Genomic DNA, 72,089 nt, shown 5'->3' with positions numbered 1-72,089 from the left:
ATGCGCCATGTTGCTCAAAACGTCACCTGCCAGGCTGTCCAATGATTCCTTGTATTGACTGGACGTTCTTACGTGATCAAGAATGTTCCTTTTTATTGGATGGGCGTTTTTACGCGATCAAGGATGCGCCTTTTTTTTGGGGGCGTTCTTACGAGATCAAGAATGTTCCTTTTATTGGATGGCGTTTTTACGCGATCAAGGATGCGCCTTTTTTTCTGGCGTTCTTACGTGATCAAGAATGTGCCTTTTATTGGATGGAGGTTCTTACGTGATAGAGGAAGTGCCATGTTAAAGGCCGTCACATGCAAAGGTAAAAAAACGTATGATTGGATTACGTAGTCCCGCAATATTTGTTTGTGCAGCGTTAAACACGTTTGTGACTGCAGCCAATTTTAAAAACCTTGAGAATATGTATATTTGCATCATGTTACATTGTTGACCCGTAGCTGATAAAGACCACCACATTTCTCTTTTGATGGATGTCTGGTTGAATAAACGAACGAAAGCAAAAATGTTTTCATGCATATGTATTTCGAGGCAAGTGCAAATCTCTATAGTCCATGTTGTTTAATATGTTTGTCAACAATATGTTCCTTTTTCAGAAAAATGACTGTTGTTTTTTAATGTTAAAGATATCTAATTAATAAATATGCGCTATTGTGTTAGAATAAAGTAATCAATATGCATTTAGCTTTATCATATGCTAAATATATGATGCCGACTTATTCTAAATGTAATTTCGTTGTAAATTTTATTAAAGGTTCATTAGACACTCACATTATAAATCAAATTTTTTTATTTTGTCTCTAGTTAGATAGTCCATTGTTGAAAATGTAATTAATTATCAGACTCCTTGCCAAGCCTCTAAGTTTCATGTGAGTACCATCTCCAGCTTTCTCCTGTTTGTGTAAAGGGTCTTTTCATATGTTAATGATGGGGTATTGTCTTGTTTTACGGTTGTAATGGGGGGTTCATCTATATTTTCAATAGAGATAACCCGATTTTCTTTGAAAAGTGTTTGAAGCTTTGTAATATTGATTTCAGTATATGTTAATCTTGTTGTTTGTAGTAAGTGTCTATTACATACAGTTCTGTTAAAAAATATAGTATACTGTCCCTTTAATGCAAATGTTGATTTTTGTATCATGTATGAGTTCCCACATTGTTTAATCTTCAAATATATTATTGTTAGCATATTTTCAACCCCCCACTCCTAAAAGGACTTTAAAACCATATTCATTGTTCAAGACAAATGTCTTTCTTAAAAAAAATTAACACAATAATGTCTCTTAAGAAAATATACTTTATTTAACACGTCAATATAAATCTGATTTCAATATTTAATTTTTGACCAAGTACATGTAGATATACCAACAAGCTTCAAATATGTGTTAGCATATGTAATTTTGTTAAAGGGACAGTTTAGTTTAGGAAAACAAATAATGTTTTGCATTATTATAAAAGTCAATTTTGTAATATCAATGATATCAAAGGTTTCTCACCAATTAATCATTTGTCTTTGTTTATTTAAATTTGCTAGCTAAACCTATGAGGTTCGTGTGCTCATTTCTTCGAGCTTGAAAGAGTGCATGTAATCATTATACAATTTTGACCACTAGAGGGCATTTGGATAGCATTGTGTATATGTAAAACCTTGTGCTCATACAGCATATTATTTACCATGTATTGATCATTGATATCTAAAAGGTTGTTATGTCAGAACAAGAAATAAGTAGTCATTTTTCCTAGGCATAGATACAAGGTTAAGCACATAAGTCACACGTATTTCTCCATGTTTTGTTGTTTCCAACTTGATAATGCGTAATACAGTGTTTTCTTTGTAATCAATAATTTTCTGACTGTCCCTTTAAGCTGTGTTATTGGCATTCAAACAGTAATATGCCATCATGGATAATTGTAATGGTAAATTTTGTTTGCGATTCGGGAAACAGTTTGGACATCACATCACAGAAACACCAATCAATATCATGAACAAGGATAGGTATGTAATGATGTGGTTTTCACACACTTATAACCCACACCTCTGCAAACAATCTGCCTCCTTGACCCGGTCCCATAGAAGTAGATTATATACAGAGTGTGGTCCACAAGTGTATGAAAACCACATCATCACATACCTATCCCATTACACATTAAATAAAAAAAAAATTAAAGATGAAAATAAATACTTACTTCCTCTTCCTTCCCCTCTTCCCACGGGGCTGAGGCTCTGGGAGGGGAAACTGCCGACTCCGAAGAGTTCTCCTTGGAGAGGTTGTGGGAAGAGTGGAAGGAAGAGTACTGGGACGACCAAGGTGAGGAGGAGAAGATGGCTGAGGAGGAGAAGATGGCTGAGGAGGAGAAGCTGGCTGAAGAGGAGGTGATGGCTGAAGAGGGATGAGATGGCTGAAGAGGAGTAGATGGCCCGGCAGGAGTAGATGGCCCGGCAGGAGTAGATGGCCCGGCAGGAGGAGATGGGCCGGCAGGAGGAGGCCCAGCAGCAGGAGGCCCAGCAGCAAGAGGCCCAGCAGCAGGAGGCGGACCAGGAGATAGACCAGCATGCGCCTCCCGGAAAAAATTGAACATCTCTTGGTGCAGATGAAAGATTCTGTTTTGGCCTTGTTCGATTCTATTGAGTATGTTTATTATTTGGTTTTGTCCTTCAATTATTTGATTTTGTCCATCAAGTATTCGAGTGCGGCCTTCGATATTTTGTATCCCGGGAGTTACGCATCTGGTCTATGTAGTCCAGTAGAACCCGCACCTCCGCTATTTCCTCTTGTTGTGCTTGGCGGGGGTACGCGTGCACGGCGGGGGTGCCCGTGCACGGTGGGGTGCGGGTCCTTGAGGGTCCTCTGGTTCCGCGTGCTCCTCCTCTGCTTCCGGGGCCTCTTCATCAGCTTCCGTGCGCTCTTCGTAACGGGGGGGCCTCTTCCCTCCGAAGTGGAAATTCCTCCCCACCACTCTCATCCCAGGGAGATAGATGAGGCTGTGTTTCTTGTGCTGCCTCCTCCCCAGACTCTGTATATTAAAAAAAAAATAAAAAAAAAAATGTATATATTAGCATATTTGCAAATCAAGCTTTAAATGACTTAGCTTACGATACAATTACAAATGCAGAATCATTAATCCACTTTGAAATCTAACAAACAATCAATACGATTTCCGCTTTTTTCAAAACCGTGTTTGTGATATCTCTGGTCAATCTGATTTTTTTCGCGTTTGTTTTCAGTCTGTTTAAATGCACACCTAACCTATAGCCTAGATACTGATGTAACCGCAAAGTAATTGAATGCGTGTAAACAACGTTATAGCATTAATCTGATCCTTAAAGGGACATGAAACCCAATGTTTTATCTTTCATGATTTAGAAGCATACATTTATTTTCAACTTTCTAATGTACTTTCGTATCTAATTAGCTTCATTCTCTGGATATTCTTTGCTGAAAAGCATATCTAAATATGCTTATAAGATGCTGATTGTTAGCTGAATATAGCTGCCTCCTGTGATTGTTTCACACCGTGTGCATGGCTATTTCTTCATTAAAATATATCTCAAGAATGATTCAAATTAGGTAATATAAGTACATTTGAATGTTTTGTCAAATTGTATTCGCTACCTCAATCATGAAAGTAAATGTTTGCGTATAGTGTCCCTTGAAATACATTCGTATGTGAAATTATTGTTCAATGAGCTTACCGTCAGATGAGAGTGGCAGGTTCCCGGTATCAATTCCTCCGATACCGACTATTTCCACCTCGGAGATGCTGGGCCGCAACATTTCCTCCCATCAGCAGTACTCTATTTCCAGGGCAGGTCCGCCACCGGTTCTTGTGGCATGTCGGGCCTCCAGACTTAACTTTTTCTTGAGATCCATCTTACAGTCCCGGTAGCGATGTTTTATCGAATCAAGATCTCTGTTCCGGCCACCCACTGCATTGACTGCATTTCTTATCTCATTCCAGAGCCTCCTCTTGTCAGTCGGGGTAGTCTTCTGGTGCTGCAGCCTCCTATACCTGGCCATATAGGCCTCTATGAGGGCCTCCTTCTCCTCCATCGAAAACCTCGCCTCCCTAGTCGCCTTGGCCTTCCCCTGTGACGATGCCCTCTGTTTCCCGGACTGTGAAGCCCTACTCTGTCCGCCACTGGGCCCAGCCACTTGTTCATCTTGAACCAAGTGGCTGGGTCCACCCACCGCTTCCACCCCCGCTTCCTGCCCCCCTTCCTGCCCCCCTTCCTGCCCTGTTCCTCTCCCCCTCCCTCTCCTCCCCCCTCTACCTCTCCCCTGCCTGGCCTCCATCTGTTCCCTAAACTAAACCCCAAATAATCAAACAAAAAGTGAGTGTGATGAAATGAAAGGGGGTCAAAATAAAGAACTAAAAAGACAAAAAAAGTGCTGAAAGTGTGAGAGGGATGTAAAAAAACAAAGAGGGTAAGGAGTTTTTAAATAAACCAAAAGAAGAAGAAGACTAAAAGGAGGATATGTAAACTAAATGTAACTAGGGGATGGGTATGGGATGGGTATGGGGTATGGGATAAGAGTAAATGGGATGAAAGGGAATGGGACTACAAGGAATGGGGTATGGAGTGTAGTATGAGGGGGTAGGGGGTATGGAGTGTATGTAGTGTTATTGATAAGTGTATGTATGTATTGAATGTGTTTGCGTGTAAATGTGTTAAGTGTACAGAAAAATCACTCGCTCGCTAACTCACACTACTACTAATTCTCACTAACACACTACTACTAATTCTCACTAACAAACACTCCCACTAACTCTCACTAACTACCAGTAACTTACGCTCCCAGTAACAACTCTCACTAACAACTCCCACTAACTCACTCACGCTCCCACTAACAGACTCTCTCCCACTCCCACTAACTCCCACTAACTCACTCACGATAACACTAACAATTGACTCTCTCACGCTAACACTAACTCACTCACAATAATGCACCAACTCTCTAATACTAAACCTCCAATCTCCAAAGACCCAACAGCAACACAGTCAAAGAAGCCCTGCTTGTGTGGTGCTTATATACCCTGCGTAAATGTTTAATGATGTACCAATTTCCGTTGTAATTAGTGTTCAGATGTGCTTTATTAGCAATTAATATTAGTGCAATGTGTATTAGGTGTGTGAATTTGCGCATGCTCATTCTGAGTTAGTATTTGTGGAATGTGTAGAATGCGATGATGTCATAGTGGTCGTTTTCTCTAACATTGTCCAATAGTATTCTTTTTAAATGTGAATTTGCGATGGTGTGTTCTTAGTGAAGTGTTGTATATGTATGTTTGTCCTAATATATAGTTATATTGAATGCGATTATTTTTCTAGTGTATGTATATATTTTTTATTCCTTGTTGTTATTTTGCGATTTTCCGCATCTTAAAGTATATGCGTATTCCCCATATTAAATTTTATTTCAAATCCCCCCGTTTGTGAATGTGTAATGCTTGTGTGCTTTGTTGATTGATTGTTGTTGTGACATTTGCGGCGTGTTATTGTTGTGCATGATGTGGTATGCGTCATATGACCGAGCTGTGCGTATTCTCGCGAGATCGAGTGTTAGGTGAAAAAAGCTATTTTTTTCCTTTCCCATTGATCTCTATGGGAGACTGTCTTACAATGGCAGTATTACGCGTGTGACATACACGCGTTAGGAGCATCGTTAAATGGTCTGTTTTGAACTCTAAATACCGGAGTCAAACAATGCCGTGCGTTAGACATAAAACACGCGTGGCGTTAGCAACCCATCTACCGCCGAACTCCAAATCTAGGCCATTGTAACTTAGTGTTTTTTAATTTAGGTAATTGGGGTCAATTTAGCGGGTGTTAGGTTAGGGGACTTAATAATTTAATTAGGTTAATTGCGTTTTGGGGGTTTGGCGGTTTAGGGGTTAGTAGATTTATTAGATTAATTGCTATGTGGGTTAATGGCGGATTAGGGGTTAATAGTTTAATAAAGTTAATTGTGATGTGGGTTAATGACGGATTAGAGGTTAATACATTTATTAGGTTTATTGCATTGTGGGTTAATGGCGAATTAGGGGTTAATAGTTTTATTAGTTATTGTGGTGGGGGTTGGCGGTTGACAGGTCGATAGATATTGCGTATGCGTTAGGTGTTAGTTGATATTTTCAGGGAGTTACGGTATTTTCATACTCCCTGCCTATGTGTGGCAAGGTGAAAATGGAGTAAAATTTCTCAATTTTCACTGCATAAGTCCTTGCACTGAATATGTGACGCGGTTCTATATTAGCATATGGGAGTAAACATTGCGGGCGACAGGTGAAATATACGCGCCGCATTTATATGCAGCACCGTATATGTGATAGCAAAACCGCCTAAAAACCCGCGTTGCCCGCAAAAGCATATGTAATCTTGCCCAATGATCTTAGTTTTGTTATGTTGATGGATTTATCTATCAGTTTTTCATAGTTTGGGTTTGGGGTGGGAGGGAGGTTGCCTGTACTGGCCAAAGAGGTTCCTTATAGTTCATGTGTTCTTAACATATCCGGATCTCGTAGTTCCATTTTTAGCTACAACAAAAAAATAAACGTTTGAAAAACAAATTTAGTTTATTATTTACTGAATAAGCTGTCCTTTTATTTCAAGCATAATACTGTTATACACACTGCATTTTATCTTCCCAATATAACAAAATACTCAGTTTTGCATTTATTTTTTACTTTTTCTAAAAGTTTACCTTGTTTCTGAAAAAAAATCCAGTTTTTTTCATGGCTTAAAAATTTCTGGAAATGTTACATCTCTAGTGGTACGGAAGAGATTAGTGACTCTAAATGTGCCAACATAGACACAAATTATTTTGTGAAATTTCTGCCCTACTAGATCTGCCCAGGTCAAAAGTAAGTTTTATTATTGTGAAGTAGAAGCGTCAAAGAGGTAGAAAACAAAAATTCACAGAGCAGGGCTTCTTGGTGTCTAGCACGTAAATAACAGCTATCATCTGTTGTATCACGTAATAAAAAGTTCCAAACTGCCTCTGGAAGCTACATCAGCACATGAACTGTGCATCAGGACTTTCATGAAATGGGTTTATATTGACAAACAGCTGTACACAGTAATAATTTTCTTTTTATGAGCTGTTGATCATGTAACCAAGGATTCAAAAATTGTGACGTCATTAGTGATTTTATCAGCAGGGTCAAGGGAAAAGCTGAGATTCACATCTAACGTAAGTTTGAGTTAGACCTTATGAAGATTTTTTTATGTTATAACAGATTCAGTTTCAGTTTTACAGTAATAAAAATGAGCAAAATACATAACCCAGCAAACACACATGCCAACTGTACCCAAAATGCCACTGTTCATATTCCTTAAAAAGACAAACACACATATCTCTATTGTTTTGGACAGGTATCTTGCACATTTACACACATCGGCCCATAGTTATCAAGGTCTGTCGGACCTGATCCGACAGTGCGGATCAGGTCCGACAGACCTCGCTGAATATGGCGAGCAATACGTTCGCCGTATTCAGCATTGAACCAGCAGCTCACAAGAGCTGCTGGTGCAACGCTGCCCCCTGCAGACTCGCGGCCAATAGGCCGCCAGCAGGGGGTGTCAATCAACCCGATTGTACTCAATCGGGTTGATTTCCGGCGATGTCTGTCCGCCTGCTCAGAGCAGGCGGACAGGTTTTTGAGCAGCGGTCTTTGTGACTGCTGCTTCATAACTGCTGTTTCCATTCGGAGCTTGATACATATGCCCCATCATGTTTTCACTACATGCTATTAAAAAGGGATCATACAGGTACTTCATCTGATGATGTAATTGCTAAACCACCGATGTCCCCATTGTGTTTGTCTTTTAATTTATGAATTTTATTCAATATGATATCACAAGATTAACAGGACATTTTTTTTTTAAGATAGCAATTTAGTTCTTGCGGGGTATCAACAAGCAGAGGCGTTTTCTGATTGTGATCACCGGAAGTGCAGTAGTAAAAAAGTGCACATTAAGGTATTTTATACTCCTTTAACTCCAATATAGATACAATTTGATAATCTTATAGCAGAAACAACTGCTGATTGATGAGTGTGCTCTATACACATGCTTGATTGAAAGGAAAGTGCTTGGACAATGCATATGCATACATCAGCAGAATGCTAGGCACCAACATCAGCTCAGGGAGCATTAAGTAAGTGTCAATCAGGAATCAAAGAAAGGGCAGAAACATCACTTATTTAGACATGAGAAATATTACCAAGTTGCAAAGCAAATCAAATCCCTGTTAAAATGTTTAATTATTTGATATGTATTGAGAATGCGTTGTACTCACTATATTTAACATTTTATTTTCTGCTTTTGCTGTAATTTAAATCTGAAAGGTTTCTTCCACTGCTCGCTGATAGGTCTGATTGCATCATACAGTGTTTGGAACCCTGTAATGAGTTACACAGTAACGGAATGATCAGTTTAGGAACTCAGTTATATTTGTTCATAACTGGCAAATCCAAAGGATATATGGGGGCATATTTATCATATTTTACTGCTTCATAAGAAGTTATGAAGCAGCGGTCTATAGACTGCTGCTCCGTAACTTGTCTGCCTGCTCTGAGGCGGCGGACAGAAATCAACCCGATCAAATACGATCGGGTTGATTGACACCCCCTGCTCATTGGCCACAAATCTGCCGGGGGGGGCATTGCACCAGCAGTTCACAAGAACTGCTGGTGCAATGCTAAGTTCCGACAGCGTATGCTGTCGGCATTAATCGATGGGCAGAGATGTGCAGCAGACATGATACGCTACTTCGTATTATGTCCGCTCGCACATTTTTAAATATGCCCGAAAATTAACATACTAAGGCCAAGATTTGGAGTTTGTCGGTAGCCGTGAAAACCAGCGTTAGAGGCTCCTAACGCTGGTTTTAGGCTACCACCGGTATTTGGAGTCACTCAAAAAAGGGTCTAACGCTCACTTTTCAGCCGCGACTTTTCCATACCACAGATCCCCTTACGTCATTTGCGTATCCTATCTTTTCAATGGGATCTTTCTAACTCCGGTATTTAGAGTGGGATCTTTCTAACTCCTGTATTTAGAGTCGTGTCTGAAGTGAGCGTTAGAATTCTAACGACAAAACTCCAGCCGCAGAAAAAAGTCAGTAGTTAAGAGCTTTCTGGGCTAACGCCGGTTCATAAAGCTCTTAACTACTGTACTCAAAAGTACACTAACACCCATAAACGACCTATGTACCCCTAAACCGAGGCCCCCCCACATCGCCAACACTCGAATAAATTTTTTTAACCCCTAATCTGCCGACCGCCACCTATGTTATACTTATGTACCTCTAATCTGCTGCCCCTAACACCGCCGACCCCTATATTATATTTATTAACCCCTAACCTGCCCCCAACAACGTCGCAGCCAGCTACCTACAATAATTAACCCCTAATCTGCCGACCGCAAAGAGCCGCCACCTACATTATAGCTATGTACCACTAATCTGCTGCCCCTAACACCGCCGACCCCTATATTATATTTATTAACCCCTAATCTGCCCCCCTCAACGTCGCCTCCACCTGCCTACACTTATTAACCCCTAATCTGCCGAGCGGACCGCACCGCTACTATAATAAAGTTATTAACCCCTAATCCGCCTCACTAACCCTATAATAAATAGTATTAACCCCTAATCTGCCCTCCCTAACATCGCCAACACCTAACTTCAATTTTTAACCCCTAATCTGCCGACTGGAGCTCACCGCTATTCTAATAAATGTATTAACCCCTAAAGCTAAGTCTAACCCTAACACTAACACCCCCCTAAATTAAATATAATTTTAATCTAACGAAATTAATTAACTCTTATTAAATAAATTATTCCTATTTAAAGCTAAATATTTACCTGTAAAATAAATCCTAATATAGCTACAATATAAATTATAATTATATTATAGCTATTTTAGGATTAATATTTATTTTACAGGTAACTTTGTATTTATTTTAACCAGGTACAATAGCTATTAAATAGTTAAGAACTATTTAATAGCTAAAATAGTTAAAATAATTACAAATTTACCTGTAAAATAAATCCTAACCTAAGTTACAATTAAACCTAACACTACACTATCAATAAATTAATTAAATAAACTACCTACAATTATCTACAATTAAACCTAACACTACAATATCAATAAATAAATTAAATACAATTCTTACAAATAAATACAATGAAATAAACTAACTAAAGTACAAAAAATAAAAAAGAACTGTTACAAAAAATAAAAAAATATTTACAAACATTAGAAATATATTACAACAATTTTAAACTAATTACACCTACTCTAAGCCCCCTAATAAAATAACAAAGCCCCCCAAAATAAAAAAATGCCCTACCCTATTCTAAATTACTAAAGTTCAAAGCTCTTTTACCTTACCAGCCCTGAACAGGGCCCTTTGCGGGACATGCCCCAAGAAGTTCAGCTCTTTTGCCTGCAAAAAAAAAACATACAATACCCCCCCTCCCCAACATTACAACCCACCACCCACATACCCCTAATCTAACCCAAACCCCCCTTAAATAAACCTAACACTAAGCCCCTGAAGATCTCCCTACCTTGAGTCGTCTTCACCCAGCCGAGCCAAATTCTTCATCCAATGGGAGCAAGAAGAGGTCCTCCATCCGGTAGAAGTCTTCATCCAAGCGGGGCAGAAGAGGTCTTCCATCCGATTGAAGTCTTCATCCAAGAGGCATCTTCTATCGTCATCCATCCGGAGCGGAGCGGCAGCATCCTGAAGACCTCCGACGCGGAACATCCATCCTGGCCGACGACTGAACGACGAATGACGGTTCCTTTAAATGACGTCATCCAAGATTGCGTCCCTCAGATCAGCCAATCGGAATTAAGGTAGGAATATTCTGATTGGCTGATGGAATCAGCCAATCAGAATCAAGTTCAATCCGATTGGCTGATCCAATCAGCCAATCAGATTGAGCTCGCATTCTATTGGCTGTTCCGATCAGCCAATAGAATGCGAGCTCAATCTGATTGGCTGGTTCAATCAGCCAATCAGATTTTTCCTACTTTAATTACGATTTTGATAGAATCCTATCAGCCAATCGGAATTCGAGGGACGCCATCTTGGATGATGTCATTTAAAGGAACCGTCATTCGTCGTTCAGTCGTCAGCCAGGATGGATGTTCCGCGTCGGAGGTCTTCAGGATGCTGCCGCTCTGCTCCGGATGGATGACGATAGAAGATGCCTCTTGGATGAAGACTTCAATCGGATGGAAGACCTCTTCTGCCCCGCTTGGATGAAGACTTCTACCGGATGGAGGACCTCTTCTTGCTCCGCTTGGATGAAGAATTTGGCTCGGCTGGGTGAAGACGACTCAAGGTGGGGAGATCTTCAGGGGCTTAGTGTTAGGTTTATTTAAGGGGGGGTTTGGGTTAGATTAGGGGTATGTGGGTGGTGGGTTGTAATGTTGGGGGGGGGGATTGTATGTTTTTTTTTTACAGGCAAAAGAGCTGAACTTCTTGGGGCATGCCCCGCAAAGGGCCCTGTTCAGGGCTGGTAAGGTAAAAGAGCTTTGAACTTTAGTAATTTAGAATAGGGTAGGGCATTTTTTTATTTTGGGGGGCTTTGTTATTTTATTAGGGGGCTTAGAGTAGGTGTAATTAGTTTAAAATTGTTGTAATATATTTCTAATGTTTGTAAATATTTTTTTTATTTTTTGTAAATTAGTTCTTTTTTATTTTTTGTACTTTAGTTAGTTTATTTAATTGTATTTATTTGTAGGAATTGTATTTAATTTATTTATTGATAGTGTAGTGTTAGGTTTAATTGTAGATAATTATAGGTATTTTATTTAATTAATTTATTGATAGTGTAGTGTTAGGTTTAATTGTAACTTAGGTTAGGATTTATTTTACAGGTAAATTTGTAATTATTTTAACTATTTTAGCTATTAAATAGTTCTTAACTATTTAATAGCTATTGTACCTGGTTAAAATAATTACAAAGTTACCTGTAAAATAAATATTAATCCTAAAATAGCTATAATATCATTATAATTTATATTGTAGCTATATTAGGATTTATTTTACAGGTAAGTATTTAGCTTTAAATAGGAATAATTTATTTAATAAGAGTTAATTAATTTCGTTAGATTAAAATTATATTTAATTTAGGGGGGTGTTAGTGTTAGGGTTAGACTTAGCTTTAGGGGTTAATACATTTATTAGAATAGCGGTGAGCTCCAGTCGGCAGATTAGGGGTTAATAATTGAAGTTAGGTGTCGGCGATGTTAGGGAGGGTAGATTAGGGGTTAATACTATTTATTATAGGGTTAGTGAGGCGGATTAGGGGTTAATAACTTTATTATAGTAGCGGTGCGGTCCGCTCGGCAGATTAGGGATTAATAAGTGTAGGCAGGTGGAGGCGACGTTGTGGGGGGCAGATTAGGGGTTAATAAATATAATATAGGGGTCGGCGGTGTTAGGGGCAGCAGATTAGGGATACATAGGGATAATGTAAGTAGCGGCGGTTTACGGAGCGGCAGATTAGGGGTTAATAATAATATGCAGGGGTCAGCGATAGCGGGGGGCGGCAGATTAGGGGTTAATAAGTGTAAGGGTAGGGGTGTTTAGACTCGGGGTACATGTTAGAGTGTTAGGTGCAGACGTAGGAAGTGTTTCCCCATAGCAATGGGGCTGCGTTAGGAGCTGAACGCGGCTTTTTTGCAGGTGTTAGGTTTTTTTTCAGCTCAAACAGCCCCATTGTTTCCTATGGGGGAATCGTGCACGAGCACGTTTTTGAGGCTGGCCGCGTCCGTAAGCAACTCTGGTATCGAGAGTTGCAGTGGCGTTAAATATGCTGTACGCTCCTTTTTTGGAGCCTAACGCAGCCATTCTGTGGACTCTCAATACCAGAGTTATTTTAAAGGTGGGGCCAGAAAAAAGCCAGCGTTAGCTGCGTGGGTCCTTACCGACAAAACTCTAAATCTAGCCGTAAATGTTTCAAGAGGTATGTCCCTAGATTGCAAAATAATGCACATTTCACTGGAAAAATTAATGTTTTGTTTATGATTTGAAAATGTATTTTGTGTTGAGCTATTTTGCTATGTAGTGCTTAAAGGGACAGCAGTTAAGCTTTTATGATTCAGATAGAGCATGTATTTTAATCAACTTTCTTATTTCCTTCTGCTAGCTATTTTATTTTTGTTCCCTTGGTATCCTTTGTTGAAAAGTACACCAAACAGACTCATAACTACAGGGGTTTCTGAGGTCTCAATCAAGACTGGGCCCTCACATCTGGGGGACCCATCTGGCCCTGCAATTAGTACTGGTTTTGCTGCAGGTGGCGTGGTGGGACCCAGGATCCTTTTGTATCATGCCTGGTCCCCCAGTGTAACCTCATCAAAACATTGCTCACAGTTTACAGAAAGTGTATGGATTAGCCTTCACAAATATGGTGTCAGAGTTTCCAAGATGGCTATCTCAATGTGACCATACAGAAAATTGGAAGACATTTTTGTACATTAGGGCCATGTAAGTGCATATCTTCTGGAACAGACTAACCAAGGGGAAAGAGAAGTACTCACAATCACAGAGAAGCAGCTATCCTTGCTCCTACGTGGCTACTGCCATAGGTTCTGACGGAAAATATCCACTGGCAAGCACTCCCTACTCCATCACTTCCCCCACTCGTCATACCATGTTCAACACGCTGTACGCTCTGTGTGCTCGAGAAAATATCCCTCCAGGAACAATAGATCCACTTCAAAGGTGCCCAGGAACAAACGGAAGCCTCATCACCACCTCCAGATCAACACATGAAAACCACAATGGACATCCTTGCACTCAAAGAAACAGACCTTCCATTGAAAACAAATCAATCCTTTAGTCCAAAAGTTAAAAACATGTTAGTAGCAGGATAGGCCAAACACGTTTCGTCAGACATGACGGGACTTCCTCAATGGCCCCTTAACCTGAATAGCCAGCACAGGTGATTTATAGAAATATAGGTACTTTTAGTCCCTCCTCCTACAATCCTATAACACTTCTAAGGGATTAATGCACCAATCGACCCTAATATATGTTTATTCAATGAACATTTTAACATCCCATTCAGAGTTTAATCCTAAAAGAACTCTTGTTCATAAATGGAAGATCAGGATTTTGACTCTTTCTCCTCCTCTTGGATGTCTTTTAATGTGCTTTATACCTTGAACTCTCAATAGTGAGCTGTCAGAATTATGATAATTGTGAAAATATAGTGCAATAGGAGTTGTGAATTTAGGGTCTTCTATTGTTCTTAAATGTTCTAGAAAGTGATCCTTCAGGGATCTGGTCATTAGACCTACATACTTTTTTCCACACCCCATGCACGTTAATAAATATATTACATATTTAGTATTGCAATTGATGTATTGTCTAATCCGATATACTTTCTGCTCATCCTGAGTGGTGAACTCATTACCTAGCTTAAGATATGAACACGTTTTGCAACGTCTGCTTCCACAGCTAAAAAAACTAATTTACTCAACCAGTGCCTTTTCTCATTTACCGGTATCATTGATGGCGACAGAGAATTACCAAGTGTTTTTGCTTTCCTACTAGAGAAATTTAAACCTCCATCAATTATTCTAGTCATGTGTGTGTCCGTTCTCAGAATAGTTATAGCATTCTTGATAATATCACAAATTGCTTTGTATTCCCTACTGTATGTAGTGACAAAATAGGGTCTAGTATAATTTGATTTACTTCTATGTCTCATCTTTGGAGTCAGCAAATCCTCCCTACTCATAGCGTCAACCTGACTCTTTGCCTTTAGCAGAGGAGTTTCTCCATATCCTCTATTCAGGAACCTAAGTGTAGTTTCTTCTGCCTGTTTCTCATATTCAACACTTGAGGTACAATTTTTTTGACCCTCATATACTGTCTTTTCGGGATTGCCTTATTAATAGGTCTAGGATGACAGGACTTAGCATTTAACAAGGTATTCCCTGCCATAGGCTTTCTCTATAGGCTCACTTCAATGTTTCTCTTTAGGCTGTCAGGATTTAGACAAACATCAAGATGCAATATGGAGTCCTTAGAAAGTTCCATGTTAAAATCCAAGTTCATATTATTGGTTTTTAACAACTTTAAAAAGTTGTATATATCTGACACATTACCCTTCCATATGGACAACAAATCGTCTATATAACGACCGTAAAAATGAATGTTCTCTCTGTATGGATTATTACTCCCCAAAGATGTAGACCATCTCCCACCAACCTAAATACAGATTGGCATACGTGGGGGGAAATTTCGCTCCCATAGCTGTTCCATGTCTCTGGAGGTAAAAATTACTTTCAAACATAAAAAATTATGTGTTAATAAATAATCCACTGATTTCAATATGAACTCCTTGGTCTCCATATCGTATCCTGAGCATGTATCAAGGAAATACTCTATCACCAAAATGCCCTTTGAGTGTGGAATTGACGTGTACAATGAACATCAATCGTTACAAATCTGTAATCCTCTTGCCATTCTATTCTTTCAATTTGACGTATTAGATCAGGGGTATCTTGTACAAAGCAATTTCAATTTTTCACCAATGGTTGTAAATACACATCAATTATCTCCCCCAAAGATTAATTTAAAGATTAATTTAAAGACCCAATTCTGGCTATAATGGGTCTACCCGGAGGTGACAATAAACGTTTATGAATCTTGGGTAGATAATGAAAAATAACTGTTGTTGGATGATCCTTAATCAAATGTTCTACATTTTTCTGTATATATATATATATATATATATATATATATATATATATATATATATATATATATATATATCACTCTGAGTGGTTTACTGGGTTGATGGATATTTTCTTCTATCAGTTGGTGTCATCAGTATTGTTCAGAAAGACAATTGCTATAAAGAGAGATGCTTGTTATAAAGAGAGGTATTTTTGATGCTGTAATTTGTCTGTATACTAAAAACTTTCTTTTCTCTCTGCAGCATAACATCCATTTTGTTATAATATTACTATTAATTGTACTGCTGAATCTGTATTTATACCTGTATATATATTTGTCACCTGTCTCTAACGTACAGGATTGTTTAATATATTTCTTGATCTTTAAGTTCAGGATGACACTTGTGTTTGTATCTCAAAAGATTAGAGGGTGTGTCTTTTAGAATTTTTGAATAGCCAATAAATGGCATTTTAGATGTTGTGTGCCAGATAGTTCAGGCTATGATTACGGCTTCCGCCAAACGCGTAAGCCTATCTGACACACTACACCCACTGATGTCTCTCCATGGACTCTGTCTTTTTAAGCTGTGGAAATAAAGTTTTTTTTTGTTTTTACCCAGATGGATCATCTTCTTGTCTTTTCCCCTATTGTGTACTACTGCCAGAAGATCTGTTCCTGTCAAGGGATACACGGCTTGCCTCCCATTGGACCCCCCTGGCTGCATGTGATTATTATGTCACGTGGACAGTGACACATCCGGAAGTGATTGGATGTGGGCGCATGGTGACATCATACTCCAAACGGACCGTAGAAGCCTTGGAGGTTGCGGATCCGTGAGTAGACTTGGTTGGAGCCAAGTTTTTTGCCGCTACTATAGTATAAACGCCTTAAGGTCCAAATTCCCAAAACAAAAGAAGGTAAGCTTCTGTTAATTGCAGCTTTGGGGTCCTTTAGTATTTATGGCAGAAAGCAAGCCATTCTTCACACCACTTATGCAGGCTTGACATTATTATATATAGCCATACAGCTCTCCTCTTCTTGTTGTTACATTGCCCCCTTTGTCAGAGTTACAAATCACTATAGAATTCTCAGATTTTAGTTGTTCAATTGCATCAATTTCTATTTTCCTTAAATTATCTTTTCTATGATCTTTTCTGTTGATACTCTTGTTTAAGCGATATTCTCTACAGTTTTTTTAAAAACTTCAACAGCATTAGATCTAGTGTTTACAGGGTAGATTGTCGATTTCTTTATAAATCTTGACAGAGCCAGTTTTTATAGCATCTGATTATCTTCAACCCCTTCAATCACATTCTATAATGATAACAAGTCTAATTCAGCGCATTTGTCCAAGAATGTAAAATTATCCATATCTTTTATCAAAGGTTCATCATTGGACAAAATGCCTGGATTCATTTGTTGCTCATTAAGAAAATGTTTTTTCAGGACTAATGATCTAACAAGCTTATTCACATCCACAATTGTTTTAAATAAGTCAAAATGACAGGATGGAGAAACATTAAGACCTAAAGATAACATCAGAACATTTAAGAGCAATAGAAGACCCTTGATCCGCAACTCCTATTGCACTACATTTTCACAATTATCATAATTCTGACAGCTCACTATTGAGAGTTCAAGGTATAGAGCACATTAAAAGACATCCAAGACGAGGAGAAAGAGTTAAAATCCAGAGAAAACAGGAAGCTTTTTGGATCTTCCATTTAGAAACAAGAGTTCCTTTAGGATTAAACTCAGAATTGGATGTTAAAATGTTTATTGAATAAACATATATTAGGGTCGATTGGTGCATTAATCCCTTAGAAGTGTACTTGGTTGAGAAAGAGAATATAAATCACATTAAATTAATATTTATTATATTGACAGTGAAATTGCATTGTTGTTTAGCTTAGATAAATATTAATATTTATTTTCCAATATAATATGCATTTTATCTAAATTTGTACTTTTTCATCTTAGTCCTATATATGGTAATGTTTGAGAAATGTATATTTATATTTACAATAGGTTTTTTGTATGCTATGATGATTGTATATATATATATATATGCATATAATATCTAACACAATGTTTGGAAGCATCCATTTATCCTAAATATACCGGGCACTCGTGAGTTAAAGGATTGTAGGAGGAGGGACTAAAAATACCTATACCTCTATAAATCACCTGTGCTTGCTATTCAGATTAAGGAGCCATTGAGGAAGTCACGTCATGTCTGATGAAACGCGTTTGGCCTAACCTGCTACTTACATGCTTTTAACTTTTGGAATAAAGGATTGATATGTTTCTGATAGAAGGTCCGTTTCTTTGAGTGCAAGGAAGTTTGTATTTATTTTAACTAGGTAGTTAGTAAATAGTATATTGTAACTAGCTTAGGTTTTAGTTTTATTTCACAGGTAAGTTTGTATTTATTTTTAAATAGGTGGTTAGTTAATGATTGTAACTTTAATTTCGATCTATTTTAATTATATTAAAGTTAAGGGGTGTTAGGTTTAGGAGTTAATATAGTATAATTTAGCTAGTTGCAATGTGGGGGTACGGCAGTTTAGGGGTTAATAGGTTTAGTTAGTGTTGGCAATGTGGGGGCAGCAGTTTAGGGATTAATAGCTTTATTTACTGTTGGCAATGTCGGGGAATGGCGGCTAAGGGGTTATTAGCTTTATTTAGTGTTGGCAATGTCGGGGAATGGCAGTTTAGAGGTTAATAGGTTTAGTTAGTGTTGGCGATGTGGGGGTACGACGGTTTAGGGGATAATAGCTTTAGTGTCGGCAATGTCAGGGAATGGCAATTTAGAGGTTAATAGGTTTAGTTAGTGTTGGCGATGTGGGGGTACGGGGGTTTAGGGGATAATAGCTTTAGTGGCGACGATGTGGGTGACGGCGGTTTTAGACAATTTAGTTTCAGCAATCGGCGGCAAATTAGTTATGTTAAGTTAAATCTTTTTATCGGAACCTTTAGTTTTTTTGGGATCCATTCTTAATTCATATGCATTATTTTATTCTGAAGTTTAGAATAGAATAATGAATATGAATAAAGAATAGTTCCGAAATAACGAACAGATCAGAAAAAACTATTTAACTTAACATAACTAATTTGCCAAAACTATTTTTTTTTTTAACTTAACTAAACTAATTTGCCGAAATGAAATTATTTATTTAACTAATGGAAACGAATCTAAACTACTTTTTTAGCGTTGCACATGTCTACTAAATTTTGTACATAAAAGTATCCTGTTCTATCAAAACAGTATCTCTGTTGTGTAACAGATAAATTATATAAAAAAAATACGCTGAGATGGAAATATTTGTACTGGTAATGCAAAACTACATAATATAATAAAAAACGTGTCTGCATAATGATTATTTGCAGATTTGTTACATATAGGCATGCCCCATTCCATTTATCTAAATTAGAATAATGACTATGTTAAAGTACAATACCATTAAGGCGCTAAAAATGTATATATATATATATATATATATATATGATAGATAGATAGATAGATAGATAGATAGATAGATAGATAGATAGGGTTACATGACTATTATATCTATGAAACCCAGATATACTGCTCAAAGGTATGATTTGCATATACAACCTATAGGTTTTTTACATTAACTCTGAATGACTGAGAAAACTGCTGTCAATTAGTGATGTCGCGAATAGTTCGCTGGCGAATAGTTCCCGACGAACATATGCCATGTTCGGTCTGCCCCCTATTCGTCATCATTGAGTAAACTTTGACCCTGTATCTCACAGTCAGAAGACATATTCCAGCCAATCAACAGCAGACCCTCCCTCCCAGACCCTCCCACCTCCTGGACAGCATCCATTTTAGATTCATTCGGAAGCTGCATTTTTAGTGAGAGGAGGGACAGTGTAGCTGCTGCTGATTTAATAGGGAAATCGATAGCTAGGCTGGTGTATTCAGTGTCCACTACAGTCCTGAAGGACTCATCTGATGTCTGCTGTAAGGACAGCACCCCAAAAAGCCCTTTTTAGGGCTAGAACATCAGTCTGCTTTTTTTTTTTTCCTGTGTAATCTAATTGCAGTTGCCTGCCTGCCAGCGTGTGTGTCAGGCTCACAGCGTATACTGTGCCCACTTGCCCAGTGCCACCACTCATATCTGGTGTAACAGTAGTGTACATTTAAAAAAAACAACACTTTTTTGACTTTGAAATAATAGCAGACAGCTGCCAGTACCCAAGATGGCCGCCAATAAGGCAGATGGGGAGGGTTAGAGAGCTGTTTTGGGGGGAATCAGTGAGGTTGGGGGCTAAGGGGGGATGCTAAACCCCAGCCTATGTAAATATGCTAAGAAAAAAATAATAAAAAAAAATAAAAACCTTTTATTTTAGTACTGGCAGAGAATTGTGGGGTGGGGGAGGGAAGGGAGCTCTTTGGGAGGGATCAGGGGGTCTGGTGTGTCAGGTGGGAGGCTGATCTCTACACTAAAGCTAAAATTAACCCTGCAAGCTCCCTACAAACTACCTAATTAACCCCTTCACTGCTAGCCATAATACACGTATGATGCACAGCAGCATTTAGCGGCCTTCTAATTACCAGAAAGCAACACCAAAGTCATATATGTCTGCTATTTCTGAACAAAGGGGATCCCAGAGAAGCATTTACAACCATTTGTGCCATAATTGCACAAGCTGTTGGTAAATAATTTCAGTGAGAAACCTAAAATTGCGAAAAAATTTAAGTTTTTTTTAAATTTGATCGCATTTGGCGGTGAAATGGTGGCATTAAATATACCAAAATGGGCCTAGATCAATACTTTGGGTTGTCTACTACACTACACTTAAGCTAAAATTAACTCTACAAGCTCCCTACATGCTCCCTAATTAACCCCTTCACTGCTGGGCATAAAACACGTGTGGTGCGTAGTGGCATTTAGCAGCCTTCTAATTACCAAAAAGCAACGCCAAAGCCATATAAGTCTGCTATTTCTGAACAAAGGGGATCCCAGAGAAGCATTTACAACCATTTATGCCATAATTGCATAAGTTGTTTGTAAATAATTTCTGTGAGAAACCTAAAGTTTGTGAAAAAGTGAACATTTTTTTTAAATTTGATCTCATTTGGCGGTGAAATGGTGGCATTAAATATACCAAAAGGGGCCTAGATCAATACTTTGGGTTGTCTACTACACTACACTTAAGCTAAAATTAACTCTATAAGCTGCCTACATGCTCGCTAATTAACCCCTTCACTGCTGGGCATAAAACCCGTGTGGTGCGCAGTGGCATTTAGCAGCCTTCTAATTACCAAAAAGCAACGCCAAAGCCATATAAGTCTGCTATTTCTGAACAAAGGGGATCCCAGAGAAGCATTTACAACCATTTATGCCTTAATTGCATAAGTTGTTTGTAAATAATTTCTGTGAGAAATCTAAAGTTTGTGAAAAGTGAACAATTTTTTTTTATTTGATCTCATTTGGCGGTGAAATGGTGGCATGAAATATACCAAAATGGGCCTAGATCAATACTTTGGGTTGTCTACTACACTACACTTAAGCTAAAATTAACTCTACAAGCTGCCTACATGCTCCCTAATTAACCCCTTCACTGCAGGGCATAAAACACGTGTGGTGCGCAGTGGCATTTAGCAGCCTTCTAATTACCAAAAAGCAACGCCAAAGCCTTATAAGTCTGCTATAATGGCATGTCTGGCACACAGTGTTGGGGCAAGGGTCCATCTGACCACTGATACCTGGTCTGCAAAGCATGGTCAGGGCAGGTATATCACCTACACTGTGCACTGTGAAGTGGGCGTAACCCTTACACTACCTGATTGATACAACATCATACCTGATGTTTTAAAGCACGTTATTCCAAACAATTTAGGAATGTTAGGTGATTTATGCCCTTTATGGATTAAAACCAGACTCTGCATCAACTATGTAATTTTTTGTGGGAGTTTTGCCATGGATCCCCCTCCGGCATGCCACAGTCCAGGTGTTAGTCCCCTTGAAACAACTTTTCCATCACTATTGTGGCCAGAAAGAGTCCCTGTGGGTTTTAAAATTCGCCTGCCTATTGAAGTCTATGGCGGTTCGCCCGTTCGCAAACTTTTGTGGAAGTTCGCGTTTGCCGTTCGCGAACCCAAATTTTTATGTTCGCGACATCACTACTGTCAATGCAAAAAGATATGAGCAAACTATTGTGTTGAGTAAATTACTGTACCTGGAAAATAAATTGATTGTGTAGTAATCAAAGAGTATCTACAGGTCAATGTTAGTAAGTAGTGAGATCCCCAGATTTGTCTACTCTTTTTTACTCAGCTGCTGCTGTATACAATTGGAGTATAATTACAAGGGATCACTGGGTAGCCTCTAAAAACTAATATTGAATGTAAAACAGCATCTTCATTTGTAAATAAATCATTTGTAAAGAATACATACATTTTGTAAAAATTACAAATTCAGTTGTAAGTAGATATGTTAGACTTTGCAGAGTTACTTCTGTATATATATTACCTTAAAATACCAGGTACCTCATTGAAGATATACTTGGGGCTTTAATATATGTGAGTTTATACAGTATAGAGCATATGTAATATATATTGCTGACATAAACTTGTTATACAACTTGTTATACAACCAATTACAAATACACTTATTTATGGGCGCATAAAGTACACCTATCTGTATAGAAAACTATAATCAATGGATATATAAACCCATGTTGTTGGCTCACTGCAGAATAAGACTGTGCTGTTCTAGAGTGTATATATATATACAGGTGGCCCTCGTTTTACAACGGTTCAATTTACACCGTTTCAGAATAACAACCTTTTTTTTCCAGTCATGTGACTGTTATTGAAAAGCATTGAGAAGCAGTGCATTTATTAAAATAGCCAGTAAGTGGAGCTGTCCGCTTGTGTTGCAAAGCCAAGCAAGCTGAAATTAATCAGTTTAACCAGACCTGAGCTATCGAGCAGATTTCAGTCCAGGTTGGAATGCATAGAAAGAACTGTTTGCAGAAAAATGCAAGTGAAGTTTGTGTTATGTGATTATTTTATTAGGCTTATAATGCTGTTTAGCAAATGTTTTGTTCATTTAACTTAGTTTAATTATATATTCTGTGTTGTGTGATTATTTTATTAGGTTTATAATGCTGTTTAGCATTTAAAGTCTTCACTTCAAAGCTTTAAAAATAATGTATTAGGTGTTACTTATGACAATTTTGAGAGGGGCGTGGAACCTATCTCCCTCACTTCCCATTGACTTACATTATAAACTGGGTTTCAATTTACAACCATTCCTTCTGGAACCTAACCCCGGCGTAAACTGAGGGCTACCTGTATATATATATACAGAGTATATATATATAATATTATTAGATATGCAGGAATTGAAATAGGGTATGAGCTTGACAAAAAACCCTGCCATACATATGGTTATAAACAAGCATGTAACAGAGATTTGTACATCACCCTGTGAAAAGTCATGCACCAATAATATACAGCTAGATTATGAGTTTTAAGCGCTATGGAGAAATTAACAAATGCAACAAAGTTACGTTATTTAATTTTCTATATCGCTGCTATTACAAGTTCTCAAACATACGCCTTTTGTGTGCGATATGGTTGCGTTGAGCTCCATACCGCACACATTCAGAGTGCTGCTGAGACTTCCCCATAGACATCAATGGGGAGAGCCGGCAAAAAAAAAACTAACACCTGTGATCGCGGAAACAAAAGTTCCGTAACGCAGCCCCATTTATGTCTATGGGGAAATTAAAATACCATTTAAACACACTAACATAAACCCTACGTCTAAACACCCCTAATCTGCTGCCCCTGACATCACTGACACCTGCCTACAGTTATTAACCCCTAATCTGCTGCTCCCGATATCGCTGCCACTATACTACATTTATTAACCCCTAAACCGCCAGCCCCCACATTGCAATAAGCTAAATTAAACTATATTTACCCCTAAACCTAACCTAACGTAGCCCTAACCCTAATGTAACCCTAACACCCCTTAACTTTAACATAATACAAATATAGCTAAATTAAATTTACACTTATTAACTAAATAAAACTATTAACCCCTAAACCGCCAGCCCCCCAGATTGCAACAAGCTAAATTAAACTATATTAACCCCTAAATTAAATTTACACTTATTAACTAAATAAACCTATTAACCCCTAAACCCCCAGCCCCCCACATCACAACAAGCTAAATTAAACTATATTAACCCCTAAACCTAACCCTACCGTAACCCTAAACCCTAACCTAACCCTAACACCCCCTAACTTTAACATAATTAAATTAGATCTAAATTAAATTTACAATTATTAACTAAATAATTCCTATTTAAAACTAAATACATACCTGTGAAATAAAACCTAAGCTAGCTACAATATAACTAATAGTATATTGTAGCTAGCTTAGGTTTCATTTTTATTTCACAGGTAAGTTTGTATTTATTTTAACTAGGTAGACTAGTTAGTCTATAGTTATTAACTATTTAATAACTACCTAGTTAAAATAAATACAAACTTACCTGTGAAATAAAACCTAACCTGCCTTACACTAAAACCTAACATTACCAAAAATAAAAAACCTACCATTACAAAAAATAAAAAAACCTATTATTAAAAAAAAAAAACAATTATAAAAAAAAAATAGATTAATCCTATTCTAATACCCTTAAAAAAACACCCAAAATAAAAAAACCCTACTCTAGAATAAACTTCCAAGGGCCCTTTAAAGGGCCTTTTGTAGGGCATTGCGCTGAGATACCCAGCTCTTTTACTTTAAAAAGAATACAAACACCCCCTAACCCTATACAAACCCCCACCTTAAAAGGGTCTTTTGTAGGGCATTGCCCTGAGATAAACAGCTCTTAACACCCCCTAAAAATATACATTACACAAAATAACAAACAAATTATCAAAAATAAAAAAGAATTACACCTAATCTAATAGCCCTATCAAAATAAAAAAGCCCATCCAAAATAGAAAAAACCCTAGCCTACAATAAACTACCAATGGCCCTTAAAAGGGCCTTTTGTGGGGCATTGCCCCAGAGATATCAGCTAATTCAAATTAGGCAATAGAATGAGAGCTGCTTAAATCCTATTGGCTGATTTGAATAGCCAATAGGATTTTAGCAGCCCTAATTCCTATTGGCTGATTCAAATCTTTCAGCCAATAGGAATGCAAGGGACGCCATCTTGGATGACATCACTTTCATTGAAGTTCCAGTTTACGGCAGAGACCGTATGAAGAGGATGTTCGCGCCGGTTAGCTTAGGTTATTTTATAGGTAGGGTTTTTATTTGGGGGGTTGGTTGTGGGGATGGTGGGTTTTACTGTTGGGGGGGTGTTTGTTTTTTAAGGGACATTGGTAGTTTATTGTAGGCTATGTTTTTTTTTTATTATGGGTGGGCTTTTTTATTTTGATAGGGCTATTAGATTAGGTGTAATTCTTTTTTATGCTTGATAATTTGTTTGTCATGTTTTGTAATTTAGTGTTTGTTTTTTTGTAATTTAGTTATTTTTTATTTTTATTTTTTATTTTCTGTAGGCAGATATGTTTTGTATTGGTAGTTTAGTTGCATTTAATTGGTAGTTAGTTTAATAATTATATTAGTTTAATTGTTAGTTTAATTTTTTTTTAATTTGACAGGTAAATTTTAATTTAATTTAAGCTAGGGAAATTGTAATTTGAATGTAAAGTTAGGTGGTTGTTAGGTTTAGGGGTTACTAGTTTAAATTAATTTATTTTGTTGTGGGGGGGCTTTTGGTTTAGGGGATAAAAGTTTATTTTTGTATAATTCATTGTGGAGGGCTTGAGGTTTAGGGGTAATAGTGGTTTATTATAGCGGCGGTGTGGGCGGACTGTAGATAGGGGGTTAATAATATTTAAATAGTGTTTTTGATACAGGAGGGTGGTGGTTTAGGGGTTAATAACTTTAGTATAGTGGTGACGATGTTGGGGAGCGGCAGAATAGGGGTTAATAAAAAAAAAGTGGCAGCGATATCGGGAGCGGCAGATTAGGGGTTAATACATTTATTATAGTGTTTGCGATGCGGGAGGGCCTCGGTTTAGGGGTTAATAGGTAGTTTATGGGTGTTAGTGTACTTTGTAGCAGTTTAGTTATGAGTCTTATGCTACAACTTTGTAGCTTAACACTCATGACTACTAACTTTAGATGGGGGTATGGATCTTGTTGTTTTAGGCTGTAACTCTCACTTTTTAGCCTCACCGAAAAACTTGTAATAGCAGCGCTATGGGAATCCCATGAAAATACGTCATTTTTACGTGTGTGGGACTGACGTTGCGGTACAGGCTAAAAGGTGTGCGGTATACCTATAACGACAAGACTTGTAATGGCTGCGGTGCTGTTTTAACGCTGAAAATACCATATTTTCAGTGTTACAAACCACAACGCAAAACTTGTAATCTAGATGAGAGTAAATATTCATGCTTGAAGGAATGAATATTCAGAGACATCTTGTACATTCTGGAATTAGGGATGGGCGAATGTTTCTAAAAATTCAAAATTTAAACCAAATTTTGATACATTTGTTCGTTCGAATCGAATTTCGAATGTTTATATAAAAGTCTAACATTCTATTTTTGAATTTTCGTTTTCAAATTTTTCAATAAAATTCGAAAATATTTGTTCGAATAATAGAATGTTTAGCTATGTATTCATTCAATTTCGAAATGTAATATTCAAATTCGAATGTGACATTCTAATTTGAATGTCACATTCGAATTCGAAATAGAATTTCTAGTCTAATACTGTGTTTTAAATGTGATATTCGATTCGAATGTGATATTCGATTTGAATGTGACATTCGAATTCGAAATAGTATTTCTAGTCTAATACTGTGTTTTATAAATGTAATATTCAAATTCAAATGTGACATTCGATTCGAATGTGATATTCGATTCGAATGTGACATTCGAAATAGTGTTTCTAGTCTACAATTGTGTTTTATAAATGTAATATTCGAATTCAAATGTGATATTCGAAGGTAACATTCAAATTCAAATATGACATTCGAAAACTGTAAATAACATTTGAAAATCAAATTTTTAAGAATATTCGTTCTTATCAACATTCTATAATGTAAATCGAATTTCTACAATAACATTCATTCTAACATTCGAATTCGGATATAAATACATTCACCCATCCCTATCTGGAATGCAAACTGCAGAGATAATGGGGGATATTTATCAAAGCCTCAACTATGCTACATTCGCCGGCACCAATATGCTCGTCTAACATCGCCTAACATCGCGGCCGCAGACCTGAATACGCTCTCCATATTTATAAAAAAAAGGCGGCAAAAAGCTGTGCACCAAGTATGGGGCGATGAGCATCGGACTGTTGTTAACTAACAGTCATCGATCTTGCGTCTATTCGGCTTTTTACCAACTTTATTTATACCCTGTTACTAAACACCGCCCCTATACTAAAATGTTTAACCCCTATCCCGCTGCTCCCCGACACTGCCGCAACTGTAATAAAGTTTTGTGGTGCTCGTTAAAATCCCTATAGCATTCTAAACTCGTAATCTAGCTGATTATGAGTTAGATAACAAGAGGAGAGCAAAAATATTAGTGCTGTTGAGCACTAACTGTGATCAAGTTAAATCAATAGTGCTCCTAGTGCATTCATATAACAAGTTGAAAGTAAAATGTTAGCGCAAGAGTGAAGGACTCAAGTCTGATAACATCTGGAGGTCAGATACTGTGGCCAAGCTAACTCCCTTTCCCCATAGACTTCTACGGGCGCACTAAAAAAAGCTAAATATCAATGTAAATATTGAATAGTATCTGTGCATTTAAATACATATATGATTCTTTGTAACAAAGTTCACTCAGATGCTGGCTCGACTAATACATATATTGGATACTGTTCTGAAGTTAAAAACAGGTTCTAGCAGTATCAGTTTAAATGCGTTAATGTATAACTGATGTAGGGTTCAGCTTTTAATTTTAGTGGTTCGCCATGGGGATTATTTCAGGGTGATTTTGTTTTGGTTTTGTTCACAGTATTATGAGTCACAATGTTCAATTAAAGTGTTTAATTAATTTGTTTGTTTTAATGTAATTGTTTAAATATGCATCAATTGATTTATGTATATTATGTTTTTAGATTGTCTTGAAAAAGGCTAGATTTGTAGCCGAAACGTTGACTAACATGTTTATGATAAAATAAATTAAATAAAAGTTTTTTCTACGATTTTCAAGCCCTCTGAGTGCCCTTACTTTTGGAGATGTTTTACATATATATATATATACATATATATAGACACAGCAGTTTGTAAGAAGGATCCGGTGTAAATCCCAAAGTTTACACAGCAGCATAAGAAGCCAGCACAAAAGGATAAATTGATCACCATTTATTGAAATAAGAACGTAACGTTTCGGCCCCACCAGGGAGGCCTTGGTCACATGTAGATAGGTCACCCCAAACGAACATACCACATAAACCCACAAGTGTTATTTAAATACTATACCCTAATCACAGTAATGAGCAATAGCTGATACACTAATTGGAAAAAACCGCCAAACTTACAAATTATCATCCACTGTGTGAACGTAGATTTACAATTATCAATACAAGTGATGCTTTTAAAGTATAAGCTCTAATTTGATGCCGCTGTTCATATAGTTTGGCCTTTTTTTTTTTTTTTTTTCTCTTAGTATTAAGTTGCTACCAGCCACTTAGTTTACTCTCTATTCCCATGACAACGGCTGTTTCTATTCTTATGGCCTTCACGCATGTGCACTATGCAAGCAGCGTGACGTGATGATGTCACACGCCCGATGCCGTTCTTTGCACCTGCGCACTCTGCGCACGCCATTACAGCCTGCCACTTCCGGGTATACCGTTATGTGACTTGTTCTACGTTCACACAGTGGATGATAATTTGTAAGTTTGGCGTTTTTTTTCCAATTAGTGTATCAGCTATTGCTCATTACTGTGATTAGGGTATAGTATTTAAATAACAATTGTGGGTTTATGTGGTATGTTCGTTTGCGGTGACCTATCTACATGTGACCAAGGCCTCCCTGGTGGGGCCGAAACGTTATGTTCTTATTTCAATAAATGGTGATCAATTTATCCTTTTGTGCTGGCTTCTTATGCTGCTGTGTAAACTTTGGGATTTACACCAGATCCTTCTTACAAGCTGCTGTGTCTATGGATACCTCTACATAGCCGTGCACATTGCTGTTGGTGGTGCTGGTGAGTGCTGATCTTTTTGTATATATATATATATATATATATATATATATATATATATATATATATATATATATATATATATAACCCCAATTCAGAAAAAGTTGGGACAGTATGGAAAATGCAAAAAACAACCAAAAAGAGTCAATTGAAAATTCAGTTCACCCTGTATTATATTGAAAACACATTATTAACGCATTATTTAATGTATTTTTTGAAAATATACACTCATTTCAAATCTGATGACTGCAACACACTCCAAAAAAGTTGGGACAAGGGCAATTTAGGACTAATAGCGATGAGACAAGTTGAAATAAGAAAGTTATGTGAAACAGGTTATACAATCATGTAATCATAGTATATAAGGAGCCTCCAAAAAAGGCCTAGTCCTTCAAGAGCAAGGATGGGTCGAGGTTTGCCAATCTGCCAACAGATGCGTCAGCAAATAATCCAACACTTTGAGAACAACATTCCCCAAAGACAAATCAGTAAGATTTTGGACATTTCACCTTCTACAGTGCACAATATAATTAAAAAATTCAAGAAATCCGGTGAAATCTTGGTGTATAAAGGGCAAGGCCAAAAACTACTTTTGAATGCGCGTGATCTCCGATCCCTCAGACGTCACTGTCTCATAAACCATCATGGGTCTGTAATGGATATCCAAACATGGGCTCGGGAATACTTTGTTAAACATTTGTCAGTCAACACTATTTGCCGCTGCATCCACAGATGCAAGTTAAGGTTTTACTATGCAAAGCAGAAGCCATACATCAACACTGTCCAGAAGCGCCACCAACTTCTCTGGGCTTGGTCTCATCTGAGATGGACAGTAGCACAGTGGAATTGTGTCTTGTGGTCCGATGAGTCAACATTTCAATTATGTTTTGGAAAAACAGCCATTGTGTTCTCCGGGCCGAAGAGGAAAAAGGAACATCCAAGCTATTTTTAGCATCAGGTTCAAAAGCCAGCATCTATCATGGTATGGGGGTGTGTCAGGACAATGCCAAACCACATTATGTTCAGATTACAAGTGCATGATTGAATAAGCAGAGAGTGAGGATACCAGCATAGCCTGCCTGCAGTCCTGACCTGTCTCCGATTGAGAATATGTGGTGCATTATAAAGCGCAATATAAAGCAATGAAGGTTCTATACAGTTGCGCAGCTGAAGACATTTATAATAGATGAATGGGGAAAAATTCTGCTTGCTAAAGTTAACCAACTGATGTCTTTAGTGCCCAAACACTTAATAAGTGTTATTAAAAGAAAAGGTGATGATGTGTATGTATGTGTATATATATATATATATATATATATATACACGTTGATTGGAGTAGCTGTGTTAGTCCAGAGATTTAGATATCAAAATAACAAGAGTATTGCATTGAGCAATGATACCTTTTTATTGGACTAACTATACATTTATAAGTTGACAAGCTTTCGGAAGAGTTCCTTCCTTTATCAAGTCTGAAGCTATACTGACCAATTCAATGGAATTTACAGATTATATCTTAAAACACAGAATAGCTAAGAAGACAGAAAGTGCAGGGAGAGGAGGAGGTGTCGTAAAAATCATGAGGGGAGCTTAGGTAACAGGCAGACAGTGTCCAGTGTAGGAGAACAGACAGGGGAAATATATAGCTTTATATAGAGCATATACTGACATAAAGTTATATATCAACATTGAATCAATATCTATAAAGATGTGAAATTGTATATACAGGAGGAATACAAAAGTTAAAAAAAAGACAAAAGTGTGGACATAGGCTTACCTGTGTACCTATGTATAAAGAATGTGGAATATACAATGCAATTGACTAAATGAAAGTACATTACAAAAATTTTTGATAATGTGTTAAGAATCCAGAGTCCACATTTAGTCCAGAATCAAACAAGTTGAAGTGCATTATCATTTTCATTTCAAAGGTTTTTCTTTCCATTGTGTTTTCGAAGTTGCCTCTGAGAATTTTGATTTTGAGGTTTTGGATGGAGTGGTCAGGTTGGGTGAAATGGTGACCAACAGGGGTGCAGTATTTTGTTTCACAGTGGTTTTTGATTGAGTGTCTGTGTAAGTTCATCTGAAGGTGCAGTTTTTGGCTTGTTTCTCCAATATAGCATCCCACTTCACATGCAGTGCAATGTATCATGTATACCACATTTGCAGATATACATGAATATGCCCCTTTAATGTTATAGGATTTATTATTGTGATTTGCTGTGCTGCTTTCACAAACGTATTGACACAGTTTGCAGAGAGCTTTATAGCAGCACTTGGTTCCATTCTATGGGCTCCATGTACTAAGCTGTCTGCGAGGTCTTCGTGACTATTTTCGTCTAAATTTCTGCGTGCGGATCAATAACCGTATGTACTATCCCACGAATCCATTGAAAACCTTATATTAAAAAACGGCGAGCGAACTTGCCCGCAAATCTTGAATTCTCGTCTTTTTTGTAGCTAGAAAATACTCGCTCGACATAAATCTCGCACAAAACAGGAATTACTAAACTATCTATTTCTACGCTCGTGAAATTCTCCGCACCTACCTCGTTAAAAATCCCTCGCCAGCTAATAGGTGGCGAGCACCATAATAAACAATAGGGTCTATCAGATCAACGCCTACAACTGATTTAAAAGAGGTGTACAATTGAATGGTTACTCACTTTTGATCCTGTTAGCCATATGGAGACACTTCTTCAACCACAAAAGATTTGTTCATCAGTCATAAAGAAATTAAGATTTTAAAATAGATCGAAATTTACTTCCATTAAAGGCGTCTATTAGCTAGTAAGCTGTTCTAAATATGCTTTTCATCAAAGGATATCAAGAAAATGAAGTAAATTAAAATAGAATTGTTATTTAGAAAGCAATACAAAAATAAAGCAGTAATAGGACTATAATCAAAATTGGCGCCAATAAATATTGATTTTCCAAAATATAATTAAATGTTAAATATTTTTATAAACCGACTCCACTGGAAAATTACAATATGATCATCATTCAATTTAAAAAATAGTAATTATATTAATGTTTTACATCTTCGGTCGCTATCACAATCATCTGTGATCATGAATATTACATTACATACGTTATTGGTTAAGCTATACAAAAATCTAACAGTAATCTGCATTGATGTAACGTAATCAAAATTGACGCACCAAAAAATTGATTTGAAAAAATATCTTTACAAGATAGATATTTGGATAAACCGACTCTAATGGATAATTACAATATGATCATCATTCAATTCAAATAATAGTAATTCGATAATTGTTTTACATCTTCGGTCGCTATCACAATCATCTGTGATCATGAATATTACATTACATACGTTATTGGTTAAGCTATACAAAAATCTAGCATTAATCTTCATTGATTTAACTTAATCAAAATTGACGCACCAAAAAATTGATTGGACAAAATATCTTTACAAGATACATATTTGTATAAACCAACTCTAATGGATAATTACAATATGATCAACATTCAATTTAAATTATAGTAATTCGATAAATGTTTTACCTCTTAGGTCGCTATCACAATCATCTGTGATCCCGACGATTACTTCTGGGCCTAGACGCTGCACCAGTCTCTGCTCGTAATCATTAAGATCAGCGACATAAGCTGTTCCACCTCCGGTAGCACGGGTTGAATTTTTTTCTTTTGCCAATTTGGCTTTTGCAAATCGTTTGATGTCGTTGTACCTTTTTTTAATTTGATCAACGTCCTTTTTCCCAGGTCCCTGAGCACTGACAGCATCACTTATCCGGGTCCATATACTTTTTTTACGGATACTAGACGTTTGCTTCGAACGACAACCAAATAAATAGTCATATGAGTCTAGCACCATATCGACAAGAACCAGGTTCTGCTGATGTGAGAAGTGGGGATTCTTCGATTTGGACTGTGAATCAGATCGAGAAGTAGCCATACTTAATTTATCGATAACAATAAAAGTCAGTAAAGCTTCAAGTTCTTGAAATATGCAGTCTGAAAAACTTTATTAAATAGAGCTTATATAGTGCTGCAATATGTTCCCGCGACAAAGCTGACGTTTCTGACACCTTGCAGTCACGTGGGACAAACATGACTGACAGTTTGTAAGCGATTAATAGTACATTCGCAAATAGCGAGGCGTCATATGTATGAATCATTCGCCAGTGCTCGATGCGGATTTGACGCGCCTTTTTTTTTAATAGTTTTTAGTACATATGGCGGGCGGGCAACATCTCGCTAGCTGCGAGTTAGAGCGAGTCGAGCAAACACGTTGTCGGCGAAAAAATTGATGCTTTAGTACATGGAGCCCTGAGTGTTCTTTTTCTCAATGGGTAGCTTTCTATGTACCAGTTTCTGCTTTAGGTTAGGTGGTTGTCTGTATGCTAGGGTTGGGGTTTTTGGAAAGATTTTTTTGAGTGTGGGATCCTCTAAGAGTAGTGGCTGTAAGTCTTTTATGATTTTTCGTATCCCTTCCACAGCTGGGTTGTATTTGACTACTAATGGGATACGTGATATGTTTTTCTTCTCCCTGTATTGTAGTAAATGTTCACATGAAGTATTGAGGGCAGAGTTATTTTTTTTTATTTATAATCCTTGTTTTGTAACCTTTTTCTCTGAATGATTGGGACAGTGTGATGAGGTGTTTGTCACGGTCCTTGGTATCTGAGCAAATTCTGCGGTACCTTGTAGCCTGACTGTAGATTATGGATTTTTTAATGTGATTGGGGTGGGAGCTGGGGCTGTGGAGGTAGCTGCATCTATCTGTTGGTTTCCTGTATACAAATGAGTGCAGTTTACCATTTGTGATGGATATTGTTGTATCCAGGAAGCTGACACAGTCTCTAGAAAAGTTAATTTTAAGCTTGATTGATGCATAAAATAGATTAAATGATTTATAAAAATGTTCAAGGTTTTTTTCTCCTTTTGTCCATATGATGAAAATATCATCTATGTATCGAAAGTATTTGAAGGGTTTGTGAGGGTGAGTGGCTAGGAATCTCTGTTCTAAGTCAGAGGCGGCAGGAAATTCTATCAGCCAATCGGAATTGAAGGGACGCCATCTTGGATGATGTCATTTAAAGGAACCTTCAATTAAATGAACCTTCATTTAAATGACATCAGGTAAATACTTACCTATAAAATAAACCCTAAGCTAGCTACAATATAACTAATAGTTACATTGTAGCTACCTTAGGGTTTATTTTATAGGTAAGTATTTAGTTTTAAATAGGAATTATTTAGTTAATTGTAGTAATTTTATTTAGATTTATTTAAATTATATTTAAGTTAGGGGGGGTTAGGGTTAGACTAAGGTTTAGGGGTTAATAACATTAATATAGTGGCTGCGATGTTGTGGGCGGCAGATTAGGGGTCAATAAATGTAGGTAGGTTGCGGAGACATTGGAGGCGGCAGATTAGGGGCTAATAAATATAATGTAGGGTTCGGCAATGTTGGGGGCAGCATAAGTATAATGTAGGTGGTGGCGGTGTCCGGAGTGGCAGATTAGGGGTTAATAATATAATGTAGGTGTCGGCGATGTCGGGGGCGAAAGATTAGGGGTTAAAAAGTGTAAGATTAGGGGTGTTTAGACTCGGGGTTCATGTCAGGGTGTTAGGTGTAGACATAACATGTATTTCCCCATAGGAATCAATGGGGCTGCGTTAGGATCTTTACGCTGCTTTTTTGCAGGTGTTAGGTTTTTTTTCAGCCGGCTCTCCCCCATTGATCCCTATGGGGAAATCGTGCATGAGCACGTTTTACCAACTCACCACTAACGTAAGCAGCGCTGGTATTGAGGTGAGATGTGGAGCAAAATTTTGCTGCTAATGCCAGGTTTGTAAAAACCCGTAATACCAGCACTGTCTGCAAGTGAGCGGTGAGCATAAACTGCTCGTTAGCACTACACCCCTCCTAACGCAAAACTCGTAATCTAGGTGAAAGGTAATTAAAATATTTCTATTAAAAAAAAATTCACCTTGTTTAAAATTTATTTCTTTATATGTCAACTAGTACTAAAGCCCGTGTACACGGGCCATTTTTTTCAGAACAGCGGTCCCACCCCTTGCTCTCTCCCCCCTTTCTTTTGCTCTCTCTTCCCCCCTCTCTTTTGCTTTCTTTCCCCCCTCTCTTTTGCTTTCTCTCCCCCCTCTCCTTTGTTCTCTCTCTCCCCTCTTTTGCTCTCTCTCTCCCCTCTTTTGCTCTCTCTCTCCCCTCTTTGGCTCTCTCCATCCTTTCTTTTGCTCTCTCTCCCCCCTCTTTGGCTCTCCCCCCCCCTTTGGCTCCCCCCCTCTTTGGCTCCCCCCCCTCTTTGGCTCTCCCCCCCCCCCCTCTTTGGCTCTCTCCCCTCTTTTGCTCTCTCTCCTCTTTGGCTCTCTCTCTCCCCTCTTTGCCCCCCCCTTTGGTTCTCTCTCCCCCCTCTTTGGCTCTCTCTCCCCCCTCTTTGGCTCTCTCTCCCCCCTCTTTGGCTCTCTCTCTCCCCCCTCTTTGGCTCTCCCCTCCCCTTTGGCTCCACCCTCCCCTTTGGCTCCCCCCCCTCTTTTGCTCTCCCCTCCCCTCTTTGGCTCTCTCCCCCCCTCTTTTGTTCTCTCCCCCCCTCTTTGGCACTCTCCCCCCCTCTTTGGCTCTCTCCCCCCCTCTTTGGCTCTCCCCCCCCCCCCTCTTTGGCTCTGCCCCCCCCCCTCTTTGGCTCTCTCTCCCCCCTCTTTGTCTCTCTCCCCTCTTTTGCTCTCCTCTTTGGCTCTCTTTCCTCTTTGGCTCTCTCTCTCCCCCCCTCTTTGGCTCTCCCCCCCCTTTAGCTCTCTCCCCCCCCTTTGGCTCTCTCCCCCCCCCCTCTTTGGCTCTCTCTCCCCCCTCTTTGGCTCTCTCTCCCCCCTCTTTGGCTCTCTCTCCTTTTTGGCTCTTTTTCCTCTTTGGCTCTCTCTCTCCCCCCTTCTCTTTGGCTCTCTTCCCCCCCTTCTCTTTGGCTCTCTCTCCCCCCCCCTTCTCTTTGGCTCTCTGCCCCCCCCTTCTCTTTGGCTCTCTGCCCCCCCCCTTCTCTTTGGCTCTCTGCCCCCCCCTTCTCTTTGGCTCTCTGCCCCCCCCTTCTCTTTGGCTCTCTGCCCCCCCCCTTCTCTTTGGCTCTCTTCCCCCCCCTTCTCTTTGGCTCTCTGCCCCCCCCCCCTTCTCTTTGGCTCTCTGCCCCCCCCCTTCTCTTTGGCTCTCTGCCCCCCCCTTCTCTTTGGCTCTCTGCCCCCCCTTCTCTTTGGCTCTCTCCCCCCCCCCTTCTCTTTGGCTCTCTGCCCCCCCCTTCTCTTTGGCTCTCTGCCCCCCGCCTTCTCTTTGGCTCTCTGCCCCCCGCCTTCTCTTTGGCTCTCTGCCCCCCCTTCTCATTGGCTCTCTGCCCCCCCCTTCTCTTTGGCTCTCTGCCCCCCCTTCTCTTTGGCTCTCTGCCCCCCCTTCTCTTTGGCTCTCTGCCCCCCCTTCTCTTTGGCTCTCTGCCCCCCCCCTTCTCTTTGGCTCTCTGCTCCCCCTTCTCTTTGGCTCTCTGCCCCCCCCCTTCTCTTTGGCTCTCTGCCCCCCCCTTCTCTTTGGCTCTCTGCCCCCCCCTTCTCTTTGGCTCTCTGCCCCCCCCTTCTCTTTGGCTCTCTGCCCCCCCTTCTCTTTGGCTCTCTGCCCCCCCCTTCTCTTTGGCTCTCTGCCCCCCCTTCTCTTTGGCTCTCTTCCCCCCCCTTCTCTTTGGCTCTCTGCCCCCCCCTCCTGCTCCCTCTCTGGCTCTGTCTTCGCGGGACCCCGCCCGGCCACGCCCCATCGCGGCAACACCCACCCAGCCACGCCCCTCGCGACGCCCGGCCACGCCCCTCGCGACGCCCGGCCACGCCCCTCGCGACGCTCCCGTTGGCCACAAACAGCTGTGAGGTCTGGGGAGCGCGTTGCTGCTTCTCACGCAGCAGACCTCACAGCTGTTGAGTAGCTTGCGCTCCCTATCTCACAGCTGCTTGTATGCTGTGTACCTCGCGCTCCCAATCTGTCAGCTGTCAGCTATGCCGAGGTGCGCGAGAATAGAATCTAAGGCCAAGTGTTTGTCTGTACTGCGCATGACGGCTTCAGACAAACACTTGTCTTTTATAATATAGGATGTGTTTGGCTAGGAAGGGCTCAATAATATATATATATATATATATATATACATAAAAAAATATACTTTTGAGCCCTTCTTATCCAAAAACATCATATATATATTTATGTGTGTAAATATGTGTATACATGTGTATATATGTATGTAAGCGTGCACATACATATGTACACATATAAAAGCATACCATACAGCTTGCAGCCCAGCCAACCACATCAGGCTGCGAGCTTTATGGTTGTTACATGCATACGCTTCTTGGTCTGATACAGCTGATAGACCGGATTTGGTAGGCAAATAGACCTCTGATGACAGCAAGTGTTTACTCTGGTTGACATATCAACCACCATGGCAACCGTAAACAATGGATGTGCAGATGTGCGCCCATAGGGGGCTAGTTATCAAGCCGTCTACTTTTCTGGCTTCGCCGGCCCAATACGTCCGCCTAAGCTCGCCTACCTTCGCCGCCGCGGACCTGAAAAAAATACGCCTAAGTTATCAAATAAAGCTGTCAAAAAGCCGCGGGGCGATGAGCAGTGGACTGTGACAGTTATCACTCATCCGATCTCGCTGCCCTTCGGCTTTTTCCCAGCTTTATTGCTAGTCTGTCACTAAGCACTCACACTAAACTACACTGTTCTATCCCTATACCGGCGCCCCCGGAGCCCCCCGCAACTAAATAAAGTTACTAACCCCTAAACCGCCGCTCCTAGACCCTGCCGCAACTCTTATAAATGTATTAACCCCTAAACCGCCGCTCCTAGACCCTGCCGCAACTCTTATAAATGTATTAACCCCTAAACCGCCGCTCCTAGACCCTGCCGCAACTCTTATAAATGTATTAACCCCTAAACCGCCGCTCCCGGACACCGCTGCCACCTACATTATACCTAGTAACCCCTAATCTGCCCCCCCTACACCGTCGCCACCTATAATAAATTTATTAACCCCTATCCTGCCCCCCACTACGCCGCCGCCACTGTAATAAAATGATTAACCCCTAAACCTAAGTCTAACCCTAACCCTAAGGCCCCCCTAACTTAAATATTAATTAAATAAATCTAAATAAATTAACTCTTATTAACTAAATGAATCCTATTTAAAACTAAATACTTACCTTTAAAATAAACCCTAATATAGCTACAATATAAATAATAATTATATTGTAGCTATCTTAGGATTTATATTTATTTTACAGGTAACTTTCAATTTATTTTAACCAGGTACAATAGCTATTAAATAGTTATTAACTATTTAATAGCTTACCTAGCTAAAATAAAGAGAAATGTACCTGTGAAATAAATCCTAACCTAAGTTACAATTGCACCTAACACTACACTATACTTTAATAAATTATTCCTATTTAAAAATAAATACTTACCTGTAGAATAAACCCTAAGATAGCTACAATGTAATTAATAATTATATTATAGCTATTTTAGGATTTATATTTATTTTACAGGTATCTTTGTATTTATTTTAGCTAGTTAGAATAGTTATTAAATAGTTATTAACTATTTAATAACTACCTAGCTAAAAGAAATACAAAATTACCTGTAAAATAAATCCTAACCTAAGTTACAATTAAACCTAATACTACACTATCATTAAATTAATTAAATAAACTACCTACAAATAACTACAATTAAATACAATTACATAAACTAACTAAAGTACAAAAAATAAAAAAAGCTAAGTTACAAAAAATAAAAAATTAAGTTACAAACATGTTAAAAATATTACAACAATTTTAAGCTACTTACACCTAATCTAAGCCCCCTAATAAAATAACAAACCCCCCCAAAATAAAAAAAATCCCTACCCTATTCTAAATTAAATAAATTTCAAAGCTCTTTTACCTTACCAGCCCTTAAAAGGGCCATTTGTAGGGGCATGCCCCAAAAAGTTCAGCTCTTTTGCCTGTAAAAGAAAAATACAACCCCCCCCAACATTAAAACCCACCACCCACATACCCCTAATCTAACCCAAACCCCCCTTACAAAAACCTAACACTAATCCCCTGAAGATTATCCTACCTTGAGTCGTCTTCACTCAGCCGAGCCACCGATGGAACTGAAGAGGACATCCGGAGCGGAAGAAGTTAATCCTCCAAGCGGCGCTGAAGAAATCTTCCATCCGATGAAGTCATCATCCATGCGGCGCTGAAGAAGTCTTCGATCCGGCCGATGTTATCTTCAAAGAGGCGCTGAAGAGGTCTTCTATCCGGGCGAAGTCATCTTCCAAGCCGGGTCTTGAATCTTCCTTCCGCCGAGGCGGAACCACCTTCTTCACCGACGGACTACGACGAATGACGGCTCCTTTAAGGGACGTCATCCAAGATGGCGTCCCCTCAATTCCGATTGGCTGATAGGATTCTATCAGCCAATCGGAATTAAGGTAGGAAAATCTGATTGGCTGATGGAATCAGCCAATCAGATTCAAGTTCAATCCGATTGGCTGATCCAATCAGCCAATCAGATTGAGCTCGCATTCTATTGGCTGATCGGAACAGCCAATAGAATGCGAGCTCAATCTGATTGGCTGATTCCATCAGCCAATCAGATTTTTCCTACCTTAATTCCGATTGGCTGATAGAATCCTATCAGCCATTCGGAATTGAGGGGACGCCATCTTGGATGACGTCCCTTAAAGGAGCCGTCATTCGTCGTAGTCCGTCGGTGAAGAAGGTGGTTCCGCGTCGGCGGAAGGAAGATTCAAGACCCGGCTTGGAAGATGACTTCGCCCGGATAGAAGACCTCTTCAGTGCCTCTTTGAAGATGACATCGGCCGGATCGAAGACTTCTTCAGCGCCGCATGGATGATGACTTCATCGGATGGAAGATTTCTTCAGCGCAGCTTGGAGGATTAACTTCTTCCGCTCCGGATGTCCTCTTCAGTTCCATCGGTGGCTCGGCTGAGTGAAGACGACTCAAGGTAGGATGATCTTCAGGGGATTAGTGTTAGGTTTTTGTAAGGGGGGTTTGGGTTAGATTAGGGGTATGTGGGTGGTGGGTTTTAATGTTGGGGGGGTTGTATTTTTCTTTTACAGGCAAAAGAGCTGAACTTTTTGGGGCATGCCCCCACAAATGGCCCTTTTAAGGGCTGGTAAGGTAAAAGAGCTTTGAAATTTATTTAATTTAGAATAGGGTAGGGATTTTTTTTATTTTGGGGGGTTTGTTATTTTATTAGGGGGCTTAGATTAGGTGTAAGTAGCTTAAAATTGTTGTAATATTTTTAACATGTTTGTAACTTAATTTTTCATTTTTTGTAACTTAGCTTTTTTTATTTTTTGTACTTTAGTTAGTTTATGTAATTGTATTTAATTGTAGTTATTTGTAGGTAATTTATTTAATTAATTTAATGATAGTGTAGTGTTAGGTTTAATTGTAACTTAGGTTAGGATTTATTTTACAGGTAATTTTGTAATTATTTTAGCTAGGTAGTTATTAAATAGTTAATAACTATTTAATAACTATTCTAACTAGCTAAAATAAATACAAAGTTACCTGTAAAATAAAAATAAATCCTAAGATAGCTACAATATAATTATTATTTATATTGTAGCTATATTAGGGTTTATTTTAAAGGTAAGTATTTAGTTTTAAATAGGATTCATTTAGTTAATAAGAGTTAATTTATTTAGATTTATTTAATTAATATTTAAGTTAGGGGGGCGTTAGGGTTAGTGTTAGACTTAGGTTTAGGGGTTAATCATTTTATTACAGTGGCGGCGGCGTAGTGGGGGGCAGGATAGGGGTTAATAAATTTATTATAGGTGGCGACGGTGTTGGGGGGCAGGATAGGGATTAATACATTTAATATAGGTTGCGGCGGGTTCAGGGAGCGGCGGTTTAGGGGTTAATACATTTATTATAGTTGCGGTGGGCTCCGGGAGCGGCGGTTTAGGGGGTAATAACTTTATGTAGTTGCGGCGGTGTAGGGGGGGTCAGATTAGCGGTGTTTAGACTCGGGGTACATGTTAGGGTGTTAGGTGTAGACAGCTCCCATAGGAATGAATGGGATGTCTGGCAGCAGCGAACTTGTACTTTCGCTATGGTCAGACTCCCATTGATTCCTATGGGATCCGCCGCCTCCAGGCTGGCGCTTTGAAAACCAGGTACGCTGGGCCGGAAAAGTGCCGAGCGTACCTGCTAGTTTTTTGATAACTAGCAAAAGTAGTGAGATTGTGCCGCACTTGTGTGCGGAACATCTGGAGTGACGTAAGAATCGATCTGTGTCGGACTGAGTCCGGCGGATCGAAGTTTACGTCACAAAATTCTACTTTTGCCGGTCTCGAGCCTTTGATAACTAAGGCAAATCAGCCTCGCCACAAATACGCTGCGGAATACGCAGCATATTTGAGGTTGACGGCTTGATAACTAGGCCCCATAGTATGGAACTGATCACACTATAAATACACTGATAGTCACACCTTGTATGTACATCCTTGTAGGGATGGGCGCTGTATAAACTGTAAGTTCTGTTATATCAGGCTCACATCCTCAATTCAGTATATGTATAATAACATGGATGGATCAAAAGTTATACTATGTAAGGCTATTTACTGCCATCATTTAGTTTGATCATTTAGTTTGATTATTAGTGTGTAGGCTCAAGCTATACCACTTATTTATGTATTTACGTTTTTGTGTTTTACATTATGATTACATGACAATATTTATTATTTTGAATTTGCACACCGAAAGTGCAGTAGATTGTAACACTTCCGGTTTATACCATTTGGAACGCATGGTTTGCGTTCCACCACGATGTGTTGGCGCTTCTCACTGAATTGTACACAGGTATTTGTCATTTGTGATTTCACTAGTGTGTATATAAGGTTACATGTTTTGCACTTCTTGTTATGCTGATGAAGGGGATGTTGTCCCTGAAAACGTTCCAATAAACAGAGTTTGTTTTACTTTACAAAGACCTGCAAGTGCATTTTGTTTTTAGGATTATTTAATACATTTCTGCACCCAGGCGGATGTCCATAGGAGGGTAACATTGTAATCTGGACGGTATATATACAGGTATATATATATATATATATATATAAATATATTTGTGTGTGTGTGTGTGTGTATTACTCTATTTTTATATGTTTCACATTTGTTTTGCTAATCTTGTTTTGTAGCCCTATATTTCAAGTCTCAAGTCACGTTACCTTTTTTTAAGTGCTCAAGCACAAGACATAACATTTTACTTGTAATATAAGCACTGTTTAGTGTGGTCGCGCCTATATCAGCAAATGCCATATAGTGTGTAAAGGCTATGGCCTAAATTACAAAAAAAGAAAGCTCCAATATCTAAATGGAATTGTTGAGGTTATTAGGCTTTGTGCATTTCTGTTGACCAGCATGAATAATTGTAGTGTGGCCCCTCATAGAAATCTATTACCTGAGGTAAATTATGCATTTATGCTATATGTCATGAGCTCTATAGTACACACAATACTGCTGCTTATGTGATAAATATTAAACATCCATTTGTAACAGCAGAACAAAACAAAAATACAAGCAGAATTGAAGCACAGCATATTTTGTGCCAATGGTGTTAAAGGGACCTGAAACCCACATTTTTTCTTTCATTATTCAGATATAGAATACATTTTTTTAAAAAAAAAAACTTTCAAATTGACTTTCATTATTAAATTTTCTTTGTTCTCATGTTATTCATTGTTGAAGAGATACCTAGGTAGATAATGTGCACAAGCCTGAAGAACTACATGACAGGAAATAGTGCTGCCATATAGTGCTCTTGCTAAAGTAAAATGTTGCAAAACTGCTGCTATATAGTGCTGCAGACACACTTACCCACTCCTGAGCTTACAACCCTGTTTTTTTTTAACAAAGGATAACAAGAAAACAAAGAAAATTTGATAATAGCAGTAAATTGGAAAGTTGTTTTAAATTGTATGTTCTATCTAATGATGAACACATTTTGTAGGTTTAACGTCCCTTTAATGCTTTATACCCATTGCATTTTTGAGCTCTTGCATTTTAGGCCTATGGCTATTAGAAATGTAATTTTAGCAGATATGTCCATATACAAGCCCTAGCAAGATAATACTTGTGAGAATGCATTTATGTAAGTCTCAATGCCTTTAAACCAGTCAAACTTTTAGTGTCATCTAGAAATAATATGTAAGTAAACCATTTAAAATTAGCTTTGGAAGCAAACGATAATTTTATAGCTGTGGTGTTTAGTAATTAATGAGAACTTCCTAAATCTTATCACAACTGTTACACAATTTCAGAAACAGGAATCATTATCCATAGAACAAATGAGTCCCTTAGTGCTGCTATTTCTGCATCTTTTGTACACTCGGCTTTTCTGACAGTCTGGGGATGTATTTAGAATAGTCCTCTAACGTCACCCAAGAGACATTGTATAAGTCTAGCTAGATATAATATTATGAGGCATCTATTTCTTTTGCTATACTGTTTATGTGGACAATATCAACTGAAGCAATAGCAAAATGCAAAGCTCATTTTAAGCTTTTTAATATTTTTGTTCCAAACATTTGATCTAGTTTAATTGAATGCAAATTTGAAAATCTCTTAAAGGGACATGACACCCACATTTTGTCTTTCATGATTTAGAAAGAGAATGCATTTTTAAACATCTTTCTAATTTACTTCTATTATCTAATTTGTTTTATTCTCTTCATATTCTTTGCCGAAAAGCATATCTAGATATGCTCAGTAGCTGCTGATTGGTTGCTGCACATAGAAGCCTCATGTGATTGGCTCACCCATGTGCATTGCTTTTTCTTCAACTAAGGATATCTAAAAAATGAAGCAAAATAAATAATAGAAGTAAATTGTAAAGTGGTTTAAATTTGTATGTTCTATCTGAATCATGAAAGAAAGATTTTGGGTTTAGTGGCCCTTTAATATCTAATAAACCTTCCTTCTGAGACAGTCTGATTGTAAAAGCACTTTTTTGCTAAAGTTAAAATAAACAAGAAAGATTTTTTTTTTTTATCAGCTGCCATGATCTCTGTAGTAAACTTAGTAAATGCCCAACTGCCCAAATCACATTCTCTTGTAGTTTTAAACTACATTGTAACAAAAAGGGCTAACACAGTTTTACCACACATACATTTCTTTGTAGGTATATCAGGGTGGTTTTATAAAATCTAATGAGTCACATTCCACTGAGAGCAGCTACTTAGCACTTCTCCCACTTTGATAGGAAAGGAAACGGCCCCACAACCAATGCAGGAAGATTCCTTAGCAGGCCCATCTTTCTTACATACACCTACACCTACTAAGGCTAAAACGGGCTCAGCAGAGACTAATTTTGGGTTGGAGGGATATCAGGAACCGCCTCCCACTCCGCACAAATGTGCTAAGATCCTTGCTGCTATTACTAAACAGCAGAAGGTTAGTCGACGTCAGATTAAGGAGCGTCAGTATAATAGATTAGCATCCAGAAGATAAAGAGCAAAAAGGACAGCTGAACTTACACGGGCCTGGGAAAAACAACAGCGCTTAGAGCAAGAGATTAAGGAGTTGTGTGGTCAAGTGGCATCTCTGAAACACTTACATGCAGTTGTAGAAAGAGATATAGCACATCACTTAACACACTGTCCCCTAGCCTTGGCGAACATTATTATTTCAGGTTGCAATCAGTTTTAACAGTGGTACTGATTCTGAACTTGCCAGTGTCAGCTAAGTCTTAAGGATGCCCCCCATTGTAATGATGGACCACCCATGCAAAACGATAATGATAGTGTTTGGCGCTCTTTTGTTTGCTTACATACCAGTCATAATATTCTCCTGTTATGGTTACCCTGAGGCTACAGGATCTTTTGATCCGCAATGTGAATTTTTGCTCGGTAGAAGAAACATTAGTTACACAAATACAAATACAAAGTTTCAAAATGGTTCTGACACTTCATTTACCTCATATTCAAATACCTCTATTCCCCAAGGGAAACACAAAAGATCTGCACCATTGCATAGGACTCCAGGTACACTCGTAAATTGTTATGATTTGTTTGCTTGGGATGGTTATGCTACACATGATTATAGTATCAACATAGAAGGTATGGATCAAAAAAGGTGTAATACAAGGCAAAGAAAAAAAATCTATGTCACAATGTCACTTCAAATGTATTAACATTGACCCCGCATTACGACACACAACACTGTAGCATGCAAGTTACTTCTTTTACTAATTATACAAGTTATCTTTTATCACATCTTCCTCTCCGGTTTACGGGCATGATAAATGACTTTGGCCTAGATTTAGAGTTCGGCGGTAAAAGGGCTGTTAACGCTCCGCGGGCTTTTTTCTGGCCGCACCATAAATTTAACTCTGGTATCGAGAGTTAAAACAAATGCTGCGTTAGGCTCCAAAAAAGGAGCGTAGGGCATTTTTACCGCAAATGCAACTCTCGATACCAGAGTTGCTTACGGACGCGGCCAGCCTCAAAAACGTGCTCGTGCACGATTCTCCCATAGGAAACAATGGGACTGTTTGAGCTGAAAAAAAACCTAACACCTGCAAAATAGCAGCGTTCAGCTCCTAACGCAGCCCCATTGTTTCCTATGGGGAAACACTTCCTACGTCTGCACCTAACACCCTAACATGAACCCCAAGTCTAAACACCCCTACCCTTACACTTATTAACCCCTAATCTGCCACCCCCGCTATCGCTGACCCCTGCATTACAGTTTTAACCCCTAATCTTCCGCTCCGTAAACCGCCGCAACCTACGTTATCCCTATGTACCCCTAATCTGCTGCCCTAACATCGCCGACCCCTATGTTATATTTATTAACCCCTAATCTGCCCCCCACAACGTCGCTGACACCTGCCTACACTTATTAACCCCTAATCTGCCGAGCGGACCGCACCGCTACTATAATAAAGTTATTAACCCCTAACCCGCCTCACTAACCCTATCATAAATAGTATTAACCCCTAATCTGCCCTCCCTAACATCGCCGACACCTAACTTCAATTATTAACCCCTAATCTTCCGATCGGAGCTCACCGCTATTCTAATAAATGTATTAACCCCTAAAGCTAAGTCTAACCCTAACACTAACACCCCCCTAACTTAAATATAATTTTAATCTAACGAAATAAATTAACTCTTATTAAATAAATTAATCCTATTTAAAGCTAAATACTTACCTGTAAAATAAATCCTAATATAGCTACAATATAAATTATATTTATATTATAGCTATTTTAGGATTAATATTTATTTTACAGGCAACTTGGTATTTATTTTAACTAGGTACAATAGCTATTAAATAGTTAAGAACTATTTAATAGTTACCTAGTTAAAATAATAACAAAATTACCTGTAAAATAAATCCTAACCTAAGATATAATTAAACCTAACACTACCCTATCAATAAAATAATTAAATAAACTACCTACAATTACCTACAATTAACCTAACACTACACTATCAATAAATTAAATAAACACAATTGCTACAAATAAATACAATTAAATAAACTAGCTAAAGTACAAAAAATAAAAAAGAACTAAGTTACAGAAAATAAAAAAATATTTACAAACATAAGAAAAATATTACAACAATTTTAAACTAATTACACCTACTCTAAGCCCCCTAATAAAATAACAAAGCCCCCCAAAATAATAAATTCCCTACCCTATTCTAAATTTAAAAAGTTACAAGCTCTTTTACCTTACCAGCCCTGAACAGGGCCCTTTGCGGGGCATGCCCCAAGAAGTTCAGCTCTTTTGCCTGTAAAAGAAAACATACAATACCCCCCCCCCAACATTACAACCCACCACCCACATACCCCTAATCTAACCCAAACCCCCCTTAAATAAACCTAACACTAAGCCCCTGATGATCTTCCTACCTTGTCTTCACCATGCCAGGTTCACCGATCCGTCCTGGCTCCAAGATCTTCATCCAACCCAAGCGGGGGCTAGACATCCACTGAAGAAGTCCAGAAGAGGGTCCAAAGTCTTCCTCCTATCCAGCAAGAAGAGGACATCCGGACCGGCAAACATCTTCTCCAAGCGGCATCTTCGATCTTCTTCCATCCGGTGCGGAGCGGGTCCATCTTGAAGCAGGCGACGCGGATCCATCCTCTTCTTCCGATGTCTCCCGACGAATGACGGTTCCTTTAAGGGACGTCATCCAAGATGGCGTCCCTCGAATTCCGATTGGCTGATAGGATTCTATCAGCCAATCGGAATTAAGGTAGGAATTTTCTGATTGGCTGATGGAATCAGCCAATCAGAATCAAGTTCAATCCGATTGGCTGATCCAATCAGCCAATCAGATTGAGCTCGCATTCTATTGGCTGTTCCGATCAGCCAATAGAATGCGAGCTCAATCTGATTGGCTGATTGGATCGGCCAATCGGATTGAACTAGATTCTGATTGGCTGATTCCATCAGCCAATCAGAAAATTCCTACCTTAATTCCGATTGGCTGATAGAATCCTATCAGCCAATCGGAATTCGAGGGACGCCATCTTGGATGACGTCCCTTAAAGGAACCGTCATTCGTCGGGAGACATCGGAAGAAGAGGATGGATCCGCGTCGCCTGCTTCAAGATGGACCCGCTCCGCACCGGATGGAAGAAGATCGAAGATGCCGCTTGGAGAAGATGTTTGCCGGTCCGGATGTCCTCTTCTTGCCGGATAGGAGGAAGACTTTGGACCCTCTTCTGGACTTCTTCAGTGGATGTCTAGCCCCCGCTTGGGTTGGATGAAGATCTTGGAGCCAGGACGGATCGGTGAACCTGGCATGGTGAAGACAAGGTAGGAAGATCATCAGGGGCTTAGTGTTAGGTTTATTTAAGGGGGGTTTGGGTTAGATTAGGGGTATGTGGGTGGTGGGTTGTAATGTTGGGGGGGGGGGTATTGTATGTTTTCTTTTACAGGCAAAAGAGCTGAACTTCTTGGGGCATGCCCCGCAAAGGGCCCTGTTCAGGGCTGGTAAGGTAAAAGAGCTTGTAACTTTTTAAATTTAGAATAGGGTAGGGAATTTATTATTTTGGGGGGCTTTGTTATTTTATTAGGGGGCTTAGAGTAGGTGTAATTAGTTTAAAATTGTTGTAATATTTTTCTTATGTTTGTAAATATTTTTTTATTTTCTGTAACTTAGTTCTTTTTTATTTTTTGTACTTTAGCTAGTTTATTTAATTGTATTTATTTGTAGCAATTGTGTTTATTTAATTTATTGATAGTGTAGTGTTAGGTTAATTGTAGGTAATTGTAGGTAGTTTATTTAATTATTTTATTGATAGGGTAGTGTTAGGTTTAATTATATCTTAGGTTAGGATTTATTTTACAGGTAATTTTGTTATTATTTTAACTAGGTAACTATTAAATAGTTCTTAACTATTTAATAGCTATTGTACCTAGTTAAAATAAATACCAAGTTGCCTGTAAAATAAATATTAATCCTAAAATAGCTATAATATAAATATAATTTATATTGTATCTATATTAGGATTTATTTTACAGGTAAGTATTTAGCTTTAAATAGGATTAATTTATTTAATAAGAGTTAATTTATTTCGTTAGATTAAAATTATATTTAAGTTAGGGGGGTGTTAGTGTTAGGGTTAGACTTAGCTTTAGGGGTTAATACATTTATTAGAATAGCGGTGAGCTCCGATCGGAAGATTAGGGGTTAATAATTGAAGTTAGGTGTCGGCGATGTTAGGGAGGGCAGATTAGGGGTTAATACTATTTATGATAGGGTTAGTGAGGCGGGTTAGGGGTTAATAACTTTATTATAGTAGCGGTGCGGTCCGCTCGGCAGATTAGGGGTTAATAAGTGTAGGCAGGTGTCGGCGACGTTGAGGGGGGCAGATTAGGGGATAATAAATATAATATAGGGGTCGGCGGTGTTAGGGGTAGCAGATTAGGGGTACATAGGGATAACGTAGGTGGCGGCGCTTTGCGGTCGGAAGATTAGGGGTTAATTATTTTAAGTAGCTGGCGGCGATGTTGTGGGGGGCAGATTAGGGGTTAATAAATGTAATATAGGGGTCGGCGGGGTTAGGGGCAGCAGATTAGGGGTACATAAGTATAACGTAGGTGGCGGTCGGAAGATTAGGGGTTAAAATTTTTAATCGAGTTGCGGCGATGTGGGGGGACCTCGGTTTAGGGGTACATAGGTAGTTTATGGGTGTTAGTGTACTTTAGGGTACAGTAGTTAAGAGCTTTATAAACCGGCGTTAGCCAGAAAGCTCTTAACTCCTGCTATTTTCAGGCGGCTGGAATCTTGTCGTTAGAGCTCTAACGCTCACTGCAGAAACGACTCTAAATACCAGCGTTAGAAAGATCCCATTGAAAAGATAGGCTACGCAAATGGCGTAGGGGGATCTGCGGTATGGAAAAGTCGCGGCTGTAAAGTGAGCGTTAGACCCTTTAATCACTGACTCCAAATACCAGCGGGCGCCCAAAACCAGCGTTAGGAGCCTCTAACGCTGGTTTTGACGGCTACCGCCGAACTCTAAATCTAGGCCTTTGTGATTAAAGTAAAGAATCCAAATTCAGACGATGTAACAGAACATATGATAATACGGTCTTTTTGGTTTTTCCTTAAACAAAATAAACTGTCATCTAATGTAACAATTATACAAGAGGGAGAAAGTCAAACTACAGTGATAATATGGCCTCAGAACACATATCTTATATTTTTAAATACAACGGATATGCAAGGGTACACAACTAATCTTAATGTTTTTGTACAATTCTGTAATGAATATACGGAGCCATTATATGCTCATAGGACACCCTATATTCCTGTTGATTGCTGTAGTTCACATGATTGGCATACAGGAACCCATTTCAATTATACATACTTGATGTCAGCTGAAAGGGAGACTGATAAAAAGGTTAATTGTACTAATTGGAAATCATGTAGGACTTTAAGTATTACTTCCACTATTAAGCCCATTTGCTATGACAAGCCTTTAGGTCAATTCCTGTTTTTGCCCAATAAAGACTCAAAGAAATGTAATACTCGAGTTACTGCCTATCCCCCAGGCCCCAAACCCACTTATCATTTCCCTCTAGACTCCCTGAGGCATTGAGAAGGAGGATTTGAGGAGGATTTGGAGGATTTGAGGGACAGTCAGAACACGCATGATAACATTAAAGATATACTCCGCTCTAACAATTACTTCCTACCACACACGTTTAAGATAAACCAAGCACCCAATTATACAGACATAGAATGGAGTACAGGTACTTATATCATATTTACATATATAAGGCCTAGTAATGTGCAGGAGGAGGAATATCCTTATGCATATTTTTGGAAATTGGCTTATTGTCTGCCTTTTGTTCCCATCAGTACCCATAACTATACCACTATTCCTTTAGCTCACACTTGTGTAAATACTACCACATTTTCAAAAATGGTACAAATATCCCTTAACATTTCTATGCCAGATGTCTCTTTATGCTGCCGCTCACGCAGGCATCGTGAATGGTATGACACCTTGCTAGGGGGTACTGGAGCTACACTTGGTGTCCTTAATGGTATAGACAATGAAGTTATCAATAATAAATTATCTAGTGCTGGTGCAGACATCGGCTCATCCCTACACTTGATAGCACAATGGGCACCTACAGTCTATGAGGCACAAAGGAAAGGCCTAGAGCTTGAATCAAGTATGTATAGATATTTGGATAACCTTACTATGGCTGTGGAGAACCTGGTATCAGATAGTAGTAGTTGGAGTTTTTGTGGTTTACGGTATGTATATATGAGTCAACAACGTTTAGATTTGGAAAACATTCTAATGATTCCTAAAACTGATAAATTACGCAGCTTGTTAACAATAGGACACAACAATGAAAATGTGTGGATACATATTGATACTACTAGTGTTAAGTGCGTAGAATGGGAACATAATGGTAATGTTTCCAAACACTCTTGCCTAGTGTCAATCACTGCCTACACAGCTGATATTGTTAAAGTAGCTTGCAAATTTTTCACATTACCACACCCAGTTTTTAATTTATTGCATTCTAATTGGACATGGTGGAAACCCACATATCATGGAAAATATATATTTCCTCACGACAACACTACATCTTCACTTGAACATTGTGATCAGACTGATCATGGATTGGCATGTCGTCACGCCTCTCCAAATTTTGAACCGTGTTTATTGGCATCTGAGATTAATTCATGCACATGGCAGGTATATCCTGAACATTTCTCAGTCATGATAGAAATTGCACCTCAAACAGTATGCATGCCTACTAGTTTGCCAGTTAACATTCCTATGGTTGACAGTCAGCTACCATTCTCTGGATGTGTATTTAATATTAGTTTTTTTACCTGGAGAGGTAATAGCTATTTATTACACCCTGTACTGAATATTTACAAAAATGCATTCTTTGTGCCACATGACCTACCTATTTCTTCATACCAGTTACCCTCCACTACCATTCTACAATTAATGCTGGGGCAGAAAGAATTGTTCAATACATTGCAACAACATGAAAAAGCTATTTCTCATGGGGAAATACAAACACATTTTGTTAAAAACAAGTTGTTATCTGTATCTTCAAAAATACGAAATGCTCTAACACATCATTGGTATGATTCGTTGACCGGCTGGTCTACAACGGGTAATCAGATATTACAAATGTCCTTCTACCCACTCATTATCATTGCATGTATATTAATACTGTTAACAATATGGAATCTATACCTCACTTGCACTCTTCGCAGAAGAATTAAGGCCACTATTAAGAGGCATGCTGAACATGAATATGAGAATCTGTTAAGAGGCATACCTTCCACATATGAAATGAGCAACGATACATATGAGATCCCCAACATTATAAACGCTCAGGTATAATGCTGATTGTTGTGATCACTTTGTGATCAAAGAGGGGAATGAAGAGATATATATATATATACCTATATATCAGATAGGCCCTATATATGTGCCTTATTACTTATTGCTATATTACTGTATTACTGCATGCAATTATGGGGTTAAATATTTCTGCTACACTATAAAATGTATTATATTCATTTGTTACTGTAATTTTCCAATATCATAAGCTTCTGAATTTCCTGTGCACGTGTATTGCAACATAATTTGTTCTACTAACAACCACATTGCTACTAACATAGGCAGGGGTGATGGGCATAAGAATTACTGCTGACAAATACATTATAAAGAAATGTGATACACCCATATATGGCAAAGTCACTTCTCCTTTCTGTAAATCTGTGAAAGATATAACTGTTTGTCTTGCTGATAATAAAACCAGAATTGCCAAGCATCCATATTGTCTCTGTCTGTCATTTGGCGATTCTCCAGGATCCTGTCTTTGGAGATTGGTATATTAGCTCTCAGTCAGAGAGTCACTCCGGCCGGAGGATAAATAGTTACCCCTACAGTAACTAGAGACAATAAACTAAAAAATTAAACATTGATAATTCATATAGAACTCACTTAGGATTACTCTTTAACAAAGGGAAAAAAGAGAACTAAGCAAAATAGATAATCAAAATAAATTGTAGTATAAAATGTTATGCTCTATCGAGCCCATTTAAGTTTCATATTGACTTTACAGAAAATCTGTTTTAAAAGGACACTGATTCAATTACAGTATATTAAGATGTTAAGAAACAAATTCTAACACATTTGTCTGTTTGTTTTGATCTTCGAATGCGACTGAGCTTTCCACACACACTGCATACGCATGCTGGATGTGCCTACAGATGATATAAGGATATAGAGGTCTACGATGCAACTCAAACCGGAGTATCCAGAGTATTTAAGGTAACCTCTTATCCCCACTGCTTTCACAATTCCACTGGACGCGGTCAGATCTGCCGAGGAGATTTTTGAACTGAAACTCCTACAGGGTTCATATACTCTCTATACTTCCTGAGAACTCACAATTTAGGTGATTAAGGCCACTAATATTCACCTAGATTACGAGTTTTGAGCGCTATATGGGAAATTAACGAACGCAACAAAAGTTGTGTTATTTAATCCCCTATAGCGCTGCCATTACAACTTTTAAAAAAACAGGCTTGTGCATGGGATATGGGGTTTTTAAGCTCCATACCGCACCAAAAACAAGCACTGTTTTGACGTGCTCGTGCACGCTTTGCCATAGACATCAAAGGCGATTGCGGAAAGAAAAGCTCTGTAACGCAGCCTCATTGATGTCTATGGGGAAAAAGAAAATACGGTTTAAACCTAACACCCTAACATAAACCCCACATCTAAACACCCCTAATCTGCTGCCCATGACATTGCATCGCCTGCCTACAGTTATTAACCTCTAATCTGCCGCTCCCGATATCGCCGCCACCTAAATAAAGGTATTAACCCCTAATCTGCCACCACTATACAAAGTTATTAACCATTATTCCACTGCACCCCAACATCGCCCACACTATAATAAATATATTAAACCCTATTCCGCCGCTCCCTGACATCGCCACAACTAAATAAAGCTATTAACCCCTAAACCTCTGGCCTCCCACATCACTACCACTAAATAAACCTATTAACCCCTAAACCGCCAGCCCTCCACATTGCAACAACTTAAATTAAACTATTAACCCCTAAACCTAACGTAACCCTAACCCTAGCTTAACAATAACTCTAACACCCCCTAACTTTAGCATAATTAAAATAGAGCTAATTTAAACTTACAATTATTAACTAAATAAACCTATTAACCCATAAACCATCCTCCCACATCTCAACAACCTAAATTAAACTATATTAAGCCCTAAACCTAACCCTATTGTAACCCTAACCCTAACCTAACCCTAACACCCCCTAACTTTAACATAATTAAAATAGAGCTAAATTAAACTTACAATTTATAACAAAATAATATATATTTAAAACTAAATACATACTTACCTGTGAAATAAAGTGAAATAAAGCTAGCTTAGGTTTTATTTTTATTTCACAGGTAAGTTTGTATTTATTTTAACTAGGTAGACTAGTTAGTAAATAGTTATTAACTATTTAATAACTACCTAGTTAAAATAAATACAAAATTACCTGTCAAATAAAGCCTAAGCTACCTTACACTAAAACCTATAATTAAAAAAAAAAAAAAAAAAAAAAAACAACAAACACCCCCTAACAGTATACAAACCCCCACCCCCAAACTACCAAGGGCCCATTATAAGGGCCTTTTGGGGGGCCCTTAAAAGGGCCTTTTATAGGGCATTGCCCTAAAGATAATAGCTCTTCTCCTACAAAAGAAAAACAAACACCTCCTAAAAAAATACATTACACAAAATAACAAGCAAATTATCAAAAATAATAAAAATTATTCCCTAAGTTAAACAGCTCTTTTGCTACAAAAAACAAACAAACACCCCCTAACAGTATACAAACCCCCTTCCCCCAAACTGCCAAGGGCCATTAAAAGGGCCTTTTGTAGGGCATTGCCCTAAAGATAATAGCTCCTACAAAAGAAAAACAAACACCTCCTAAAAAAATACATTACACAAAATAACAAGCAAATTATCAAAAATACTAAAAAATTATTCCTATTCTAATACCCATTAAAAAACAGGTAAGTTTGTATTTATTTTAGCTAGGTAGTTAGTAAATTGTTAATAACTATTTACTAACCAGTCTACCTAGTTAAAATAAATACAAACTTATCTGTGAAATAAAATTAAAACCTAATGTAGCTACAATAAAACTATTAGTTATATTGTAGCTAGCTTAGGTTTAATTTCACAGGTAAGTATGTATTACAGACAAACAAACACTTTGAATAGCGCCAGACACATATAACTTTAGAAAGCTGCTAAATAAGCAAAAAACTAGGAGTATTTCCCAACAAACAAAAATTGCATATAAGTTCCAATGGTATTAAAACATGCAATACAGTAAAAATTGATAGTAATTAAGATAAAACTTCCTACTTTATTGCAGTGTATGCCTCTTTAAATGCTTGTGTGGCAATGTCCAAAAGTGGAAGCAGTTCTCTTTTTTCCCCTTGTGCAGCTCCTTTTAAATCACTGGTGTGGTAGCAATGAGATAGAAGCTAAAAAAAGAAAGATATGGAGCGCAAGGAAGATAGCAGAAAAAAGATCATAGTGCAGTATATCAATATTAAAATGACAATTTATTAATAGCAAAAAACAGACTCACAAACAAACCCTCAAACAATATGAGGTATGTGGCAGCGTGTTGTATAGATGTTGCTATACGTTTTCACAATATCCAAATCCTCCCTCCTGGTTAACCTGGCTGTGTCCGTCCAGTCTCAGTGTTTCTTACAGGGAGTCAGGATATATAGTTATAGTCCTTCAAAACAGAAATTTCCCTCCTGCGGTAGGTCAACCTGTGTAGCCGGCAACAGATTCTCCTAACCTAGAGGGTTTACAACGTAACTACAACGTGTGCGTGTGGGCGTGGCCTTACGCGTTTCGCTGGACGAAGCGGGAGGAGTCCCGCAAAATGCGTAAGGCCACGCCCACACGCACACGTTGTAGCTACGTTGTAAACCCTCTAGGTTAGGAGAATCTGTTGCCGGCTACACAGGTTGACCTACCGCAGGAGGGAAGTTTCTGTTTTGAAGGACTATAACCACATATCCTGACTTCCTGTAAAAAACACTGAGTCTGGACGGACATAGCCAGGTTAACCAGGAGGGAGAAACTGGATATTGTGAAAACGTATAGCAACATCTATACAACACACTGCCACATACCTCATATTGTTTGAGGGTTTGTTTGTGAGTCTGTTTTTTTGCTATTAATAAATTGTCATTTTAATTCTGATATACTGCACAATGATCTTTTTTCTGCTTTCTTCCTTGCGCTCCATATCTTTCTTTTTTTAAGTATGTATTACGTTTTAAATAGGTATTATTTAATTAATAATTGTAAGTTTAATTTAGTTCTATTTTAATTATGTTAAAGTTAGGGGGTGATAGGGTTAGGGTTACGTTAGGGTTAGAGTTTTCGTTAGGGTTAGGGGTTACTAGTTTAAATTAGTTTATTGCTATGTGGGGGGCTTTCGGTTTAGGGGTTAACAGTTTAATCTATTATATTTCGTTGTGGGGGCTTTCAGTTAAGGGGTTAATAGGTTTATTATAGTGGCTGCAGTGTAGGGCTTAATAACTTTAGTATAGTGGGGGCGATGTGGGCGGATGCCAGATTAGGGGTTAATAATATTTAAATAGCGTTTGCGATGCGGGAGGGCGGCAATTTAGGGGTTAATAACTTTAGTATAGTGGTGGCGATGTCGGGGATCGGCGGAATAGAGGTTAATAATTTTTTTTAGTGGCGGTGATGTTGGGAGCTGCAGATTAGGGGTTAATAAATTTATTGTAGTATTTGCGATGCGGGAGGGCCTCATTTAGGGGTTAATAGGTAGTTTATGGGTGTTTAGTGTACTTTGTAGCAGTTTAGTTATGAATTTATGTTACAGTTTTGTAGTGTAAAACTCATAACTTCTGACTTTAGATAGCATTACGGATCTTGTCGTTTTAGACTGTAACGCTCACTTTTTAGTCTTACCGCAAAACTCGTAATACCGGCGCTATGGGAATTCCATGAAAAAACATAATTTTTACGAGTGAGGTACTGACGTTGCGTTACAGGTGAAAAGGCTTGCGGTACACCCATAAAAGACTTGTAATGGCTGCAGTGCTGTTTTAACGCTGAAATTACCATAATTTCAGCGTTAAAAGACGAACGCACAAACTTGTAATCTAGCTGATTGTTCTTTCATGTGCAGAATCTGTTTCTTATATTTTATATATGTTGAGATTTTAATCATAATTTTTCTTTTATCTGCTTTATATCTGTTGCTGTATTTGAACATTTTTGGGAGACGTCCCTATATCGATTGCAGCCTATTACTTTTATCGAATTGACATATGTATATTTAACTGTTCTTTTTTAAATATTAAATCCATATTGTATACATACATTTTATATTATCATTTGACCTCCAATCCGTGCTTTTAGCGATGCATTACACATTTTTGTTTTTTCTTGCACCATATTTAGTTTTTCCTAAGGGGTTAACCTGTATTAGCAGCAGGATTGGCCACATTCCCTAGGCGCTCCAATCTCTATTTCCCTTCCATATATCACTGCTCAAGCCTTACATCACAAACAGATATACTCGGATCAGTCCTCCTCCTCCTCCACTCTTTCTTCATGGTGAACCAGAATATGAGGTCGCTAAGATCCTAGACTCCAGACTCAGGCGCAGGCAACTTTAATACCTTGTATATTGGAAGGGTTACTCTGTGGCGGATCGTTTCTGGATTCCAGCCCGTGATGTTCATGCTCCATCTTTGGTCTCCAGGTTTCATTCTGCTCATCCCTCCAAGCCACGTTAGGGTCCCTGGAGTATCCTTTGAGAAGGGGGCTGTGTCACGCTGCTCTGTCTTGGCAGCAGCTCTGCCTCTTCTACCACAGCCGTTGCTATGGTTACAGCAGTTGTTGTGGCGATGACGTCATCGTCGCACAACGCTTCTGGCCTCTGGTGCCGCTTTCCTGTTTGCTGTTCTTGGCGCGAACTTGCGCCTATGTAAGTACCTCTCACTTTATGCACTTTGCCCAAGTATAGGTGCTACTGTGTGTGCTCCTGGGTGTTTATATTTTCTAACCTGAACTGCTGTTTGCCTTATCATTACTGAACCCTGCCTATTTCAAGACTACTCTATTGCTTAACCCGTGAACTGCTGATTGCCTTATTGTTGCTGACCTCTGCCTGTCCCTGACCATTCTACTGGTTTACCCCTGAACTGCTGAACTGCTGGACTGACTTATTGTTGCTGACCTCTGCCTGTTTCTGACCATTCTACTGGTTTACCCCTGAACTGCTGGATTGCCTTATTGTTGCTGACCTCTGCCTGTTTCAGACCATTCTACTGGTTTACCCCTGAACTGATGAACTGCTGGATTGCCTTATTGTTGCTGACCTATGCCTGTCCCTGACCATTCTATTGGTTAACCCCTGAACTACTGATCTGCTGGATTGCCTTATTGTTGCTGACATTTGCTTGTCTCTGACCATTCTCTGCCTTAATCTTATTGCCGTGAAGGACTACTCTGTCTACCGTGAGTACTGCTTACCTCATTTCTTAAACTTACTTTGTTCTGGGATATTTCCTTATCCTTCCACTTGATGCCGGAATAAGAAGACTACTGGCCAAGTTTGGTCTGATAGGGAAATATCCCACAAGCATTACATTCACGCTATTCAATAGCCATCAAACAATGCACTTGTCTGTTCATTAAGTCCTGTGATAGACAGTAAGCTGCACATGGATTCTTGACAATCCAGCATTCAATTAATTAAAAAATAAGTAACTACAAAAAAATCTCTTTTTTGTGTTGCTTCTGGCTTGTAGCAGTAGCATTAGCTACTATTTCAACTTCTTTTAAGTTTAGGTTGCTGCCCAGCTGCTCCTCCGCTGCTCTATGGATGTTCCCCATCTTTATTTTAGTTTAGGTTGCTGTCCAGCTGCTCCTCTGCTGCTCAACGGATGTTCCCCATGGAAAATTGTTGATCATTTGACTTTCAATAATAAATTAATGTCCAAACAGCTCAATGATCGAATATGGTACAAATGAGAGATTTATTTTCATGATTTCATGATTCATTTAATTTGCGGCTAGATTACGAGTTTTGCGTTATGAGTAAAAAAGCAGCGTTATGGGTTATAACTCTGCTTTTTCACTACCGCTGCTATTACGTGTCTTGTAGGTACAGCTGTCCCGCACACTTTTTTGGCCTTAATGCAAATTAACTTACGCAAGGCTTCTTCCAGGTTCGTTTAGGATGGATGTCCGGTCTTCAAAACTGTAAGTGGATCTTTGGGGGTTAGTGTTAGGTTTTTTTAAGGGTTTATTGGGTGGGTTTTAGTTTTAGATTAGGGTTTGGGTATCAATAGAGCTAAATTCCCTTTTTAGGGCAATGCCCATCCAAATGCCCTTTTCAGGGCAATAAGGAGCTTAGGTTTTTTAGGTAGGATTTTATTTGGGGGGTTGGTTGTGAGGGTGGTGGGTTTTACTGTTGGGGGGGTTGTATTTTTTTTACAGGTAAAAGAGCTGATTTCTTTGGGGCAATGCCCCGCAAAAAGGCCCTTTTAAGGGCTATTGGTAGTTTAGTTTAGGCTAGGATTTTTTTTATTTTGGGTGGGCTTTTTATTTTGATAGGGCTATTAGATTAGGTGTAATTTAAATATCTGATAATTTGTTTTTTATTTTGTGTAATTTAGTGTTTGTTTTTTTTGGTAATTTAGGTAATTGTATTTAATTAATTTAATTTATTTAATTGTAGTGTAAGGTTAGGTGTTAGTGTAAGACAGGTTAGGTTTTATTTTACAGGTAAATTTGTATTTATTTTAACTAGTTAGTTAGTAAATAGTTAATAACTATTTAGTAACTATTCTACCTAGTTAAAATAAACACAAACTTACCTGCAAAATAAAAATAAACCCTAAGCTAGTTACAATGTAACTATTAGTTATATTGTAGCAAGCTTAGGGTTAATTTTACAGGTAAGTATTTAGTTTTAAATAGGAATAATTTAGTTATTAATAGTAGGTTTTATTTAGATTTATTTTAATTATATTTAAGTTAGGCGGTGTTAGGGTTAGGGTTAGACATAGGTTTAGTGGTTAATAAATTTAGTATTGTGGCGGCGACGTTGGGGGCGGCAGATTAGGGGTTAATAAATGTAGAACAAAAAAATAATATACAATAGGATAGTTAGAACTGCTGCCTTCCAAACAGTCTCTCTCAGCTGTGCAAATGATGTATATTGGCAGATAGAGGCGCTGGTTCTAAGGGATCTCCAAACAATTTTTCTCTCTGTTTCACAATTTTCCCATAAGAATTCTGTCTGTATCTGTGTTCAAAGAATATCACATTGGCATAGTATGTCTGTGCACCTTAATATATAAGTGCAGTATACTCACAGAATGATATCAGGCAAACAGCTCCACAGGTGATATCACAAAAAAACCCAGCAGGTGATTTCACAAAAAAGACAACGATTAGGAAAGGAAAAAAACTGGCTTTTTTAAATAAAATTTTTATTTTGCTCAACGCAAAACGGCGTTTCAACGGCTATACCGTCTTTTTCATGAGCTATTTAAAAACTTTGTATAGCTTACAAAGTTACAGTTGAAAAACGCTTTTGTGTTGAGCAAAATAAACATTTTATTTAAAAAAGCCAGCTTTTTTCCTTTCCTAATCGTTGTCTTTTTGTGAAATCACCTGCTATTTTTTTATTGTGATATCACCTGTGGAGCTGTTTGCCTGATATCATTCTGTGAGTATACTGCAATTATATATTAAGCTGCACAGACATACTATGTCAATGTGATATTCTTTCAACACAGATACAGACAGAACCCCTTTTTTGGGAAGATTGTGAAAGCACCCGTGGAGCCGCTTGTTTGATATTACTCTGTGAGGATACTGCACTTATGTATTAAGGTGCTCAGACATACTATGCCAATGTAATATTCTTTGAACACAGATACAGACAGAATTCTTCTGGGAAAATTGTGAAACAAAGAGAAAAATCGTTTGGAGATCCCATAGAATCAGCGCCTCTATCTGCCAATATACATGGGGCGGCAGATTAGGGGTTAATAATATTTAACTAGTGTTTGCGAGGCGGGAGTGCAGCAATTTAGGGATTAATATGTTTATTATAGTGGTGGCGATGTCTGGAGCGGCAGATTAGGGGTTAATAAGTGTAGGTAGGTTGCGGCGACATTGGGGACAGGAGATTAGGGGTTAATAAATATAATGTAGGTGACAGCGATGTTGGGTGCAGCAGATTAGGGGTTAATAAGTATAATGTAGGTGGCGACGATGTCGGGAGCGGCAGATTAGGGGTTAATAAGTATAATGTAGGTGGCGGCGATGTAATAAGTGTAAGATTAGGGGTGTTTAGACTCAGGGCTCATGTTAGGGTGTTAAATGTAAACATAAATTTAGTTTCCCCATAGGAATCAATGGGGCTGCGTTACTGAGCTTTACGCTGCTTTTTTGCAGGTGTTAGACTATTTTTCAGCCGGCTCTATGGGGAAATCGTGCACGAGCACTTAAAACCAGCTCACCGCTGACTTAAGCAGCCCTGGTATTGGAGTGTGGTATGGAGCACAATTTTGCTCTACGCTCACTTCTTGCCTGATAATGCCGGGTTTATGAAAACCTGTAATACCAGCGCTGTAGGAAAGTGAGTGGTGACAATAACGTGCAAGTTAGCACCGCACCTCTCATAACGCAAAACTCGTAATCTATCCGTTAGTTTTTTGTTTTTGTCTGTTTACATGTCTATATAAAAGAACTTGCAAGTAAATGGCCAATAACCAGTCATATTTAAAAAAAAAAAAAAATCTTCAAAATGTTGTCATTATGAAATTAAGAGATGGGGCTATAGTGCAAGTAGCAGAAAGCTTAGCATATATGTATATACTCTAATTCAGAAAGAAGCATTAACGACCATGTAAAAAAGGTAACATTTTTATTATTTTTATTATGTAAGAGGATAAGTAGTTATGGTACAATTTGTTAGATGCATGCGTCATTCCACAGTTTATTGGTGCTGCATCATTTTACTCCGCCTCTTCGAACCACACAAATTCTGAACAGTAATTTTGCACATTCAGCTCAGAAATCCAGTATACACACTAAGGCCTCTAGTTATCAAGCCGTCAACCGCAAATACGCTGGAATTCCACAGCGTATTTGTGGCGAGGCTGATTCGCCTTAGTTATCAAAGGCTAGAGACCGGCAAAAGTAGAATATAGTGAAGTAAGCTACGATCTGCCGGTCTCAGTCCGACACAGATCGATTCTTATGTCACTACAGATGTGCCGAACGCAAGTTCGGCACAATCTGACTACTTTTGCTAGTTATCAAATAACTAGCAGGTGTTTTTTTTTTTTTGTACTATAGTTTAGTTTATTTAATTGTATTTAATTTTAGGTAATTTTAGTTAATTAATTTAATTAATTTAATGATAGTGTAGTGTTAGGTGTAATTGTAACTTAGGTTAGGATTTATTTTACAGGTAATTTTGTATTTATTTTAGCTAGGTAGCTATTAAATAGTTATTAACTATTTAATAACTATTCTACCTAGTTAAAATAAATACAAAGTTGCCTGTAAAATAAAAATAAATCCTAAAATTGCTACAATATAATTATTAACTATATTGTAGCTATCTTAGGGTTTATTTTACAGGTAAGTATTTAGTTTTAAATAGGAATAATTTAGCTAATAATAGTAATATGTATTTAGATTTATTAAACTAATATTTAAGTTAGGGGGGTGTTAGTGTTAGTGTTAGACTTAGGTTAGAAGGGGTTAATAAGTTTAATATAGGTGGCGGCGGGGTCCGGGAGTGGTGGTTTGGGGGTTAAACATTTAATTTAGTTGTGGCGGGGTCCGGGATCCGCAGGATAGGGGTTAATAATTTATGTAGGTGGCAGCGGTATAGGGGGCGGCAGATTAGGGGTTAATAAGTATAATGTAGGTGGCGGGGGGGGTCCGGGAGCGGCGGTTTAGGGGTTCATATATTTATTATAGTTGCGGCAGGGTCCAGGAGCGGTGTTTTAGGGGTTAATATATTTTTTAGAGTTGCGGCGGGCTCCAGGAGCGGCGGTTTAGGGGTTAATAGATTTTTTAGAGTTGCGGCGGGCTCCAGGAGCGGCGGTTTAGGGGTTAATAACTTTATTCAGTTGCAGGGGGCTCTGGGAGTGGCGGTTTAGGGGGTAAAACAGTATAGTATAGTGTGGGTGCTTAGTGACAGGCTAGCAAGAAAGCTGCGAAGAAGCCGATGAGCAGCGAGATCGATGACTGTCAGTTAACAGTCCGCTGCTCATCGCTCCGTACTTGGTGCGCGGCTTCTTGACAGCTTTCTTGATAACTTTGGCGAACGTATTCAGGTCAGCGGCGGCGTTGGTAGGCGAGCTTAGGCGAGCGTATTGGGCCGGCAAATGCAGGAAAGTAGACGGTTTCATAACTAGAGGCCTAAATCATGACACATTTTTAATACTGAGGCCCTGATATTCAAAGATTCTCCAGCTTGGAAAGATATTGTAGTTCAAACTTCACAAATGCTGAACTCACTGAATTTTCAAAAGAAAAAAGAGCGGAACTCTCCAGCACTGTGAGATCTCTCTCATTTATGTATTTGAAGCAGAGTCAAGCACAGTGCCATATAGCACTGCATGATATGAGAAGTATGTTACACTTTGTGCATTGTATTTTAAATTACTATACATTACAGATTGTTTTTTTTCTTATTGCGTTCAAACTTTGCACTTTCTCATTTATATTTTAATACATTTAATTTTTAATCTAGCAGATGTTTCTCTGTAGCAATTACATTGCAAATTGTATTTGCTGCATTGCAAACTAAAACACACTTTCAGAAAGTTGGAAGGACGGGGCAGTTACTTGGACTGAACAGGAGCTTTCCCAGGGTATGTCTGAAGCTCTCTCACCAGTCGTAAGAAATTTTGTTAGCATTTTAAACAAGCTGGTCTCACTGATTTCTCTCATCAGCTGTATGCAGGTGAGGTTTGCTCAAAATTCACAATACACTTATTTCATCTAACAGAAAAGTAATATATACAAAAGGAGGTTAAATTGTAGTGAAAACATTTCAGTTTAATTTGGAAATGATGCAAACGGAGCCTTTATATCAGCCCATGGGGTTCTGCAGTTACCTTCTCTATCCCATGGGAAATTTTGTATCACTGAGAGTTGCATTACTTTCTATGGAAGGCATCTCTCATCTCTTTGGGATTTCCAGGTTCCTCCCCTTTTCTGAGAAATTTCTGCCCCAGTGAAGTCAGCACTACAGGGAGTGCAGAATTATTAGGCAAGTTGTATTTTTGAGGATTAATTTTATTATTGAACAACAACCATGTTCTCAATGAACCCAAAAAACTCATTAATATCAAAGCTGAATAGTTTTGGAAGTAGTTTTTAGTTTGTTTTTAGTTATAGCTATTTTAGGGGGATATCTGTGTGTGCAGGTGACTATTACTGTGCATAATTATTAGGCAACTTAACAAAAAACAAATATATACCCATTTCAATTATTTATTTTTTACCAGTGAAACCAATATAACATCTCAACATTCACAAATATACATTTCTGACATTCAAAAACAAAACAAAAACAAATCAGTGACCAATATAGCCACCTTTCTTTGCAAGGACACTCAAAAGCCTGCCATCCATGGATTCTGTCAGTGTTTTGATTTGTTCGCCATCAACATTGCGTGCAGCAGCAACCACAGCCTCCCAGACACTGTTCAGAGAGGTGTACTGTTTTCCCTCCTTGTAAATCTCACATTTGATGATGGACCACAGGTTCTCAATGGGGTTCAGATCAGGTGAACAAGGAGGCCATGTCATTAGATTTTCTTCTTTTATACCCTTTCTTGCCAGCCACGCTGTGGAGTACTTGGACGCGTGTTATGGAGCATTGTCCTGCATGAAAATCATGTTTTTCTTGAAGGATGCAGACTTCTTCCTGTACCACTGCTTGAAGAAGGTGTCTTTCAGAAACTGGCAGTAGGACTGGGAGTTGAGCTTGACTCCATCCTCAACCCGAAAAGGCCCCACAAGCTCATCTTTGATGATACCAGCCCAAACCAGTACTCCACCTCCACCTTGCTGGCGTCTGAGTCGGACTGGAGCTCTCTGCCCTTTACCTATCCAGCCACGGGCCCATCCATCTGGCCCATCAAGACTCACTCTCATTTCATCAGTCCATAAAACCTTAGAAAAATCAGTCTTGAGATATTTCTTGGCCCAGTCTTGACGTTTCAGTTTGTGTGTCTTGTTCAGTGGTGGTCGTCTTTCAGCCTTTCTTACCTTGGCCATGTCTCTGAGTATTGCACACCTTGTGCTTTTGGGCACTCCAGTGATGTTGCAGCTCTGAAATATGGCCAAACTGGTGGCAAGTGGCATCTTGGCAGCTGCACGCTTGACTTTTCTCAGTTCATGGGCAGTTATTTTGCGCCTTGGTTTTTCCACATGCTTCTTGCGACCCTGTTGACTATTTTGAATGAAACGCTTGATTGTTCGATGATCACGCTTTAGAAGCTTTGCAATTTTAAGAGTGCTGCATCCCTCTGCAAGATATCTCACTATTTTTGACTTTTCTGAGCCTGTCAAGTCCTTCTTTTGACCCATTTTGCCAAAGGAAAGGAAGTTGCCTAATAATTATGCACACCTGATATAGGGTGTTGATGTCATTAGACCACACCCCTTCTCATTACAGAGATGCACATCACCTAATATGCTTAATTGGTAGTAGGCTTTCGAGCCTATACAGCTTGGAGTAAGACAACATGCATAAAGAGGATGATGTGGTCAAAATACTCATTTGCCTAATAATTCTGCACTCCCTACATAATCACTCTTCAAACTAGAGAATTTTTGATTATCTGGCCATAGAATGACTCTCTTTGGGAAACTGAAGCTGACAGTTTTTTAGTTTTAATTGAAATAAAAGACATGCAAAATGCAATCTAATTTGTGAAATATACACATACATATACAGATTATGGGCTCCATGTACTAAGCTGTCTGCGAGGTCTTCGTGACTATTTCCGTCTAAATTTCTGCGTGCGGATCAATAACTGTATGTACTATGCCACAAATCCATTGAAAACCTTACATTAACAAATGTCGAGCGAACTTGTCCGCAACTCTTGAATTCTTGTCTTTTTTGTAGCTAGAAAATTATCGCTCGACATAAATCTCGCACAAAACAGTAATTACTAAACTATCTATTTATACGCTCGTGAATTTCTCTGCACCTACCTCGTTAAAAATCCCTCGCCAGCTAATAGGTGGCGAGCACCATAATAAACAATAGGGTCTATCAGATCAACACCTACAACTGATTTAAAAGAGGTGTACAATTGAATGGTTACTCACTTTTGATCCTGTTAGCCATGGAGAAACTTCTTCAACTTTATATTATTCATCTGATGCAAATGAGGGGTAGAAGGCAAATTCGTCAACCTGATGCCCCAAATCCGGTTAGAAGAAGGCGATTACGAGTACAAAATTGACGCACCAAAAAATTGATTTGACAAAATATCTTTACAAGATAGATATTTGGATAAACCAACTATACTGGATAATGACAATATGATCATCATTCAATTTAAATAATAGTAATTCAATTTAATGTTTTACCTCTTAGGTCACTATCACAATCATCTGTGATCCCGACGATTACTTCTGGGCCTAGACGCTGCACCAGTCTCTGCTCGTAATCATTAAGATCAGCGACATAAGCTGTTACGTTTTTTGATTTGGTCAACGTCCTTTTTCGCAGGTCCCTGAGCACTGACAGCATCGCTTACCTGGGTCCATATACTTTTTTTACGGATACTAGAAGTTTGCTTCGCACGACAACCAAATAAATAGTCATACGAGTCTAGCACCATATCGACAAGAACCAGGTTCTGCTGATGTGAAAAGTGGGGATTCTTCGATTTGGACTGTGAATCAGATCGAGAAGTAGCCATACTTAATTTATCGATAAGAATAACAGTCAGTAAAGCTTCAAGTTCTTGAAATATGCAGTCTGAAAAAATTTATAAAATCGACTTTATATAGTGCTGCAACATGTTCCCGTGACAAAGCTGATGTTTCTGACACCTTACAGTCACGTGGGGCAAGCATGACTGACAGGTTGTAAGCGATTAATAGTACATTCGCAAATAGCGAGGCGTCATATGTATGAATCATTCGCCAGTGCTCGATGCGGATTAGACGCGCCTTTTTTTGGGATAGTTTTTAGTACATATGGCGGGAAGGCAACATCTCGCTAGCTGCGAGTTCAAGCGAGTCGAGAAGACACGTTGTCGGCGAGAAAATTGACGCTTTATTACATGGAGCCCTATGAGCCTAATGTTACACAGAAACTTTTAAGGCATAATTAGTATCTCTAAAATCACAATCCTAATAACACTGCTGTATACAAAATATAAAGTGCAAAGTTTAAATGTAATAAAAGGTAATCTGAAGTGTAAATTGAAATAAATACATAAGCGCTGCAGGGCTCTTTGGTTAGCTTAGCTGTCCTGCTCGCAAAAGGTAAGTATTTTAACTAATTAAAAGAATCTAATGAATACTGACAAATTTGTCATTATTCCTTTGTTTACTTTAAATTTCATGCTGCATTCATATGGATATTCGTTTCATGAAAACGAGACGAATATGCGTGTTTTGTTGAAGAATGGGCATTCATAACGAAATGAATGGACATGTCTTTTTTAAACATAACAAGTATAAGAGCAACAACGTAGAAGAGCAAAAGTTAAGAACTTGAGAGAAGAGTTTAATTATTTTTTTCCACAATTTTTTTATTTTATTTTGATATATGTTCCATAATACATCAACAGAGTCCAAAGAGCATAACATAGATGAAATAATGTATAAACATTGTACAAAAAACACCATAATATGCTTGTCAATTCTTTTCATTAACATTAGCAATGAAGTTCCTTGACATATGTTTGAACATTTTTTAAATTCTCTTCACAATTACCTGAAGACTATACGTACCACATTTCACATTTACCTTTTTAAACCTTGTTGGAGGGGGAGGGGAATATAATCACCCCAGCCATGAGTTTGGAAAGTGCCCCGCATATATATTTTGTTGAATGTAGTCTAAGTTAAGGAATGGTTTAACTAGTTGCACTTGGGAGGTCTCCGGAAAGGATTTGATTATTACAAACCATTAAAAAAAAAAAGATTTTAATTGAAAATTATTAGGGTTTTGCAAATTAATTTACTCAAGTGTTAATTTCAAAGTTACTGATTCTTTGAATTCTATAAATTTCGTAGCCTGTCGAGCTTTCCATGTTCGCAAGATGAGGTTGCGTGCTAAAATCACTAGCATATTAATTAACTTATAATTTAACCAAAATGAATATATGTTGAGCTGAAATCCCAAGCTCAAGTAGGAGCTTTGTATTTATCCAATAATTAATTTTACCCCAAAATTGGGAAATTTTGGGACAGGACCACAAACAATGACAAAGATCTGCGTGTGCGGCACCACATCTTGTACAGTAACTAGTTTTTTTATACCATTTGGTCAATTTCTCAGGGGTTAATATAAACACAGTGGATCAATTGTATATGTGATTCTCACCAAGATGTTGGAATCCAGGTTTGATTAATAATTTTAATACTGTCTTGAATTTCCTGAGGTATGATATTGGAAAAGTATTTAAAACATTTAAAATGTAGATAATCCAGTTAGTTGGAACTAGCAAAAGAGTTTAAAATGGCATAGAAGGGAGCAATGGAATATATGCCTTCTTGAAATAGCTTAATTCTAGCAGAGAGTAATCCCAGTGCCTCACTCTCCTTAGGTTTACTTTTCAAGTCAGTAATATAGTGTCTGATTTGCAAGTATGCAAAAAGTCTTTATTGGTTAATCCAAACCTTGTATGGATATCAAATGTTTCCATTGACAAATCAGATCTGACAAGTCGTATAAACACATTGAAATGCACTTGCCCCAGAGTCTATGTAGGAATGACGACAAGGGAAGCACAAACACAAATTTTAGAACATGCCAATAACATCAGGAATGCCGATAAAGATGAAAGAAATGGTAAAACAATTACCACTGTATCTAAGCATTTCCAACAACATCATCATAGATCACCTAAATATTTTAAATATTCAGTAACTCAAAAAATAAATGTTGGCATAAGAGGTGGTAACATTGCAAAATTACTCCTCCATGCAAGTGGATATATCTATTAAACGCAGTCAAACCACATGGTCTTAATGACAACAACTACTCTTTATATACTGTATGTAAATGACATTTAACCTAAATATAATTAACAAACCACATGATATTCTTTATTCACTAATTCTTCACACTATCATGTTTAATTCCTTCACTTTTATACAATATGCCCTTTAATTTGTATTATTTATAAGAAACTCCTACTGACAAATCAAGAGAAGTCTTGTCACTATTTGATTAAATTCCAAATAATTGGAAGATAACATATTAATAAATTATTATTTTTAAGTCACCAATTTAAAATAAACACATTTATGTTGTAGCCTCATACATTATTCATAATTTTTAAAAACCTAAGCTAAGCACTTTCACTCACCACCCATTCATTTTTTTAAGCTTATCACAATTATTTATTCAAGCACAGATCAAATAATTCTAACAAGAACAAGATAGGTGCATTTTCAACTTGGATAATATATCCAGCATAAATAACATCACATAATCTGATACGATCCACAAGATAAATCAGTATATTGCATACAAACCGAATCCTGACACATGTACCTTACATTCCTTATTCAATTGTTACAGAAAGCATAAAATCTCACAGTTAGATGATACTTATTAAACATAAGGATTGGAATTGCAACAAAGTATTTTACGATGGCAAATAAACAATGATTAGCCAATAAGATTATAGCAGGAAGTGGATGTCAAATTAGATTGGTTTGACATGCGATCATGTGACCTTAAGACGTTACTGATCAGACAATGGATATAGCTATCTGACTGAATAACTTGACAACCAATCACCTACCAAAAAAAACGCCAATCAGAAACAGGAGGAGGGATTTGCAGACCTTTAAATAAAAGGATTCTAAACCGACGCACACCACCTCTGAAGAAGTGCTATGTGAAATGCGCGTCAGGGGTCTCTCAATTTTTAATGAGCCTGTTGATAACAGTTAAAAATTATATTTTGGATTAGAGGCCATTACTTTATCTACTTGATAGTATCACATACCTTTTTGTACTTAGTGGGATTTACTTACCCTATAATATTTTGTTTGGTTAACTTTAACCTCTGCATTGTAAGAAAATATATTTATAACAGGGCAAGGTAAAAATAATACAACTCCCACTATAGAAGGAGTTTAGCCGCTCAGGTCACCGATAGCTTTATTTGTCTTTACCCTTTATGGATGCTAAACTATAGATAATAATATTTGGACGCTATAAATAATACCAAATCTAATAAAGCCCCGGGCCCAGATCAAATACCAATTGAAATGTATAAAATACTTAGAACAGAGATAGTGGGCACTTTAGTTTCACTGTTTAATGGATATTATATCGAGGGTTCAAATATGTCTAAATATTTTACTGCTTCAATCATATCATTGATTTTGAAAAAAGGGAAGAATCCATTAGACCCCAAATCATATAGACCTATCTCGTTACTCAATGCAGACTATAAGCTTTTGACGCATATCGTTGCAAATAGATTAAAATCGTGTCTTGACCCCATTATACATCCCGATCAAACAGGATTCATGTCTCAAAGAGCTTCTACTAGGAATACTAGGAAGGTAATTTTACTAATAGAGCATTTTTGGCATAAAATAGCGGAGAGGAAAACAAATAACCAAGACTTCGCATTAATTACATTAGACGCCGAAAAGGCATTTGATTCGGTAGAATGGAACCATCTATTCTCGACATTGGTCTCTTTTGGCTTCACAGGTCATTTTGTACAATTCATCCAAACCATATATGACCATCCCAGGTCCAGTATCTTAATTAATGGTAGCTACACCACGGATCTTACTTTAAACAACTTTCCCCCTTGCTTTTTAATCTTGCCCTAGAACCTTTGGCTATTATCTTACGACAGGAGTTATAAGGCATCAGACTAGGACAAGAAAAATTGGTATTAGCATTATATGCAGATGATTTGATGTTATGTGTCAGAAATACAAAGAAGAATATACCACAGGCATTAAAGATCATCGACATGTTTAGCTCTTTCTCTGGCTATAAAATAAATGCTAGTAAATCTGAGATTCTATGGCTACACAGGACTAGGGCAAGCATCCAAGAACATCCTTTTCAAGAGGTCGATAGCATTAATTATTTAGGATTAAATTTACACTCTGACCCAAACCAATGGTATAAACTTAATTATTCTATCTTCTTTAAAAAAGCCTCAGAAAAAATGCAACATTGGTTAACATTTCCCATCTCCCTGTCTGCTAAAGTTATGATTATAAAAACTATTCTTTTTCCCCAACTGATATACAGGGAGTGCAGAATTATTAGGCAAATTAGTATTTTGACCACATCATCCTCTTTATGCATGTTGTCTTACTCCAAGCTGTATAGGCTCGAAAGCCTACTACCAATTAAGCATATTAGGTGATGTGCATCTTTGTAATGAGAAGGGGTGTGGTCTAATGACATCAACACCCTATATCAGGTGTGCATAATTATTAGGCAACTTCCTTTCCTTTGGCAAAATGGGTCAAAAGAAGGACTTGACAGGCTCAGAAAAGTCAAAAATAGTGAGATATCTTGCAGAGGGATCCAGCACTCTTAAAATTGCAAAGCTTCTGAAGCGTGATCATCGAACAATCAAGCGTTTCATTCAAAATAGTCAACAGGGTCGCAAGAAGCGTGTGGAAAAACCAAGGTGCAAAATAACTGCCCATGAACTGAGAAAAGTCAAGCGTGCAGCTGCCAAGATGCCACTTGCCACCAGTTTGGCCATATTTCAGAGCTGCAACATCACTGGAGTGCCCAAAAGCACAAGGTGTGCAATACTCAGAGACATGGCCAAGGTAAGAAAGGCTGAAAGACGACCACCACGGAACAAGACACACAAGCTGAAACGTCAAGACTGGGCCAAGAAATATCTCAAGACTGATTTTTCTAAGGTTTTATGGACTGATGAAATGAGAGTGAGTCTTGATGGGCCAGATGGATGGGCCCGTGGCTGGATTGGTAAAGGGCAGAGAGCTCCAGTCCGACTCAGACGCCAGCAAGGTGGAGGTGGAGTACTGGTTTGGGCTGGTATCATCAAAGATGAGCTTGTGGGGCCTTTTTGGGTTGAGGATGGAGTCAAGCTCAACTCCCAGTCCTACTGCCAGTTTCTGGAAGACACCTTCTTCAAGCAGTGGTACAGAAAGAAGTCTGCATCCTTCAAGAAAAACATGATTTTCATGCA

Source organism: Bombina bombina, chromosome 5 (genome assembly GCF_027579735.1).
Source record: "Bombina bombina isolate aBomBom1 chromosome 5, aBomBom1.pri, whole genome shotgun sequence".
Classification (NCBI taxonomy): domain Eukaryota; kingdom Metazoa; phylum Chordata; class Amphibia; order Anura; family Bombinatoridae; genus Bombina; species Bombina bombina.
Note: the sequence above shows the minus strand (reverse complement) of the source record.